Source organism: Nicotiana tabacum, chromosome 11, assembly GCF_000715075.1.
Source record: "Nicotiana tabacum cultivar K326 chromosome 11, ASM71507v2, whole genome shotgun sequence".
In the NCBI taxonomy this organism is placed as follows: Eukaryota; Viridiplantae; Streptophyta; class Magnoliopsida; order Solanales; family Solanaceae; genus Nicotiana; species Nicotiana tabacum.
In genome coordinates, this window is record NC_134090.1 from 104,643,856 (window position 1) to 104,715,944 (window position 72,089).

The 72,089-nt window shown below is 39.6% G+C and overlaps 1 protein-coding gene across 5 annotated transcripts; it reads right to left on the minus strand.

The window, feature by feature from the left end:
- Positions 1–10,570: 10,570 nt before the first annotated feature.
- On the minus strand, positions 10,571–29,671 carry LOC107802021 (putative LRR receptor-like serine/threonine-protein kinase At5g10290). 5 transcript variants are annotated; one of them, XM_016625456.2, is made up of 13 exons: positions 28,680–29,671; positions 27,982–28,148; positions 27,667–27,817; positions 27,332–27,464; positions 27,114–27,185; positions 25,168–25,311; positions 24,991–25,062; positions 24,791–24,856; positions 24,577–24,641; positions 13,404–13,547; positions 12,836–13,177; positions 11,579–11,973; positions 10,571–11,097 (listed from the first exon to the last, which is right to left on the minus strand). In XM_016625456.2, the coding sequence occupies exons 3-13, from the start codon at positions 27,731–27,733 to the stop codon at positions 10,783–10,785; spliced, it is 1,815 nt and encodes a 604-aa protein (XP_016480942.2). In that variant the 5' UTR covers positions 27,734–27,817; positions 27,982–28,148; positions 28,680–29,671; the 3' UTR covers positions 10,571–10,782. The 5 variants fall into 5 exon arrangements, with proteins under 5 accessions (XP_016480942.2, XP_016480943.2, XP_075081444.1 ...); XM_016625457.2 differs by having other exon boundaries at positions 27,982–28,094; positions 28,680–29,666; XM_075225343.1 differs by having other exon boundaries at positions 28,070–28,148; positions 28,680–28,817.
- Between the last annotated feature and the right edge of the window lie 42,418 nt (positions 29,672–72,089).

Below are 72,089 nucleotides of genomic sequence, written 5' to 3' on the forward strand. Positions count from 1 at the left end.
CGATGCTTATTTTGTAATTTTTAATTTTTTGTAAACAAATTTAATTAGTAACAATTATAGAATTAAATCATACATGCAAATGCGACATATTTTTGTATTTTTTTATTAATTTAACAAATAAACACGCACAGACAAATACAAATAATTATTCAAAATATCACAAAATTGCACACCAAAGAAAAATCATTTTATTTTTGAATTTTTGGGAGTAATTCTCATATAGGGCAAAAATCACGTGCTTACAGACCTAATATGTAAGATCCACTGTTGCCAGCCCATATAAAAGGTCATACCGACCTAACATGTAAGAGCTTAAGGGCCAGCTTTAAATGCAAAAACTTAAGGGTCAATGAGCTCGAGTCGAAACCCGACTCGGAGACTAAACCCGAAACAGTTAACTGAATATGCCTAAAAGCAAAAACATAAGATCTTAAACTCCGGCTTATACTAAAAGGTCGTACCGACCAAACTCGTAAGAGCCTACGGGCGAGCCCAACAAGCCCCAGGACCGTACTATAAACCTAAGGGTTCTTTTAACTCGAAGGCCAGTTCATATGGCTAATGACTGACAAACATCGAAGCAAAGGGAAGTTCATGAAAAATGAAAACGCAAGGCTTCCTTTTATACGTATATGTGAAAAAATACAAAGTTCCATTTACAATGTTCTTTAAAAGCACTATACACAAAGTCAGAAAAGAAAGGCCTAATCTACGTCCCCCTCGGGGACTATGGCCCGTCGGCCTCTTTCTCGCTATCTTCAGCATCGGACAGAAGGAACTTAGCGTCATATCCGTCCGCCTTTGCTTGATTTATCTCTTCCGAGAGATCAAACCCCTAGCGTAGATCTCCTCGAGGGTTTCCCTTCGAGATTTGCACCCAGCATACTCCTTGCTTCTGCTCTCACAGTCAAGAGCCCATTTTGGCTCAGCTCGAGCATCGGCAGCGCCCTTCAAATAGACATCCACATTCTTATCTGCCTTAGTTCGGATCGCTTCGGCTTCAGCCCGGGCATCCGCAACTTCGGCCTTCGTCTTTAGAAGCTCAGACTCGAGCCTTGTGTCCGTTCGGACTGAGCTGCTCCTACGAGCGTTGCGGAGTTGTAATTTGAGGGCGGAAGCCTTGGCCAAAACATCCTTCTTGGCCGCAACCTGGCATCCACCCGAGCCTTTAGCTCATCACACTCACACTTGGCTTGACCAACTTCGCAGTAAAGGCATTCCTGGTCCTCCGTTTTTCTCTACAACTGAAGTAAATGAAACATTAGCCTTAGAAGATAGAAGAAGAAACACGCACTCCCTTGGAACAAAAATTACCTACTCATCGAGGTAGCTTTCATAGTTCAGACTTCGACTCGTCTCATACCGCAAGTGTGCCAACTCTTCTTCCCTTTCATCGCAAAGAAGCCTGAGGGATTTCTCCCCATCCACGGCTTTTCGCAGCCTAGCCTCATGACGAAGCAGCTCAGACTTGAGCTTGTTAAAAGCCTATGAAGGAGAAACTCGATAAGAGAGTAAAAATTGCAAAAACTAAAAAAGCAATGCGATCGGCCAAAACTCACCACAGAGTAGAGCCGCTGAGCTTCCTCAAAAGTCGAGCATACATATACTAGTATGGCTCCATCAACACCAGTAAAACCGCTCCCGATTGGGATATGGTCGCTCGATATATGCGGCTCATGGCTTCGAACATCCCTCGAAGTACTTTCGACGGGAGAAGAGTCGGTGACAGAGAACCCTCGTTCCTCGAGGTACCTTCGACGAGAAAAGAAGATGGCAGCGGAGGAGGGACCGTTTTTCTAAAGCCAGAGATCTTGGGCGCTGCAGGCTCAGCTGATACATCCTCTCTGAGCCTCCGGGATGGACTCGTCTTGCTATAAGCACCGTCGCCCTGCAAGGGCCCTTTTCGCTTATTATTATTATTCATCGGCCCTGAAGCTGACGATCCTTCTCCCTCTCCGGGAGGGCACAATCTCACCTCAAAGAACTCCCCAATGCCTACGATGATGGAGTTAGGACGCATAAAAAGAAAGTGCCTTTAAAAAAAGGAGCAAATCACATACCACGTACCGTGGTGTTTTGCCTCCCATCTACCCTTAGACAAGTCTCGCCACTTACATTCATTATAATTCGAGTGGGTGGCCAACTTCTAAGCCCAATCCGTCAGGTCGGGGACCTCGTATGGCATCCATGGAATTTCTGTAGAAAGGGAAAGAGAGGCACATTTACGGAGCCCTACCTCCGCCAAGCAAAACAACAAAGGCACAAGTTTACCACTTACATGAAAAATTCTATTCCTCGAGAAATGGCAGAAACTCCGCGGGGATAATGTCAACAGTCTGTACTCGGACGAATCGGCTCATCTATCACCGGTCCCTATCTTCTTCATCATCGACAATGAAGGGCCTGGTGGATCGGCATCGTAGGGTTAGCAGGCCTCGGTGGTGAAAAGGCCGATACAGCCTGATGAGATGACTAAGGGTGAACTCAAGCCCTGCTTCCCGCGCAAAGAATCTCATCATCAATATTATCCTCTAAAACGATGGATGAACCTGTGCCAAGGTAGCCCGATACTTTCGACAGAAGTCGAGCACAACCCTATCAAGGGGGCCCAGTGTAAAGGGGTACGTGTTTACATTCAAAAACCTCGACATGATCCATGATGCTCTCTTCCGGGGAAGGTACCTGCAATACTACTTTTCCCCCCATCCACAATCTTTCCTCACTAACTCAAGGTGCCCCTCTCCTATTAAAGAAATAAACTTCGAGGCATACTCCCAATGACCCTGAACATTATGAGGTTTTTCTGACGAAAAGTCCCCCTCGAAACAAAATGTCCCGAGGTTGGCTTGCCTAACACCGACGGCGCACCACCAATTGGCGGGAACCAGAGGCAGAACTTCTTTCTCCTTGCCAAACGGATCCTGGCATAGCAGCCATAACTGTGGTAAAATTAGAGAATTGGAGCGGGAATTTGAGCGAGGGCTTCAAAGTTAAAATGGTGAAGGACCTAACGCAGGGAAGAAAAACTCTATGAAGAAGGATAGCTACTCAGAATAGCGGAATCCTCAGAGGAAGGAAGACAAACCTATATATAGAGCAAGTGGTGACTGTCCGCCTACCTTAAAAGCCAATTAAAAATACTGACTAAGCCATTATCACTTTGGGAAGATGTACCAACGGGATCGCCTTGGTCGTTTCGTAACCATGTCATACGATTAACGTCGTCGTGCGACGTTCTGGGGATCAAAGACCCCCGCGTCAACCTAGCCTCGAAATGGTACCCGATCTCGAGAATTTATGCTTCTATGGCTGAAGGCTCTAAAGAGCCATTAATATCACTATGAGCCTCGAGATGGTGCCCGATCTCGAGGATCTCTGTCAAAAAGAAGATAGGCTTTAAGGAGCCCTTGACATCATTACAAGTCTCGAGATGGTGCCCGATCTCGAGGATCTCTGTCAAAAAGAAAATAGGCTCTAAGGAGCCATTAATATCATTACAAGCCTCGAGATGGTGCCCAATCTCGAGGATCTCTGTCAAAACAAAAGATAAGCTCTAAAGAGCTACTCATATAAGCCTGACCTCAAGGTGGTACCCTACCTCGAGGATTTTTGCTATTGCGAATGCGGGTCATTCACCTGATTCTCTGCCCCTCGAGCTACCTAAACCCGAGCCAATTTTCACTCGAAAACTATTAATAAAGCCTTAGGGCTATTTTTCGCCTTCGGATCAAGTTAAACGTCCTCTCGGTTACTTTAATCCAGGGGCTATCCGAGTCCAGGTGTACCCTCATCTGGGGTCTATCTATAACGCCTTAAGGCTATCTTCACTCTAAGTAAACAAGTTTTCAGGTCGCCCAAGCTTGAGCGAACTCTCGCTCAGGGACTGTCTTCGAAAGCCTAAGGATATTTTTATTCTCATAGGCACAAGCAAATTATCCATCGAGGATTATCGACGGGGATAAAAGGCCTAAGTTTTGTTCTAAAAATCGAGGCCTCACTCTCACTCAATTTGAAGTCGCTGGTTCCGACGACCTAAGTTTGTATCAAGTCAACCCAGACTTGGTCCGAGGAATGGAAAAGGATCCCAGGGAAAATCATATTTACCAATCAAAAACCAAGGAAATTCCTACGCCCAGGTCCAATATTTGGACCGATCGGCAAAATCACATGCTTCGATTCTTATCAAACACAAATAAAAGGAAATCCGGCATAAATCATGGACAAATTGAAGAAACGCTTTTCATTAGTAAATGATGATTACAAAAGCCCACGAAGGGTCCTTACAAAGAAACAAAAAATAACGGCTAAAAGTCTAATCTACTCTCGAGGATGCATATTCGGGAGCCGTTTCTGCGAGAACCATTCCCTCGGGGACTCATCTCGACCTTCCAAACGATGTCTTTAAGAACCCCTTCCGAGTAAGAAAAGGACGGAGAAGCAGAAAACGATGAAGCGGAAAAAGATGAAGAAGTGGCTGGGTGAAAAATTTGGCGAGTATGGGTCTCGTCAGCACTACTATTGTGAAGCCACTTCTTGAGACATTGCACCGGTGCGGGATGCAACAGTTAGTAGATGGCACCACCTCACTCCACGGAAAGCAAAAGGAGTGAAGCGTCGCACCAGGTAGTTAAGAGAGATGAACAGAAGTTCATAGTCCGCATGTCCTTTAATGCGAAGATAATTTGAGATTTCTCTCTCATCATTTCGGACCACCACCAACAACAAACCAGTGCAATCCCACTCAGTAGGGGAAAGCTTTGGGAAAGGGCCATAGCGTAACTGATGAGAACACTGTCGTGTGATCTGTCATGGGCTGCTTTCCAGACACGCCCCATGACCCCTTGGTCGCGCCCCATGGTGGCCTAGCAAGCCTCACAATGCCTAGCGCCATGGTCGACCCCGTGGTCTTGGCTGCACCAAGTGACAAGCGCACATGTGCTCTGTCGCCCCACCGATGCCTCTTGCCAGCGCCCAACGGCTGGTCAATGACAACAGCACCGCACGCACTAACAATGTCGCGCGCGCAGATCCTGATGCCTCGCCAGCGCCCAGCTGCAGGCCCATTCCAGCAGCGCCTCGCACACAGACCCTGATGCCAAGCACCAGCACCCAGCCTCAGACAAACACAACAAGTGTCACGCGTGCCAACAGCACCGCGCGCGCAGACCCTAACCCGCAAGACAAAGTTGTTTCCATCAGACTTGTTTCTACATTGTAATAAACTAAGTCCTTTTCATTGTAATTATAGGCTAGTTTACATCATTTTCATTTAGTGTGCTTCTACAGCTTTATTAGGGCAAGTCATGTAACTTTGGTTTATTTTTTTAAGCATTATTAGGGGAGATCAAGTAATCAAACATTTTCAAGCAATCAATTTTCTGTACTGGTGTCTCTCCCCCTCGACACTGCATCTTTTGTAATCAACTTTCATTCATCAATAAAATCATCATCAGCATTCAAAACCCAATTCTCTCTCAGCTTCTGCAATTGCTCGTGACACTGGTTTTCCCGCACGGCACTGACAATCTATTCTAGCATGCGGAGGGGACCTTATTGGCGGACAACAACCACACTGACATCGGTTGCTTAGCCTTACGTTGACCTACCAAAGAACATCAAGAAGGCGTTGCATAACAGTTGGTATCAGAGCCTAGGCTCGACATCGGACGAAGGAACACATTTGCCATCATCACCATTTCTGACCATAGTGAACCATGGGGGGCGCCTAACATCCCTAGAAGAGACGGTTGACCGATTAAGACCCATCGTGGATATGGTGCCTGATCAAAACAACAACCTAGTGCAAAGGCTGGACGACCTGGACCGCAGAATGCGGTAGGCGGAAAATGATATTGCAAACATCAGTCGCGACTCTGAGGATGACCGGCAAACGACAGCCATTGAAACTGCCAATATTCATGGCAAATTTGAGGACCTCCAACAAGAGCGTGCCGACGATTTAGCCCATCGGGAATAAGAGGCAGACAGACTAACTGCCATGCAGCAAACCATAGACGACTTGACAGGCCAGCTCAACGTTGTCAATGCTGCCCTACAGAGCCTACTTCGAGGAGGCGACAACCACATCAGGGTGGTAGCAAACCTCACCCCCATTCCACAAAAACTTAAGATACCGGAGCCAAAGTCATACGACGGATCCCGGGATGCTAAAGAAGTGGAAAACTTCATCTTCGACATCGAACAATACTTCGATACTGTGGGCCATTTGGAAGAATCCAAAAAGGTAACAACTATTGCCATGTATCTTCAGGGTGATGCCAAACTTTGGTGGCGGGTCAAATACGAAGCCATCAAGGCCGGTGAAGATACTCTCTAGACATGGGATGAATTGAAGGTAGCCATACGCCTGTAGTTCTTCCCCGAAAATGTGGAATACAATGCAAGGAGAAAGCTATGGGAGCTCCGCCACACCAGGTCAGTGCGGGAGTACGTGCGCGAATTCTCCGCACTCATGCTAAACATACGCGACATGGGGGACAAAGACAAACTCTTCGCATTCATAGAAGGTTTGAAACCTCATGCCCGTATGGAACTACAGAGACAACGGGTAGACACCCTGCCCAAGGCCATTCAAGCTGCAGAATGCCTTGGCGATTATCATTTGGGAACTCAGAACGACAGGCCCCAGCCGTCTGTCCGAGGGGGATTCAACGGGAACCATCCCAGCAATGGTGGCCCAAGCAAAAGTGGGGGAGATCGGAGTGCATCCAAAACTAAGATTCCTCCCTCCAACAACAACAGTGTTGCATCCATCAACAACAATCATGGGAGAAATCCTCCCTTAGAATGACGTCATTGCGGTGGGGCACATTGGAACAATGAATGCCCAAACATAAAGATCAATGCTCATCAAACTGTCGAGGATGAGTCAGATGCATCAGACACATCAGAAGTAGACCAGGTAGGCGCCTTCAATGCAATTGTTGGCTCTATCCCACATGCATTAGCGGGGACCAGTGTATGTCCTCCTAAGAAAATCTCAGGCCCAATCACCAAGAAAGGGAAGGAAAAGATGGACGAGAGGCCTCCTAAACAAGCGAGGACCCTAATGTTCGTCGAATTGAAAGTGAACAGCAAGCCCATTCACGCATTGATAGACACAGGTGCTACCCACAACTACTTGGCTTCAACTCAGGTAAAACGCCTGGGTCTAGTTGTGCAAAAGAGTAAAGGCCGCGTCAAGGCTATCAACTCGCCACCCCAAACATTGGGTGGAACAGCTACAGATGTCCCAGTGAAACTTGGCCCATACAAAGGAAACATCGACATGCGCATCGCAATCATAGATGACTTCAACATAATAGTGGGTTTGGAGTTCATGAGGCAAACCAACACCATACCGGTACCATATGCCAACATGCTCCTGATGATGGGAGAAAACGGGGCCAAGCCCTGCACCATACCATGCTTTCCTATAAAGATGGCCGCGGGAAACATCTCGGCCATGCAGTTGGAGAAGGTAGTCAACAGACATGAACCCCTGGTTCTGGCTACCCTTCGCAGCAATAATCAACCATCATGTCATCGGCCTCAAAAGACTGGTGACGCTCCTCAGCGTGTGAAGACTTGTCAGCCATGCCACAAGGACAAGTCAGATCATTCATCACAGACGGGACCCTTGCAACCATTACATGTCCCACAAAGACCATGGGAAAGTGTTTCGCTCAGATTCATCACGGGATTGCACCAAGTCGGTAATTTTGCATCCATCTTGGTTGTCATAGATCAGTTTTCAAACTATGCAACCTTCATAGCAGCCCCGCAAAACATCTCAGCAGAAGATACAACTCGACTCTTCTTCTCGCACATTGTCAAACATTGGGACCTTCCCAAAGACATTGTTAGTGGGAGCGACTCACGCTTCACTAGCAACTTTTGGACCTATCTCTTCAGGTTCTTTGGGTCGACATTGAGTCACAACTCAGACATCCATCCACCATCGGATGGCCAGACAGACCGGTTCAATGACATGCTGGAGGAATATCTCCGCAACTTTGCAACCGGGTCATAGAAGCATTGGGTGAAGCTCTTGGATGCTGCTCAACTGTGTTTCAATTCTCAAAAGAGCCATCATACAAACAAAAGCCCTTTTGAAATTGTTACCGGACAACAAACGCTTCTCCTGCAAACGATGAATGCATCAACCATGCCAAAATCTCCTCGAGCTGCCAACTTCTCGAGCGAATGGGAGCGCAACATGGGGATAGTGCGGAGCTATCTCATCAAAGCCCAAAAGCGGGCAAAAAGGTTCACCGAACATAATCTTTGCTTTGCCTATCATCAAGCAGGGGACAAAGTAATGCTATGCATCCCAAAACGATACTTGTTTGAAGAGAGGACCCATGACCCTCGCCTGCAACAAAAATACATCGGTCCCCTGCCCATTGAAAAACACATTGGGAAGTCCACATACCAGGTGAAAACCCCATACTGGTGGAAGATCCATCCAGTCTTTCATGTCAGCCGCATGAAATCATTGCATCGCTACCAAAGCAAGCTCAAAGAACAGAGGGGCGCAGACCTCCCAACCATCAACCACCAGAACAATCATCATCATCATCATCATCATCATCCTGATATGGCTCCGAGGATGGTGCCAACTCAGGTGGGGGAGAATGTCATGGGCTGCTTTCCAGACACGCCCCATGACCCCTTAGCCGTGCCCCATGGCGGCCTAGCAAGCCTCACAATGCCTAGCGCCATGGTCGGCCCCGTGGTCTTGGTTGCGCCAAGTGACAAGCGAGCATGTGCCTCTGTCGCCCCACCGATGCCTCTCGCCAGCGCCCAACGGCTGGTCAGTGACAACACCGTCGCGTGCACTGACAATGTCGCGCGCACAGATCCTGATGCCTCGCCAGCGCCCAGCTGCAGGCCCATTCCAGCAGCGCCTCGCGCACAGACCCTGATGCCAAGCACCAGCGCCCAGCCTCAGGCAAACACAACAAGTGTCGCGCGCGCCAACAGCACCGCGCGCGTAGACCCTGACCCCCAAGACAAAGCTGCTGCCATCTGACTTGTTTCTACATTGTAATAAACTAAGTCCTTTTCATTGTAATTATAGGCTAGTTTACATCATTTTCATTCAGTGTATTTCTACAGCTTTATTAGGGCAAGTCATGTAACTTTGGTTTATTTTAAGCATTATTAGGGGGGATCAAGCAATCAAACATTTTCAAGCAATCAATTTTCTGTACTGATGTCTCTCCCCCTCGACACCGCATCTTTTGTAATCAGCTTTCATTCATCAATAAAATCAGCATCAACATTCAAAACCCAATTCTCTCTCAACTTCCACAATTGCTCGTGACATTCATTTTCCCGCACGGCACTGACAATCTAGTCTAGCGTGCGGAGGGGACCTCATTGGCGGACAACAACCGCACTGACATCGGTTGCTTAGCCTTACGTTGCCCTTCCAAAGAACATCAGGAAGGTGTTGCGTAACAGATCTTATGGCCACGAGCTTCAAACATGGGAAATAGCGTTGGATGAAGACGAAGAGAAGAAAGGAATAAAAGGCTGTTGAAGAACGATTGAATGAAGTTTTGGTTCAAGAAAGCTTCCATTTATAGAAAAGGTGGCAGCGTAACCGACGGCGCAATCAATGTCTTTGGAAAACGTATTGACAGGTGCAATCAATGCCTGTTGGGAGACGGATCGACATCGATATTATCGCCTTGAGAAAGTAAACCGGTGCTACATTAAATGTTCCTAGGAAAGACGTATCGATGAGGCATCTCGGTTATCGCAAAAGTTGACGCCATAAGCATGACATCATCACAAGAGGCTCGAGGAGATCGGTGTAAAAATCGTTTCTTATCATTTTAATCTAAGAAACGCGGGGACTATCTGTATACGACAAAAATCAGAGGGCTCGATTTTATGATCACTAGGGCGCCTCGTAGAGACCACTACCGGAAGGCTCGAAGTTTAGCTCGGAGTTCGACCCTAAGGGTTCATGATGATCGACCTCGAAGCGATTTAAAGCAACGGTTATGATGCACTAGCGGGAAGTTCCCAAGGCACATGATTAAAGCTGGCTTAGCCTGCTAGGCTACTTCAAACCCGTACAGTGGCATTGAATGGCTGTGCCAATCTCATGTCTTTTTAATAAATGCACTTTGTACTATGTTATGATTCCCCTCATCTATAAAGGAACCCTTGTCATTTTGTACAGGAGATATACTACACACTACATCCAATACAAGATCATTTTCTGCTCTCTAACTCAAACATACTCTCTATTTGGTCCTATTGCTTATATTTATTGTTTGACTTACATTTATTACATTTCATTAATTGTTCATCATTTATTGCTCATTATTGATCATAAAGAGCCGTTATTGCAGCTCTCATAACTGTTAATCCTCCATCAATTACCCTTAGCCGGATATCCGACTCGACCTCGAGGCCCCGTATACGCCAGCTCAAGGCCCCTATTTCTAGCCAGTCGATTTGATTATTACACTATCTACAAGCTCTTAACTTGTCTTCTAATCTCTCACTTAGCATCTTATGCCTAACAACTAGCATAAAAATAAATTACGTATTTTTAGAACCACAAAATCAAATCTAATTGTCATTACCATTTTCAAGGTAAACAAGAGACATATAAAGTATAAAAAAAGAATAAAAGATATGGCATCAACAACTCAAAAATTAAAAACATGGATTGCTGGCCATTGAGCAATCAGGCTTCTGCCTTTCTATGTATCACGAAACTTACAATGACGTGTGTACTAGTTCAAAATTACTCAATTGTCATCTTCCACCAGATAACTCAACAGCATCCTGATTAAAGATTGAATCTTCTCCCCAATCAAATCGTCTCTGAAGTCTTTCATATTCTTGCCTACGGTTGACTTCAACGTGCTGCCACTCTTCCCATCTCTCGGCAAGCCCTTCTCCTTCCAGCATCCTTACCACCTCCGACATTGCTGGACGTTCCTCTGGTGAGGGCTGAGTGCACAGCAATGCCACCTGCATCATCATCTCCACTTCATCCATGTCGTAGTTATTATTCAGGTTCCGGTCTACAATAGCATCCAGTCTTTTCTCCCTTTGCAGCTTTTTGACCTTCAAGACGGTATACAAGCTGTACTTTTAGCAACTAATACTACATAAGGTTCTATGAAGCCTAAAGTTAAAGAAAGACTATAATGTAAAGTTATAAAAGAGAGGCTCGAGGTCCACATCTGAGACATCCACACTTTAATTTTTTTCTTTCATCTAGTCATTTTTCCGTCTAGAGTCAAAAGGACTCAAGTATTAAGATCTAGTTGACATTCAAAGTATTTCTATTCTGCCGAAACATGAAAAATGAGAACTGCTTGTGACCCTTTGAAGTGAAAAATAAAATTATCACATCTACACCAATAGGCAGAAAAGAAAGTTGATCATCAGGAGGATCTCTTGCAAAGGACAAATGAGCCGTCCCAGCAGAATATAGAAACAAAGAACTGAAGTTTGGTCAGCAGGGATAATATATAAAAAGAAAAAGCACTAATTTGATATCCATTTGGAATGATACAAAGATCATCGAGTTCGGTACACTCACATGGTCAAGCAACAAAACATCATCTTCTTCTTCTAGGCGTGAGAAGTCTATTGCACGTTGGCCAGTAACAAGCTCCAAAAGCATGATCCCATAGCCAAAAACATCTGTTTTTTCTGATGATTTGCCAGTGGATAAGTATTCAGGAGCTATATGGCCCATTGTACCACGAACTTGAGTTGTCACATTGGTTTTGTTAATGTCAACTAACTTTGCCAAGCCAAAATCACCAACTACAGCTTCAAAATCCTCATCTAGTAATACATTAGCTGCTTTAACATCACGGTGAATAATCTTTGGATTACAGTGTTCATGTAGGTATTCAAGTCCACATGCAGTGCCCAGTGCCACACGCTTCCTAGTTGGCCAAACCAAAACAGACTCCCCAGGTTTAAGTTCTGCGAGTGATTAAAATCTGAAATAAGAAGCTGCTGAAAACTACTAAGAATCATCACTTCAGTAGAAAACTGCTGAAAGTTTAAGCTTGGTTGACAAATTCATGAAACTCCTCTCAGTTCACACAAGGATTTAAAAAACTAACTTCCATAGGGAAAATCAATTGACGCAGCAAATCTCTTTCTGGTGGAGAGAATGCACAAGAATCAATTTATAAACTCGGATATCAATTTATACTATTAAGTGCCCATTGATGAGGTCTATTCGACTATTGAGCTTGAAGACTAAAGAAAATCGAAATGTCCAAAATCTCAACTCCTTTAATGAATATCAGAAGTGCTTCTACAATGCCAATGCAGTAAACTCATCTGATCGGGACCTGTCTTTCCCTACCTTTCTCTGGGAAAAAGGAAGCATGCAAATTGTACTCATGGTAATGCAACCTAAGGGCACTAAACTTCCAACACTTTTTCCAGAGTCTAAAGAGAGAGATTCTTTTTTTCAAATATGAAAATGCAAACTATAAGAGCAGATGCTTCTGCCCATTAAGCATGCCACTTATACTTGATGCCTTGTCAAGTCATTCACTAGAATCAGCAATTCTAAATTACTTTAATAGTCAGTTTAAACCGTAACAAGGACAAAAGCACGCCTTCTTTTCACAGCTTGAGAGGAAGAAAATGGTGCACGACTGCTTACAACCCAGCTGACAAAAACAAAATTTGTGCAGCAGGACAAGTAAGACTACTGAAATAAAGAATGTAATAACTGAGATGAAATAGGCAAAGCTAGGGAAAATGTACTATTCAGGACATTACAAAAGTACGGTGACTAACAATTAAGCACTACTCAGAAGGGACATACCTCGTAGACGATAAGCAACACTTAGATTCTGCATATATGGATATACTAGCAGCCGTTCAGTCGGTGTGGTGCAAAACCCTATAAGCCGTAAGAGGTTCCTATGAACAGCCACGCTTATCATCTCAACTTCTCGCTGGAATGCAGCATCTCCCCCAGGGCTCTCATAATCAGTTAATCGTTTCACGGCAACTTTAGTGCCATCATTGAGCACTCCTTTATAGACCTTGCCAAAACCTCCTTGTCCAAGAACATTCTTTTCACTAAAGTTATCAGTAGCAAGCTGCAATTCCCTCCATGAAAATCTCCTCAATTGACCAAATGGAATTCGCCGATCAACCTCACCTGATTCCGCCAAATAAAACGCAAGATATAATCATAATATATTCAAAGGAGCCACACCATCTTAAAGGTAGATCAAAACTAAGTACTGGTGGATAAGAACTAAGCTCACTAACTTAAGATGGAATTACAAGATATAACAATGCATGGCCACAATACCCTTCTATTTTTAGCAGATAACAAGTATACTATACTGATGAAATTATTGTCAAAAGAAAGTGACACAAACCTACAACGTCAACATAGATTTCACGCCTATAGCCTTTGTGCCTTCTCCTCCAGAACAATAACACAGATCCTCCAAGAAGGAGAATTCCAAGAAATCCACCAGCAATACCAACTACGAGACCAGTCTTTGGTTTACTAGGAGAACCTGCAAGAAATTCAACTTCAGAATTTTGCTTGTCCAGTAAGGTTTAAGAAGGTGCATATGTTAAATGACCGTTTTCTTACTAAAGGAATATTATTACATTGGATAGGCAATCAACAGTTTTATCGACTTCAGAAACTTTCTGATGTAGTGCTAAAAGGAGAGAGAATTGAGTGTGATGAATAAGAGAAAAAGAAAGAATGGAAAGAGGAAAAGGGGATGAGAGATATATTTTTTTTATCAACAATATTTATTCATCAAGTGTTGTTCCAAGCAAAGTACATAAGGGCCCTATTTATAAATTAGGGAACCCTCACATGCTACAACTCTTAAAATTATAAAAATCCTTTTCTCAATCGTTACAACTCCTAAAATTATTAAAATTCTATGTCTAACTATAAGATAATATTATCTCTTAAATATTGATATAACCTTATCATTAACTAAATCAATAATAAGGTAGTAATAGTGCTGGATTTTTCAACTACTTCACTGTCCCTCAGTTGAGTGAGACTATTACAACTCTCGAAGCTTAGCAGTAATGGAAAGAAACTCATCCGTTTTAGTCCCGGCAGTACCATGAGGTGGTTAATTCTTCCATTCATTAAATATGGTACCAGTATAAACCACCAATTCAACACAACAAACATATCCCGCAACCAATGGCAAGTCTAACACTAAACATTTATTTCCTGTTCCACATTTGTATATAAAGAGGAAATGAATTGAGACTTTGGGAGATAGATATGGGATAACTTTTCGTTTGGTAGAAATTCTGAATAGTTTTTCTTTCGATAGGTTTTATGAGTGCGATACAGTGTAAGGAACTAAAGCTCGAGTTCCGATACCCGTATTGATGTACCACCAAGAAAGGGGAAGAGAGGAGGACAAGTGAAAGAAATGAGAAAGGGGAAAGAGAGATAAGAACGAGAGAAAATACAGATGATATGGTAAGGAAATTAACAGTATCTATTCATCATAGTGTTGTTACAAACAAAGTACATAATTGTCCTATAAATATATTATGAAACCCCAAACAAGCTAGAACTCTTGGAAGTTGTTAAGTAGTTAGTCATGTATAGTGTCCCACGTCGGAAATTATATACCTATTATTATGCAATCACTCTATATAAATAGGGCGTTGTACAACACTTTAGATAATTAATAATATTTTCTCCCGTGCTTTCTCACATGGTATCAGAGCATTAGTGAGAAATTTATCGTTGTGCATCGTTCCAACGACTTCCGAGAAGAAAGACTATTATGATCCCTGCATTTGAGCTGAATAATTAGGCTAAATAAGTAAGTGTGGTTGTCAAGGATCGATGGGGTGTTGAAGAAAGGAGCTGAGGATTTAGCATTGGAAATGAACGACTCAGATTGAATGTGGATTAATGAGCTTCAAGGGTGAAGATTGTGCCAGCTCAGCAGGGCCAACTCAGCAGCAATTCTGTTACATAAGCTAACAGAATGCAGAGAGGAGCATATACCCGATAATCCAAATTCCTTTCTTCTCTTTCTTCTCTTCTTCTTCTTCTTCCTCACTTCTCTTCTCTTCTAACAGTAAATTTCCTTTCCAATTCTGTAGATCTTAGCCATGCAATGATATTCCTTAGTTTATTTCATTCCAGTTAAGCAGTTCATTTTGTAACCGTATTTCAATTAATGAAAATTACAGAAAATTGTCCCAAAAAAGCTCATTCTATTTTATTGTTTGATTGAGAAATTCAATTTATAGTCAGTTCCTGACATTTGGTATCAGAACCTTCATAACTGCGACCTATGAATCGTTAATGGTTGAAGGCACGAGGATGCAGGCCATGGATGCAAAAATCACTCACCACGAGGAGGTATTAGCTGAACTCACTGCTGGGCAGCAAACCTTGGAACAAACACAGCTGGGTATTCAGGGCACTTTGGAGCAGATTTTGGATCGTTTGACTACGTTGGAAAGGCCACCAGCGAGAGCACCAAATATGGGCGATGGCTTACTTCCACTACCAGCCCATGAAGCGAGGCTCAACAGACAGGCTGGGTTTCCTATTCCCCCTCCAAAATGGGAATTACCCAGTTTTGAGGGCAAGGAACCAAAGGTATGGCTTCGAAAATGTGAGAGGTACTTCAAATTGTATAGAACTGCAGATAACTTGAAGGTTGAGGCTGCTGCACTTTATTTGAATGGTTTAGCTGAAGTATGGTATAACTCCTTGACATTGAGCAATGGAGTAATAACTTGGGAAGAAATTAAAGCAGAACTGTGTACTAGATTTGGAGAAAATCTGATGGAGGATGTGGTGGAGGAGTTTAACAAACTCCAATAGACGGGAACAGTAGAGGAGTTTTTGGGCAAGTTTGAGGACCTTAAGGCTCACATGCTTATTAGAAACCCTGTTTTGAATGAGTCTCATTTTCTGTCCAGTTTTGTGGGAGCTCTCAAGGGGGAAATTAGGTATGCTGTTAAGTTGTTCAAGCCTACGACCTTAAGCAGTGCTCTTGAACAAGCAAGGTTGCAGGAAAAAGCTCTAGAGACTGTGCAAATGAAGGATAAACAAGTGGCTAAATCTGGCCCTTCCCATGTTAACTCTGCTACTGCTAGGACCTCAGCAACTGCTAGTCATGCACCTGTTACATTCCCTAACACTAGGAGCAACAACCATCCAGTCAGCAGGAACAATACTTATAGGTTGAGCCCTGAAGTGTATGAGTACAGGAAGGCCAATCAGTTGTGTTTCAAATGTGGGGAAAAATACACTCCTGGGCACAGGTGCAACAACAGACAACTGAATTGTATAGTTGGAGAGCATGAAGGACCAGTTGAACCCATAAATGAAGCAAATGATTTGCAGGATGTGATGATAGAAGGGGAGATTCAGCAGGAGGTACTGGAAGCTGTGTGTCTAAGTGCCTTATCTAGTAATTCCTCAGGGGTGAATTCCATACTAGTTAGAGGAATCATTAGACACAGGAACCTCACTATTTTGGTAGACTCAGGAAGCACTCACAGCTTCATTGATGAGCAAGCTATTAAGGACATTGGCTATGCACCACAGTATAGCAACCCAATGAAGGTCACAGTAGCTGATGACAATTATGTCATGTCTCACACTATTTGCACTGCTTTCAGCTGGAAAATGCAGGGCAAACCCTTCAAAGAAGATCTGAGAATTGTCAAGCTAGGTGGGTGTGATATAGTGCTGGGCAATGACTGGATGAAGAAATACAATCCTACCAAGTTTGACCGTGAGAAAAGATGTGTCACTATTGGGAGGAAGGGCAATAAAACAGTGTTACATGCTATCCCGGAAGGAGGCAATCTAAGTATGATCAGTGGAGGCTCAATGGGAAGGTTAATCAAGAAGGGTCAAACTATTCTAGCTCACTTGGTCATGGTCAGGGTGAATCCTTCAGCCGATCAAGAGAAGGTGGTTGTGCCTATTCAAGAAGTGTTGAGCCAAGATGAGGAAGTTTTTACTGAACCAAGGACCCTCCCTCCTGTAAGAACTCTTGACCATGCCATTCCCTTGAAAGCTGGAGCCTCACTGGTGAGTCTAAGGCCTTACAGGTATAACTACTATCAAAAAGAAGAGCTTGAGAAGCAGGTCAAAGAGATGTTGCTTAATCAGATAATACAACAAAGTCAGTCACCCTTATGGTACCTGGAGGTTTTGTGTGGACTACAGGGGTTTGAATGAGATAACTATTAAAGACAAGTATCCATTTCCCATTGTGGATGATTTATTGGATAAGCTGCATGGGTCTAAAATATTCTCTAAAGCGAACCTAAGAGCTGGGTATCACCAAATAAGAATGGAGGCAGAAGATGTTCACAAAACTGCTTTCCGAACTCACATGGGCCACTATGAGTTCAGGGTAATGCCATTTGGGCTTACTAATGCCCCTGCAACTTTTAGGCATTAATGAATCAGGTGTTCCAACCCTTCCTCAGAAGGTTTGTGTTGGTTTTCTTTGATGACATCTTAATCTATAGCAAATTATTAGAAGACCATGTGCAACATTTGTCTACTGTGTTTAGAACATTGAAGGAACACTCCCTATATACCAAAAGGTCCAAATGTTCATTTGGTCAGTCCAAAGTAGAGTATCTTGGTCATGTGATAACAGCTGAAGGGGTGACCACTGACCCTGATAAGGTGCTGTCTATGGTCAATTGGTCTAGACCTACCACTGTCAAGGCACTTAGAGGATTCCTTGGGCTTACTGACTACTACAGGAAGTATGTAGCTAACTATGGAGCTATATGCAGACCCTTAACTGACTTGCTTAAGAAAGACAGCTTCAGATGAGGCCCTGAAGCTGAAGCAGCATTTGAAGCTCTCAAAAGGGCTATGTCAGCCACACCTGTGCTGGCTTTACCCGACTACTCTAAAGAATTTGTGATTGAAACTGATGCGTGTCACTCAGGAATAGGAGCTGTACTTATGCAACAAGGCAGACCTATAGCTTATTTTAGCAAGGTTCTAGCCTTAAAACATAGAGACAAGTCGATATATGAGAAGGAGTATATGGCACTACGTAATGCCATTGATAAGTGGAGGCATTACTTGCAATTCAAGCACTTTGTGGTAAGGACTGACCACCACAGCTTGAAGTACCTGCTAGAGCAGAAGGCCACATCTGCTATCCAACAAAAGGGTCTAACAAAACTATTAGGGGTTGATTATGAGGTTCAGTACAAAAGAGGAGCAGAGAACCGAGTGGCTGATGCCCTATCAAGACAATTTGAAGGAAGTGCCCAGATTCATGCTATCAGCTCTTCAGTTCCAGCTTGGGTGTTAGAAGTCAGCACCAGTTATGAAGGAGATCCTCAAGCCACTGATATGATCACACAACTAACAGTAGCTAGACAAGGGCCTCATCTCTGGCACTATAACTCAGGTATATTAAGGAGGAAGGGAAAAATTTATGTGGGGGGGTACTGGGAACTTGAGACAACTGATCGAAACCTTTCATGATTCATCTATTGGGGGTCACTCAGGGCAGTTGGGAACACTCGAAAGACTGGGCCAACTCTTTTATTGGCCTCTCATGAAACAAATGGTGATTCAGCATGTGAGTGAGTGTGAAGTTTGTCAGAGAAATAAAGATGAAAATGTGGCTTATCCTGGACTTCTCCAACCTCTTCCAATCCCAGATCAAGCATGGAGACAAATTAGTATGGATTTCATAGAAGGATTACCAAAGTCACAAGGAAAAGATGTCATTTTTGTAGTAGTAGACAAGTTAACTAAATCTGCCCACTTCATGGCTTTGGCTCTCCCTTTCACTGCCTTAGAAGTAGCTAACAAATTCTGGAAGAGGGTCCATACCTTGCATGGCAGTCCTGAAACCATTGTCTCTGATAGAGACAAAAAATTTCTCAGTAATTTTTGGCAAGCTTTGTTCAAACTAAAGGGTATTCAATTGTTGTATAGCTCGGCTTATCATCCTCAAACTGATGGCCAGACTGAAAGAGTGAATAAATGCATTGAGAACTATTTGAGATGCATGACTAGTAACAGGCCTCAGAATTGGAAGAAATGGTTATGCTTGGCTGAATGGTGGTACAATACAAACTTTCACACAAGTTTGCAAGGTACCCCATTTGAGGCTCTCTATGGATTCACACCTCCTCAAATATCCTTGGGTCCTCTGTTGGAAACGTACCTGTTGCTGCTGATGCTGTCTTACAAAGACAGCAAATGGTGCAATTACTCAAAGACAACTTAAGCAAGGCTCAGGAAAGGATGAAAATGTATGTTGATTCAAGGAGAACTGAAAGGGAATTCCAAATAGGCGACATGGTTTATCTGAAGCTCCAGCCTTACCGGCAAACATCTATAGCTTTGAGAAAGAACCTTAAGCTCAATTCCAAATATTATGGTCCTTATCTGATCATTGCTAAGGTTGGTCAAGTGGCTTATAAACTCCAACTGCCTCCAACTTCTAAAGTCCATCCTGTCTTCCATGTTTCACTGCTCAAGAAGAAGGTGGGGAGTAAAACAGTAGTACAGATAGTTCTACCCATCTCCAACGAGGTCAGTTCATGGTCAAACCAATGGCCATACTACAAAGGCAGCTTATAAAAAAGGGCAATGCAGCTTCTGTTAAAGTCTTAGTCCAATGGTCAAATTTACCCCTTGAAGATGCTACTTGGGAAGACTATGCCTTCCTCAAGTCCAAATTTCCTGGGTTTGATTCTAATCCTTGAGGACAAGGATCGTTTTAAGGGGTAGGGTATGTTATGATCCCTGCATTTGAGCTGAATAATTAGGCTAAATAAGTAAGTGTGGTTGTCAAGGATCGATGGGGTGTTGAAGAAAGGAGCTGAGGATTTAGCATTGGAAATGAACGACTCAGATTGAATGTGGATTAATGAGCTTCAAGGGTGAAGACTGTGCCAGCTCAGCAGGGCCAACTCAGCAGCAATTCTGTTACATAAGCTAACAGAATGCAGAGAGGAGCATATACCCGATAATCCAAATTCCTTTCTTCTCTTTCTTCTCTTCTTCTTCTTCTTCCTCACTTCTCTTCTCTTCTAACAGTAAATTTCCTTTCCAATTCTGTAGATCTTAGCCATGCAATGATATTCCTTAGTTTATTTCTTTCCAGTTAAGCAGTTCATTTTGTAATTGTATTTCAATTAATGAAAATTATAGAAAATTGTCCCAAAAAAGCTCATTCTATTTTATTGTTTGATTGAGAAATTCAATTTATAGTCAGTTCCTGACAAAGACCCGGTCGCCGTGCAATTTTCCGGCGACTTAGGATGTTGTCCGCAACAAAATCCTTTTTTCTTGGTGTTTTGCAAAATCCAACACTACCACAAGGTCCTTAAGACAGAGACGGACAAACCCCAGAAAAACCCTCCAGAAAAGGCCCCTCCACGCGCCCTCACGTGCTGGTCAGAGAAGGGTTTTCGGCAGTGCGTCTGTCCCATGCGCCGGCGCGTGTACTTGTTTCCGACCATTTTTTGGCGGACAATCTTCAACACAACCTGATCGCGAGGTTTTCCGAGCCTACCCATCAAGGTTACATCAGATTTCGACGACTTTATTTTCCGACGAGCTACAGTGTTTTCCGATGAATAGTAACAGAGAAACGTAGTTTCTCTTACACTCTGGGAGTTAGCTAGGCCTCATGGAGGTGGTTAGAATTTTGGTCGTAACAAAAATGGGAACCGATACTTTGAATGGTTGGATGGTTTCTTTAGCGGAATATATTGAGTTCCTTCAGTACAACGCATGTAAGCAAATATCTTCTGAGATAGCTTTTGTTGTTCAAACAGGTAATAGCGTGACTTGTGTCTCCCAATCTTCATCCTCTGAGTCTTGGGTCATTAATTCAGGTGCATCGGATCATATTTCTGGTAACAAATCTCTTTTCATTACTATTTCGTATTCTCGATCTCTTCCAACTGTCACAATGGCCAATGGGTCTCAAACCATGGCAACTACAATAGGTCAAGCAAGCCAACTTCCTTCCTTACCTCCAAATTCAGTTCTTTATATTCCAGTAGTGCTTTTAATCTCATAGATGTTAGTCGCTTAGCTAAATCACTTAAATCCGCTAATTTATTTGTTGATGACCTTGTTTTTATATAAGAACATAGTATGGGGCGGATCATTGGTACCGTGCGTGAATCAAATGGACTTTATTACCTTATCCTTGCTAAATCACATGGACTCACATCTTGTCTTCCTTCAACAACTTGTCAGATTCACCAGATTTATTACATAAATGGTTGGGACATCTCAGTTTGTCAAAACTTCAGAAAATAGTACCTGGTTTATCTCACTAGTCCACTTTAGAGTATGAAGTTATGTCAGCTCGGTAAGCATACCCGCTCCCATTTCCCTCGGCGTCTTGATAATCGAGCAGAGTCACCTTTTACTTTAGTCCATTCAGATGTTTGGGGTCCTAGAGTCAGTTCTATCTTGGTATTCCGCTACTTTGTCAGTTTCATTGATCATAATTCCAGGTGCACTTGGATATTTTTTATGAAAAATCGATCTAAGTTGTTTTCTATTTTCTAGACCTTCCACGCTGAAATTCAAAATCAATTTGGGGTTTCTATCCGCACATTTCATAGTGATAATGCCCTAGAATATTTGTCTTCCTCATTTCAGCAGTTTATGAACTCTCATGAAATTATTCATCAAACATCTTGTCCATACACATCTCAACAAAATAGGGTAGCTAAAAGAAAGAATAGACATCTTAGTGAAACTGCTTGTACCCTACTCATACAATCTCATGTTCCGTTGCATTTTTGGGGGGAGCTTACATCTTGCTATCTTATTAATCTTATGTCATCTTCAGCTATCCAGAATCAAGTTCCATTCTCTATCTTGTTTTCCCACGTACCTTTGTTCTCTCTTCCACCCGGTGTCTTTGGAAGCACGTGTTTTGTTCATAACCTTACTCCAACCAAAGATAAGTTAACTCCTCGTGCTCTTAAGTGCGTATTTCTGGGTTACTCGAGAACGCAAAAGGGGTATCGATGCTATTCTCCTAACCTCCAGCGGTACCTTATGTCCGCTGATGTTACCTTCTTTGAAACCCAATCATACTTCATAGGTCCGTGTAATCACTTAGATATTTTTGAGCTGCTACCACTTTCATCTTTTGGAGATTCAGTCACTATCTCCCATTCATCTTATTCTATAACTCTAGCTCCACCACCTACAGCTCCAGTTACAGCCCCACCACCTATAGCTCCAGTTCCACCACCTAGTCTAGTTCAACCTTCGGCAGCTCCACCAGTCTTGACTTATCATCGTCGTCCACGTCCAGCATCAGGCCCAGGTGATTCATGTCCTGCATCAGATTTTGCACCTACTGCGGACTTGTCTCCTCTTAGTCAACCAATTGCACTGCGCAAAGATGTATATGATCCATACTTAATCTTAATCCCCATTATGTCGGTTTAAGTTATCATCGTGTGTCATCACCTCATTATGTTTTTATATCAACTTTGTCCATTGTTTCTATCCCTAAGTCAACAGGTGAGGCACTATCTCATCCAGGATGGCGACATGCTATGATTGAGGAGATGTCTGTTTTACATGTGAGTGGCACTTGGGAGCTTGTTCCTCTTCCTTCAGGTAAGTCTAGTGTTGGTTGTCATTGGGTTTATGCAGTCAAAGTCGGCCCGAATGGCCAGGTTAATCGGCTTAAGGATTGTCTTGTTGCAAAAGGATACACTCAGATTTTTGGGCTTGACTAAAGTAACACTTTCCCTCCCGTGGATAAAGTAGCATCTATTCGTCTCTTTTTGTCCATCGATGTTCTACGTCATTGGCCTCTTTATCAGTTAGACATTAAGAATGTTTTTCTCCACGGTGATCTTGTAGAAGAAGTTTATATGGAGCACCCACCTGGTTTTGTTGCTCAGGGAGAGTCTAGTGGTCTTGCATGCCAATTACGCAGGTCACTACTATACGGTTTGAAGCAGTCCCCTTGAGCTTGGTTTGGTAAGTCCAGCACAGTTATTCAGGAGTTTGGCATAACCCCGAGTGAAGCTGATCACTCTATATTTTATCGGCATTATGCTCATAATCTGTGTATTTACTGGTGGTTTATGTTGATAATATTGTTATTACTAGCAATGATCAGGATTGTATTACTAATCTGAAGCAGCATCTCTTTCGGCACTTCCAAACTAAGGATCCGGGCAGATTGAAGTATTTTCTAGGTATTGAGGTCGCTCAGTCTAGCTCAGGTATTGTTATTTCATAGAGGAAGTATGCCTTAGACATTCTTGAGGAGACAGGAATGATGGGCTGCAGACCTGTTGACACTCCTATGGATTCAAATGCTAAGCTTCTGCCAAGACAGGGAGCCTCTTAGAGATCCTACGAAATATAGGAGGTTGGTTGGCAAATTGAATTACCTCACAGTGACTAGACCTGACATTTCTTTTCCGGTGAGTGTTGTAAGTCAGTTTATGGATTCTCTTGTGATAGTCACTGGGATGCAGTTGTTCGCATTCTTCGGTATATAAAGTCAGCTCCAGACAAAGGATTACTATTCGAGGATCAAGGCCACGAGCAGATTGTTGGGTACACAGATGTTGATTGAATAGGATCACCTTTTGATAGCTACGTCTGAATATTGTGTTCTAGCAGGACGTAATTTGGTCTCTTGGAAGAGCAAGAAACAGAATGTGGTTGCTCGATCTAGCGCCGAAGCCGAATATCGGGCCATGGCTATGGCAACGTGTGTGCTAGTTTGGGTCAAGCAGTTGCTCAAGGAGTTGAAGTTTGGAGAAATCAGCAAGATGGAACTGGTGTGTGATAATAAGTTGCTCTTCATATTGCGTCAAATCCAGTTCCATGAGAGGACTAAACACATTAAGATCGACTCTCACTTTGTCAGAGATACTCTCAGGAGATATTGTTACAAAGTTTGCGAAATCGAATGATCAGCTAGCAAGTAGATATTTTCACTAAGTCTCTTGCTGGTTCTCGTATTAGTTACATCTGTAACAAGCTCGGTACATATGACATATATGCACCGGCTTGATGGGGAGTGTTAAGTAGTTAGCCATGTATAGTGTCCCACATCGGGAAGTAGATACCTATTATTATGTAATCACTATATATAAATAGGGCGTTGTACAACACTTTAGATAATTAATAATATTTTTTCTCGTGCTTTTTCACAGAAGTACTAAAGGTTCTTCCCTAACAAAGATGAGACAAATTCTAAACTACTCTTGGAAGTACTAAAGTTTCTTCTCTAACAAAGATGAGACAAATTCTAAACTAGTAGATAAAGCCTTTTTTTTTTTTTGAAAAAGGTACGAAACTAGTAGGTAAAGCCTTATGACTAGATAAAAGATAAATGAAAGTAAAACCACAGATAATGGGAGTAAAATGCTACAATTTTCAGCCACATCTTTCGTTCTCCAGAATGCAAAGAAGCATAAAGCATATATATCTGACTAACAAACATCTCCGGCAGAGATAATTTCTATATGTAAGACTAGTAAGTCAAATGAAACAGTTACATATTTGATCATAGAATTTACCTCCACTATCAGATTCACAATGATGACTGAAATTTAAGCCACAATTCAAACGATTCCCTGTAAAACTAGAATAACCAAACTATGTTAAACATAAATTAAAGATAATGAATTAGTAGACAAGGCAGTAACTAAGCAGCCTTGATCAACTGTTCAAAGTAAAAACTGCAATCATATAGTATTAGGTGCCATTGTTATTACTACAAGGTATGCATACTTGTATTTTGGAACTTGAAACAACTGTTCAGGAACTTGACCAGTAAGACCATTGGAAGCAAGCTGACTGCAAAGCAAATCAGTGAAGCAAGTGAAGCTTTGAATGATACAGGCTAAGGATCACTGAAGTTGTTAATTGACATCCCAAAATAAAAGCATCACTCTATACATGGAGTGAAGAAGTAAAGATAAATCATTTACAGGTTCATCAAGTTTGGGAGGCTTGAAACTGACTGAGGGATTGTCCCTGTGAGATTGTTTTGAGTCAAAAACCTGCTCAATAAAAAATAAAAATAAAAAGAGAGTTCATTCCTATTCCAAGACACCAATTAAACTATGTTCTATCCAACAACAACCAAATGAAATAATATGACTTACAAAGACTGAAGCTTTTTGAGATTTCCCAGGGAAGCTGGTATTTCTCCAGACAGACGGTTATTCTCTAAATTTAACATTGTCAAGCTTGTTAAATTTCCTATCGCTTCTGGAATCTTACCAGTTATACCATTTCCTTGCAAAGACCTGCAGGGGTGTACACGACACAGCCAGCTAGGTTATAGCAGAGGAATTGTCCCAAATATTCTAGTCGTGGATCTAACAATATTGAGCTCAACAACATATTCACCAATGAAAATTAAACAAGAGCTACATCTTTTTTTTTATAATCGTGGTGTTCGGGCCAGCTTGCGTGCACCTCGACCAATTCCACGGGATACCTGCCACCTCACACCAGCAACAGGTACTAGGTAACTCTATCCACTATGGCTTGGATAGATGGGAAGAAATCACCTAGTGTGTTTTTGCCTCCACTTGGATTTGAACCTGAGACCTCATGGTTCTTACCCACTTCATTGACCACTAGGCCACACCCTTGGGTGCAAAAGCCACATCTTATACAAACGTGTCCTTCCATATAGTTACACATTTAACTTATTGAGTTGAAAAATATACGAGTCAAATACTAAAATGGGGCTCTTGGAAGCAGCCAAAGTGCAAAGACAATTTGAAAGAACGACCGCTCAGAGAAAAAGGCAAAGCCATCCATACTGAGGATCAGCTTTGTATAGTTCACATTCCTTATCTTTGTGAAATGGCTGAGGTTGCTCCTTGTCCAAAGGAACCAGCAGTCGAAGTATAGAGACCTTGTTAAAGTAAAGACACCAACTAGTTACCACAAGAAGAAAGACAGCCATCCGAACAGAGAGTCCCATTTGCTAGACCAGTTCAAATAACTTCCACCTCTCTATAAAGCTGTTTCCCTCTGTGAAATGGCCAAATATTTCTCCTTCTCCATTGATTAACTCCACAATATGTAGGTAACCTTTTGTCTTTCTTTTTTTCCCTTCAGATAAGTAAAGCTATCTTGAAATTATTGTTCATCTATGTCCTCAACTTTTAGTTAAAATTTGATTATGATGCAAGATCAAGAAGGACAAGAATCCAAGAAATTCAAGAAGCCAAGCTTAGGATTTCTTTTCCTTAAAGATTAGGATTTTTTATTTCTAATTTCCTAGTAATTTAATTCTTGTTTTACTAGGATTATATTTGTAAAAGGGCAGCCCGGTGCACTAAAGCTCCCACTATGTGCGGGGTCTGGGGAAGGGTCGGACCACAAAGGTCTATTGTACGCAGCCTTGCCCTGCATTTCTGCAAGATGTTGTTTCCATGGCTTGAACCTGTGACCTCCCGATCACATGGCAACAACTTTATCAGTTACGCCAAGGCTACCCTTCTAGGATTATATTTGTAGTTCTAGAAAAACTAGAATTGTTAGTTGGTAAGCCTTATTCTTATTCTAGTTTAATTAGGATTAATTTTCCTTAACCGTATCAATTTTACTCATTGTAAGGCCTATTTGAAGGGCTCAATATGCTGAAAATAAAGAGGGGGTTGAACAGTTTCCTTGAGCATTAGCTTCAAACACGTGATTGACTCTTTCGTTTCTTCTTCTTTGCTTATTCAACGTTTCTTGCAATCTTGCTGGATTGAGGAACGTATGGGTGAGTTTTTTTTCATCTTACATTCTTCTAACGTGAGTTTGAAGAACGCATTCGCTAGTTTTGTGAAAAACTCTAGCCGGGTGCTTTTGTTTTTCTATCTTCTTTGTGCTTGAGAGGTGCAAAACCTCAAAAGTACATCAGATTATCATAAGGGAATTTTGTTCTTGTGCAATGCCGATGACATCGAACAAATACATTTAGAAACAATATTGAGTATAAAATATTTTCAAAATAGCAACAAATAGCATCTACAAAATTATATGTGCTTAGAATTCAAGCCAACATTCTGTCAACAATAAATCAACTGCAGTTCTTTATACATACAATGTATTCACATTCTTTAGAACACCTAATCTGGGAGTTAAAGTGCCCGAGAATCCCATATTTGACAAGGACCTGCAAACGAAAATCAGACATTATAAAAAATCACATCCAGAAAAGGAAGTTGGACAACCAAAGATCAACCTTTCTAAAACATAAAAACTATAAAATGATACTACTATTAACAAGGCGATTCTAATGGCTCTAACAACAGAACTTACACCATGATGACATTGCCTTTTTCATCACAAGTAATTTTGGACCAAATGCAAGGACTAACTTGATTCTGATTCCAATCAGCAAGCTGATCATTTGAAGCATTAAGTGAATTCTTCAGTGCAAACAGGGCATCTCCTAAAATGGGGCAGAGATCACAAAGAACTGAATGTCACACTACTTTATTAGGAAAACAAAGAAAACATTCCATCGTTAGAAGCAAAATGTAAACAGAACATAAGCAAGAAAATGAAATAAGATATATTAGTTCCATTTGAATTTCTCTTGATCCCTTTGAGCATATAAAAGATGATGAAGTAAAAATGGAAGAATCATGTACCTTGTCCATCAGGTAAGGCGAATGAGTGGAGACATGCTAATATCACAATTGCAAGGAACAGTTCCATCTTTCAAATATTGCACTTCATGTCAAGTACCGTTGTTGCAATTTACCACTGCGACATAAGACACCATCTTCCATGAACAGGTGCCTATAAAACATCAAAGGTTAATAAGGGAAAATCGGTAAAAGCTGAAAGGCAACATTTAAGCTTAATTAGATACAAAAAGAAAACAATCTGATCCTCAGATTCGTAATAGCAGTATATGGTGTTACAGCAGGCAATGACGCAGGAGGCTAAATCAGTATACTAACCAAAACATTAGTCCTTTCTACTAAACATGCCAATGATTCCAAAAAACTTAGTGGTTGTGATTTATCACTGTGAGAAGCACTTCCTTACTTGCACGTCGGACATGTACAGATCGCTAGGAGGGCAAAAAATTCATCAGATGAAGCTAAGGAAGCGCTGCTCCATAAGTCTTCTTTCCTCAAAGCATAGCAATTGAGATATGAATCATTTTAAAAGCTTAGGCAATTGGTAAATGTTTGAGATTAAAAAAAAAAGACTTTTTTCTTTAAGAAATCTAATGAAGCAAGAAAGATTACGAATTAATTTAAAATCAGCTTTCTTCAACTCAGCTACACCAAATGCATTGAAAACAGTAAATAAATAAGTAGTACTAATTCACACACACGCACAAACACGTTTACCCAAATTTTCAAGAAGAACCCAACTCCCTTTTCAGTCCAATACACCACACACAAAAACAAAAAATTAGACTATATGAAGAAACCAAGAACAAATTCACAATTCCATTACTCACTTTTCCTTACAACAAATTGAATTTTCATTGTTAATTCAGAGTTACATAAGGAAACCACCATACAACACCATTTCTTAGTATTCCTAGACAAGTAAAAGGATAAAAAGCTAATCTTTTGAATTAAAAAAGAAAAAAGAAAAAAGAATTACAACAACAAGAATAAGGAGGAGGAAATGGTGAAAGTACCTTTAAAGAAGAACCAAACTATAGGGCTTTGAAAATGTGAAGAAGCAGAATATATGTACTTTTGAATCAAAGCAAATCTTAAAAAGAAGCTTCTTCCTACTTTATTGACTCTTCCACTGTAATAGGTACAACTATTATTATGAAGAGAACTTTAGGTGAAAAAAAGGGCAAAATACATACTTTATCAATTGATCTTAAACTCAAATTCCTCTTACACACTTGTCAAAATACGAAAATAGTATTACGCATCAAAACTTTTAAAAGTATATCAATTACACACCTTTTTTGCCATATGTTACACGTATGTATTACACATAAAAGAGGCGTGTGAAAACCAAAAAATTCATCTGAAATTAAGTTCCCCTTTTTTAACTATTTCCTTTAAATTAAAGAAAAAAAAATATAACTCATGTCTTCTTTCCTAACCCCAAAACCCAGCGTTTTCTCTTCCCCAACCCCAAAACCCAGCGTTTTCTCTTCCCCCAAGTTCGTCTTCGTCCCCAATCCCCATCCTAATTTTATCTACCACCTCATATTTCGTCTCTCCAACCCCATGACTAAGAAGAAAAGAAAAAACAAAGAACATAGGAGCTATTGGGTATTGTAAAAATCATCATTATTGACTTTTTTAAAAAGCTTGAAAATTTAATCGGGTCTTGTTGATTTTGGTGTTCCAAGACCTAAAAAATTAGTTTGAATTCGTGATTATTATTGAGTAAAACTTTACTTAGGTAACTAATTTTGATAAAATTCAAAAAACACCATTAACAAGTTTGAAGCTTTGGGCTTTGAGCTTGAATTTGAAATTTGTATAAGAATTTGTGATAAATATTATTAAAAATCGGCAAAGAATTGAATCTATAATTATGAAAGAAGGTTATTGTGGTGGAAGGGTTGGTGGTAGTATGGTGTTGATGGAGAAGATAATGGGGTTAGGAAGATGAAGAGGGGGAGGGGGGTTCTTTTCTGTATTTTTTTTTCTATGACAAGATGAGAAGAGGGGGTTTGGGGGGTGTTGCAGAGGTTTTTTTTTTAGTTTTTCTTTTCTTTTTTTTTGATTTGACACTCAGATGTTGATTGGCGCGTGTAAGAGTAATCTTTGAGCAGATATAGTCAAATATCAAAGTGGTGTGGAACTTTAAAAATTTTGATATGTAATATTATTCTCGTATTTAAAAGGTATGTAAAATGGATTTGAGAATAAGGTCTATATATTTTGTAGGTGAAAAAACAAAGCTCTATCTCTGTTCCTTTTTACAATTATTACATTGTCTTTCTCTTTTTTCTGTCTTAACAAAGTCTAACTGGAAGTGGACCCCACTGAGTTGCGTTTCTCCTTTTGCGTCCTGGAGCTATGGTTGGGCTGGGAAGGTATTTAGGGGAGTATTAGTTATCTCTCTATCCTTAATTAGATGTTTCGAGTTCGAGCCATGAGTATCTTTGTTAGGGGGTATTTTTTGGCATAAATTTGAATTTAGTCGGGCTACAATATAAGTACCGCACACCGGATCGGAAATCCAAAAAAAAAAAGAGAATAATTATGTTGAAATTATTTATAATAATATTATTTTTATTGCATGTTTGGTACGTTACATTATTTTGGAACTATCAATTTTACTGTTTTATCATGCGATACTTTTTTTTGAATTACTATTTCATCCTTTAGCATGTATAAGTTATCCTCGACTATTTTTAATTATGGGATAATTTATTTGAGGATTAGTAATCAAATAAGGGATACGGTGGTACTACAATTTTTATCACAAAATTATTTTTGCTTATCCACTTTACCAAACGACCCCTTAATGTTTTTACCCCGCTTGCCTCATAGGCGAACTTTTAGGGGTTGTTTGTAGATTTATCAAATGATTATTATTATTATTATTATTATTATTATTATTATTATTATTATTATTATTATGGTGTTGAGCAAGTTTAAGTGCACTAACTTTATCTGTTAAGACTTGTATAATATTTTTAACTCTTGTGAATGTTTGAACCTAAGATCTCGACTCACTATGGATGGTGTGAATTCGTTTTGGTGTTTTACCGAGAGAAAATGAGTGGTTTAAGTGCAAATATTTTCTAATAGAGGGTCCAAGTATGATAAAAAAGGTATGCAATGTTTGTTCCAAGAAAAAAAAATTATGATCCCTTCATTCACTTTACTTATCCACATAAAAATATATTTTTATTTTTACTTATTCATTTATAAGAAATCGAGAGAAAAAAATATATTTTTTTCTCATTTATTATTATCAATAACTACTCATTCACCAAATTATTTTTTAAGACTTTTTGAAATACTATCATTATGATGAGTATCATGATGAAAAATATGCTTCATTTATTATCTTTTAAGAGGAGTGCAAAGTTTATTTTAGACAAGTAAAAATGAAAAGATGGAGTACTTGCTAGGACTATTAGTTATGAAATTTAAGTTAGAATATACAGTTACAAATTGCTAGTAAAAGTATAACCGAGAAAACATAATGCTATTTCTCCCAATTCACATTTTTACCCTTATCCGTAAAGCTTTTGTAAAAAAAAAAAAGGGATTAAGAAGTGGGAAAAAGATTGTTTTTTAAAGTTAAGAGAAACTTATTGCTAAAAAAAAAAGCTAGTTGTTTTATGAGTTATGACTATTAGACAATTGACAAAGAGAGCAGCTTTGACTTTGACTAATAAAATCTCAAAATTTTATTAAATTAAATATTAAGATATATCATTGAAGTATCAACAAATAATTTTACTCCATAGCCCAATTCAATTCCAAAGTTAACTTAGTAAGCACTTAACTGGACCTCAATGGTTAGGTTCGCAAATAAGTTATATCAAGATTATTATATGGCATTATAATACGTAATTTAATTATAATAAAATTATTTAATAAATATACTTTTTCATAGATATTTGATTTATTAGATTAAAATGAGATATACCAAGTATAATATAAAACATGTGTTTATTTTTACAATAGATAAATTTGAACACGCCTTTATTTTTAATTTTCTTAAAGGACTTTTAATGAAGAGCTATGAAAAAATATATTTATGTATCTGATTGCTTTATCCTGAAATAGCTTTTTTGGTATTGTTATCTCACGTAGGATATGATGATAAAAATAATTTAATTCTAATATAATTAATTATGAAATTGTTATACTAAATAAAACTTCAATCAAAATACGAAATTAAATAATCTCGTATTATATACCGAAACTATTTTGCTTTATCCCATGGTCCCAACGACCCATAAGAGAGTAAAATGGAGGTCCCCATTAACCCCTATTGGAACAAGCAAGAAGCGTGTTTAGCATGGCTGCTTAAGAGAAAGATACTTCATTACAAAAGTTCTTGCCTAACAAAACAAGGATCCAAATAGTTGTCATAATAAAAATGCACTATTTTTATTTACGTCGTGATGAAGAAGATAACCGTATAGTGCATAGTACCTAACATTTTCACCAACCAATCAGATTGTCGAGAGCATGTGGAATTGTGCGATAGCCAAAATAGTCAGCTCATTATTATATTTCTCAATAATATTGCTTTTTTGTCTCTTTTATGCTATTGGTAAGCGGAACCAAAGAAAGAAGATAGTTTAATTTTGTTGTTTGCACATGTATATTGTCTAATCTACGAGAATCAAGCTTTTTCCCTTCCGTAAGCGCATGTAAGGAAGCATTTTTTGGCGTAACTGATTATTCCTTATCTTGGGACCAAGTTGGTTATTGGCAGTGAAAATAGTAACAGATGTCCCTGACGCTATTCCTGTAATAGGATCACCCTTGGTCGAATTATTGCGCGGAAGCGCAAGTATAGGACAATCTACTTTGACCCGTGTTTATAGCACATATGTGCTATACAAGTCTGGGCTAACGGTCCATCCTAAATGTCGTTAGCCAGGCCAAACATGTATAGCACATGCTAGGCGTTATATGTCACCTTTTATTTATTTTTCGATTTCAAGTTAAATGTATGTGTAGTAACAATTAAATTTGTACGCGGTTTAAAGGATACGTGATTTAATCTAACATGAATGATTTAAGAACAACAAATAATTGAATTAAAGGAAAACAAGGTGATCAAACCAAATGTGACGAAACAATTAAGCCTGACGTTATGTTTGAGTGCTGGAAGCCGGCTCCGATCGAGCCCTCAATATGAGCTCGATTGCAGCTAAAGAAAATGAACAGCTGAAGAACATTTTGAAAATAGCTAGAAAACAAAAATAAACTTTATGGATGCAACCTCTTCATTTAAACTAGAAGCATCTCCACCACAAACACCATAAGGTAAGTTAGACATGTTTGCGAGACTTATAAAGTTTAGGAAGGAAGAGAGTTGAGAAAACGGAAGAAAATTTCAGAGAGTAATGGGCAAGGAAAGAAACTTCAGAGAAGATAAAGAAATCTCTAGCAGCGAAAATGAAGAAAGGATTCCAATAGCGTGTGATCAATCCCCACCCCCCCTTTTAAAGGATGAGCTTTGGGATTCGAAGCGATTCGTCATGATTGCAGCCTCAGTCGAAAGGGCAAAACCAATCCGCGAGCTACGCGTGTTCCGACGTGACGCATCGAGAATAGACGTTATCATAATGTCTAACGTCACGTCTCGGCTACGTCAGGTTCTCTCGAAAGGTCACACGGGAAAATCAAAACATCATGAATTTGAAATATGCAGCTCTCACAACGCCACATCATCCGCCTGTGACAACGATCATAACCACCACTATCCACTTATGTAGACCATCCTTGAGGGAGACCTCGACAAGCGGAGGGACTAACTATATGGGCAAAAAATCATTTTATATGTTTGACCCGGTCAATGGTAATAAAACCCTTTAAAAGTTGTGACGTATCGATATGATTCCAAAAGGTCAAAGTCAAAGGTGAAAGATAAAGTGAAGCCGAGGCCTAACCAGATCAACAGAAGGAGAGGACGGGGACAAAGCGTCAATTCTCAGCACGAAGTAATGACTAGTCTTAGGATTTAGATTTCCTAAAGAACATTCGATGGATATTCTCTTCGGTTGTACTATCTAGGGTTTTGTGGCCCATATGCCCTTATAAATAGGAAGAGATGTAGATCAAGAAAAGGGATTGGACATTTTCTAAAGAAATTCATCAACATTCTCTGTACAAGATTCTCACTTTATTGAATAAAAACAAAGCTTGACTTTACACTTTCCTAGTGTTATTCTTCTCTCCCGATCTAAGAAAGATTGGAATACACGATGGTTATCATCACCCATAATTGTCAGAAAACACTTCCAAGAATGTCATCCTTGTCGGGTGATCTTTGTCTCATTTACTACTTAGAAGTCATTTATTATCATTTATTGCTCTCGTATTACTTGCCCCGTGTGATGGATTACGACTTATGTAAATCATTGATTTTGGTTTTCAGGGTAATCGGAATGAATTTGGAAGAATAGTTCTCAGTTTGAAGCTTGAAATTTGAAAAGTTTGACCAAGATTTGACTTGTTGGTATACCATCTCGGATCAGAATTTTTATGATTTGATTAGCTCCGTTAGGTGATTTGGGACTTAGGAGCATGATCGGAATGCATTTTGGAAGTCCGTAAAAGGTTTAGGCTTGAATTGGCGAAATTGAGATTTTGGCGTTTTCCGGTTGTTAGGTGAGATTTTGATATAGGAGTCGAAATGGAATTCTGGAAGTTGCAGTAGCTCTGTTGTGTCATTTGTGACGTATGTGCAAAATTTCAGGTCATTCGGACGTGGTTTGGTTGGGTTTTTTATCAAAAGCGTAATTTGGAAGTTCTTGGAATTCTTAGGCTTGAATCCGATGTGATTTTGGTGTTTTGATGTTGCTTTGAGCATTCCGAAGGTTAGGACAAGTTTGAATGAGGTTATGGGATATGTTGTCATATTTTGTTGAGGTCCCGAGGGCCTCGGGTGAGTTTCGGGTGGTCAATCGAACCATTGCATGCTGTTGGGAATTGCAGAAAAATTGCTGATCAGTGTTGCAGAGAAATGGCCTTCACATTCGCGAGTAGGCCCTCACGTTCGTGAAGGGTTAGTTGGTAAAAACTGGGAGTTAAGCCTTAGCGTTCGCGAGGAAGGCTACGCGTTCGTGAAGGTCTGGATGTTTGGTCATCGCGTTCGCGTAGAGTGGACCGCGTTCGCGTAGAGTAATTTGGTCAACTGGATCGGAGGCATTTTTATTCATCGCATTCGCGAGTGGTGTAACACGATCGCGAAGGTTTAGTCTGAGGAAGCATCGCGTTCGCGATGGGCAGGTTGCGATCGCGAAGAGGAAATTCTGGTCAAAGTTATTTTGTGCTTCGCGAATGCGAGGCTTTGACCGCGTTCGCGAAGAAGGATTTCAGGCGTGGGCAGAATGTTTAAATAGTCGTCTTGTCCGCTATTTTGGAGTTTATTTCTACCATTTTTGGTCGTTTTTGGAGCTTTTTGAAGAGGGATTCAAGGGGAATAACTTGGAGGTAAGATTTATGACTTTATACTCGTTTCTTATGTGAATTCTACCTAATTAATCATGGAATTTAAGCCTAGTATTAAAGAACTAGGTCTTGCAATTGGAGACCTAGAATTTGGGATTTGAGGGGCCATTTGAGGTCCGATTTTGATGTTCTTGGTATGTATAGACTCGTGAGAGGATGAGAATTCTATTGATATGACTTTTATCGGATTTCGAGATGTGGGCCCGGGGGCCGAGTTTGAGCAATTTCGGGATTTTTGATGTAAATTAGATATTTTTGAGTGAGCTTTGTTTCCTTAGCATATTTTAATAGTTATGTACTGATTGTGGCTAGATTTGGAGCATCCGGAGGTCGATTCGTGAGGGCAAAGGCATCGCGGGCTAGAGTTTGGTCCGGATCGAGGTAAGTAATGATTGTAAATGTTGTCCTGGGGGTTTGAAATCTCGTATTTCACATCGTTGTGCTACTTTGAGGTGACACACATGCTAGATGACAAGCGTAGAGTCGCACATCGTTAGGGATTGAGACTTGGTCCGTCCCGTACGACTGTTAAGTCGCATATTTGATTTGAAATCTTATGATATTCCATACTTTAAAGATTGGTATTATATCTTGGGTTGTATGCCATGTTTGGGGCCTTGTGCCGACCTGTTGAGACCCTTCGGGGCATTTTCACTATTTTTTCTCACTCTATTTGTTTTGAAAGCATATCATCAGTCATGTTTTACCTGTTTATTGTTTAAATCTGGTTTTATCACTTTACTTCTTTAAAAAAATGTGAAAACTGTTTGGGCCGAGTTTCCTGTTTTACTGATGGTCCGAGTGATCATGAGGTTGATGACTAAGAATGACCAAGGGTCTGATTGTAAGGTTGATGACTGAGATAGACCGAGAGTCTGATTGTGAAGTTAATGAATGAGAGAGGCCGAGGGCCCGGTTGTGAGGATTATATATTTATGGATCGGGCTGCACGCCGCAGCGACATAGTGCTTGGGTTGTAGGAGTCCCTCCGGAGTCTGCACATCCCCAGTGAGTGTCGTCGACGAGATATATAGATCGGGTTGCATGCCACAGCGATTACTATATGGTACTTATTGAGTGTGAGTGCTGAGTGTGAGCGCTGATTGATGAGAGTTGAGTCTCGAGTGATTGAGAGGCTTGCCCGAGGGGTTGTATACATATATGAGTGATGCTTTGCCCGAGGGGCTTGTTTTTATGTAATTGCTGTTTCCACTCCTCTTTATACTGAGCCTCTATTGAAAATGTTAAACAAATGCTTTCAAATAACTTTCATTTAAGCTGGAGTTTTTATGAGATGTTCGGAATTCAATCACTGATTTAGCTTTGTTATTTCCACTGAGATTTTTATGTTATGAGGTGTTTATGATTCCTGTTTTGCCCGAGGGGCTATATACGAATTATGTTTTGCCCGAGGGGCCGATTATGATTTTCATCTCTTTTTTTATAAATGGTATTGAACCCCTACTAAAACTATTGGAAAGAATTTTCAAATGATTTTTACCAAAAGCTGGATTTTAAATGAGACGATTGACTAATATTCTGATTTGAAAGTTTGTTGTGCTTATTGAGTTTATCATAAATGTGGATTCATCGTTTCCTACTGGTCAATCTTTATTTACTCTTATTACTTACTGGGTTGGAGTACTCACATTACTCCCTGCACCTTGTGTGCAGATTCAGGTATTTCTGAGCTTGGTGGCAGTTTCATAGGAGTTAGAAAGGTAGCTGTCTGGCAATCGCGCTCTGTTTTCTCCCTCTTTATTCTTCCTTATGTATAGATTGTGACTTTTTCCCGACCATATTGGTCTTGATGTGGTTAGACAGTTGTAATAGATGCTCATGACTAGTGACACCCCGATGTCGGGCTTGTATATTATTTTCGCACTGTTCATTCATACTTATATTATGAAATATTTGTGTAATTAAAGGCTTAAAAATGACTCTTAATGATTAAAGGGTTAAAAAGGGTGTTGTGTCGACTGGCCTTGTCTTCATGAAAGGCGCTATCACGACCAGGTCTGAGTTTTGGGTCGTGACATTATTGCTTCATTATTATCTAAAGTTGTTTTCTCTAGTGTTGCACTTTAACATACCTACCATAAAATGATAGATTGGTCCTTGAATATGGATATTGACTATGATTAACCCTAATTTTCTATTAATTTAATTGTATAGAACCAAAATCTATTTTTTAGGTCATACAGTTACTCTCAACTTTAAGTGTGCGAGAGAGAGGTGTTCCGCATCCTACAACAATTATTGTAAGGAAAAGGGTCTGATATGTCCCTCTACTATCATCAATAGTTTAAATAAGCCATCCATTATACTATTAGATCATTAAAGCCCCTGCCGTTATACTATTAAATATAAATACCCTTATTTTAATAGATGGGCCACGTGGCAACACACTCATCCGGTTAGTTTTAATATATATCCGACCCAAACCCATTACCCGACCCTAAAATACTAGGCCTTTCACCCTTATTAATATGTGAACCATAATTTGTTCACTCATTTTTGGTTCCAGCAATAACAGCCCTCTATCCCTCCCTCTCTTCCACAACTGAAATGCTATAACTTCTCATTCAATTTCATTGTTCTTCTTCGTTTATCTGATAGTCTTGGTTCAATGTCGAGTTCTAGTGTTACATTGAGAAGGAGGTGCTATTGTAGGGAGATTGCGAACAACTTCACTTCGACGACTACAATCAACCCCGAAAAGAGATTCTACAAGTGTGCTAAACCTGAAGTAAGTGTGAATTTTGTTTATGATTCATTACTTGTCGATGCATTTAAAGTTTTATTTTTTCTGCTCTTTAACATAGTTATTGATTGTATTTGTAAGAACGAGTCATGTGGATATTGAGAATAGAAAGACGAATCCATCCCGGACAAAGCTTTGATAGTAATCAATGATTTCAAGTCTAAATTAGATGCTGCCAATGTCAAAATCAGGATGTTGAATATGTTGTTGGATGCGTGCAAGATTGAAAGGGATAAATTGATGGAAAAAGTTGATATTTTTGAGGCTATAAATGATGTTGAAGTGAATAAAGCAAGGGAGATGGAAGTGAAGGTGATGCAGATGAAGAAGTCATTATGGTTGCATTTGCACTGTTAGTCGGATTTGTTGTGGCATTGTTGATAAAATGAATTTTGCATTTTGTGTAGTGCAGTAGGGTTTTGATGAAGTTAATTGTTGTAAAATCCAGATTTTCCTGAATGTTTTGTGTTGGTCAGCTTGGTTGTAATACCTTATATCACATGTTAATGTCGATTTTAACGGAATATGGCATAAATATGGTCAGCTTGGTTTTAATACCTTTCATTTTCAGATTTATTGTGTTGGTCGGCTTGGTTGTAATCACTAAATATAGTTCTTCATATGGCATGTTAATGCCTAGTTTAACCGAATAATGTGGATTTTAACAGAAAAATTGGGCAGTTATGGCTCTAATACTGTAAAAAACTGGGTAGTTCACTAACAGTAAAAATATGGGCATCCACTCTAATGCAGTAAATTTATTCTATGATGTAGTAATTACAAAACATGAAGTTCTGCATATAGAACAACTTTAGAACAGAATACTAGCCCTAGTGCAGTAAAAAACTAGGCAATTCACTAATAAAAATCTGGGCATCCACTCTAATACAGTAAATTCATTCTACATATCACCAATGCAGTAAAATCTAGGCAATAACAATCAATGCAATAATTACATATCAGAAGTACTGTCAATGCAGTAATTACATATCACCAAAAATAGTAAAGTTAGTAGGTCAAACTAATAATTGGATGTCATACTATAATCCCAAAAACTAACACAACCTAAACCATACTATAACATCCAATTCAGTTACCAATACCAATATTAACAGAACATTAAATAGGAGACTGTCATTAAGTTTGCAGTAATTACATCCCAATATAAACACAATACTACATAGAACAACTTGATCATTTTCCTTTTCTTATCTTCACCTTTCCAATCTTCTGTTGCCTTTGTTTTTCTAACTGAGTTGAAGTTGTAGCTGCTTTACCCTTCCACATTAGGCCTGCTGGTGAATATGGAAGATTTGTGGGTTCACTAACACCAGTGTGATCACCAGTAAAGTTGATTGATCTTATCCCAGTAGGTAAGTTTAACTATTGACTCAGTTGAAGTCTTGTCTTTACTTCTGATATCACTATTGGCCTAATAACAACATCTTCATCATGTTCCATCTCTGGGGAATTTGGAACCATACTTGATTGATCAACTCTAGGTGTAGGCATGAAGGTATATCCACTTTCCTTAGTTGATTGAGTCATTTGTGGTGCTGAACAGTATATTTCATCTTTTGTTTTAGAATCTAACAAAGTTCTTGTCCTTTTCAAAAGTTGTTTTCCCTTGCTTAGCTACTTTCCTTTTGGTTGGTATTAAAAAACAAAGTTAGAAAACATAAATAGGTACAAGTTCAACATATGTGCAAATTGTAGATTACATGAGCACAAGTTCTTGCATTATGGTTTGGTTGTCCACATTTGCCACAAGTCATGACTCTACCTTTTCTGGACTGTGACCAGACTCCTTGCCTTAACTGCCTCATCCTTCTACCTATCCCTCTTAACTTTTGGCCTGCCAGCCAACTTCACCAACTCTGGAGGCTCCATTGCTTGTGAAAGGTCAATTTTCCAAAATATTTCTCCTCTAATAGGTTGGAGCTTGTGTCTATAAGTAAGTAGCAATACCTCCTTACTGTACCACTAGTGCATCTCTGTCAAATAGTCAACCCTGTTGTGAAGTATAGCTCTAATAGCATGATGACATAGGATTCCTGTGAGGTCCCATGCCCTGTAGGTGCACTTCTTCATGCTTAAGTTAACACAATGCTTGTAAGACCCTTCACTAACTTCATATCCTCCTTCTCCATTGGAATTAACTTTACACACTTGAGCAATCTCAATGGATTCATTGTATTGTTTTAGGCTCTTTGGACTGCACTCATTGCTCCATGTACTAGTTTTAACTTCATGTTTTGTCATCATGTTCAAAACTTTGAGTCTAATGTCTTCCAAAATCTTAATGATTGGCTTTTTCCTTGCTTCCAAAATCCATACTCGAAGGATTCAGTCAAATTGTTATCAATTGACTGATTCTTGCAAACTGTATCTAGATAAGCTCTGCACCAAGACTGTGGTGGGTACTTCAATAAACTCTCCGACAGATCCTTTTTAACTCTCCTAGCTTGCTTAATTGGTCTTTGAAGTCTTCTTCATAAGTGCACCATGAACACCACCAAAGCAGTTTTTTGCTTTCCCAGTATTTTATGTCTTGCACCAGTTAGCCTTGATATGTCTAACATAAAACCTATGATGTGCTTGTAGTAGAACAATTTTAATTGCTTCAATTAATTCCTTTAACAAATTCAGAAAACATGCCGTTAGAAATTGGCATAAACAAAAACTGGACAACATACAATAAAGACAAAACAAAAAATTGTACAACAATAAATGATAGAAAATTGGACAGCAATAGAAATAAAAAAAAAGAGATGGACAGAAGTAGATGACACAAAAACATTACTTAAGACTAGACATCAATAGAAATAGAAAAAAGGAAAGAGATGAAGACTTGACAGAAGTAGATGACAATAGAAAAAAAATCAGAAACACCTTTTGCATGTCTGACATAAAGGTGATTCCTTCTCCTTCCTTAAGGTTTAGAGATTCCTGAAGCAACTGTAGGAACCAGTTCTAAGAATGCTTTGACTCCTTATCAATAATTACCCATGCCAAAGGATAAAATAGTTTTGTTCATCCTGTCTAACAACAACTAGCAATTGAACCTTGGATTTCACTTTTAAAAATGTGCCATCTACACTAATAAATGGTCTTAACCCTAACTTGAAACCCATATTCGCTTCTTTGAAGCAAACATACATCCTCAAGAATCTTTTTTTCCCATTTCAGTTCCTTTTTTTGAAATGTTAATCACTACATCACTTCCCGGATTACTCTCCCTCAATTCAATGGCATAAGCATCAAGTTTGTTGTACTTATCTGCGAAACTCCCATCTGAGGTCCCCAATATCATTCTTTTTGCCCTTTTGCACTTTCCATGACTCACATTTAACTCAAAAATTCTTTTCAAATCACGTACTATCTTTCTTACCTTATACTTAGGATTATTTTGTAGCTTTCCCTTAAAGTAGTATGCAATTGTATTGAAATCAACAGTACTATTATCATATGTAGTGCCACAATTATGTTCTATCTCTAATGTCTTTACTATAACCCTTGCATTACCATTTTTTGATATTAAACAAACAAAGGGACAACCCACAATGCATCTATACCTGACCCTCCTTGTGTCACTCTTCCTCAATTTTAAGACTTTCTTGTTGGCTAGAGCATACAACTTCATAAACTTCCTAGCTTCTAGTATGTCCTTAAAGGCCATGCCTTTATATATCTCCTTGTAATCATTCAGATTTTCAGTTATGTCTTTTTTTAAAGATTTGAGTAAATGTAATTCATCATAATCATATCCTTCAAAATTATATCCCTCAAAATCAGAACTAGAGTCAGATCCTAATTCACTTAAGCTACAGTTAGTACCAGCCCCATCTAAACAAGGATATGATTCACTATAATGTATAATACTGGGAATACAATCAATATGGGGATCACATTCATCCACAACATATAGGTTCACTATATGATATTCATTAGAAAGCAAAGATATCAACTGTATAATCCCCACATCCCCTTCAACCTCATACAATTTATCACAAAGTCCAGCAACTATAAGTTGTTGAACCCCTACAAACCCTAGCTCAATTGTGAATTCATTGACTATATCTATATAAGAAAGCAAGTCTAAATCATACCCTAACCAAGTGTGCAGTTAATTCTTTGTGTACACAACTTCAGGAAGTGTAACCCATTCACCTTCATAATTGAATATTAAATCAACTAAGACCATCTCCAATAATCTAGATACAGAAAATAAGAATGGTTAGCAAACAGTAAAAGAACCAATATAAGCTGAAAGTAACAAAAAATGAATATATATATAGGCAGAAAATGACATGTGAGACAGAGGGTTCCATGAATAAAGAAATACAACATGAACAAAAGAATTCACAAAAGGTTCAGTTTGGGAGCCACCCCTTCATAAAGAATTCACAAAGTGAGCAAACATGCACTTAATGAAGCAGTTGCATTCAGGGGTCCTACATTTAGGACCACCTTAGCTAATAAACAAAGAAAAAGCATTGAATCTTAGTCAACATCACAGAAAACTAAGGTATTTTTCCCATTAAGACAAAAAACAAATCATAATCTACTTAAGAAACCACCTTTGAGAAAAAACCCTAAATAAGAAGACAATAAATCCACCTTGATATATACCCATACGAATTTATTAGCATAACTGAAGCATGCAACCACTACAAATCAGGACCACCTCAAAACTGAAACATGCAACAACTACAAGAAGAAAGACTATAACGTACATACATAAAAATAAAGGGTAAAGCTTAGATGTAGTCTAAACTGAAACCCTAGACCACAAAAATAAGAATAATATAACAAACAATCAGCAAAATCGATCAACGAAATACAAAAATCAAGCAATTTAATGAAGAAAAGACTAACATTTACAGCAAGATTATATGAAATCGGCTATTTGGAGTCACCACTACCGTCGGTCTCTTAGAGCTTCGAGAGAGTGAAAAGAAAAGGGGAAATTGAGGTTAGGTCTGTGACAGTCGATATTTTAGAGAAGGGTCTAGTATTTTAGGGTTGGGTAATGGGTTGGGTCGGATCTATATTAAGTCTAACCGGATGAGTTTGGTGTTGCCATGTGGCCCATCTTTAAAATAATAGTATTTGTGTTTAATAGTACAACGTTAGGGGATTTAATGCTCTAGTAGTATAACAGAGGGTTTATTTAAACTATTGATGATAGTAGAAGGGCATATCAGACCTTTTTCCATTATTGCAATGTCCCCATATGTTATAAGACAATTTTCATCGGTTAAACTTTTTGAATTGAGTTAAGCTCAAGGTTCAATTTCTCAAACACTTCTGATAGAAAGGCTAAAGGAAAGAAAGAGCTGGGAAGAACTAAATCTTCTACCAATAAAATATGTAAGGTAGCATCTCGAGGATAAACTGTTAGTTCCCTTCCTTGTTCTCGTTAGAATAAGCTGACTGAAATTCCGAATCAAGCTAATTTATTTTGATGGAAATATAAATCGATTTTAAATTGAAAAAGATGAATTGAACAAAATGACATGAAAGGATGACGACATAGAAAAGTGCACTTCCTAGAAAGGGGAAAACAATAAGAACATTAACCCTTCTCTAGTGTTAGAAAATTTGCACTATCATCACAAAACTTCATTTAGTCAATAATTAAGTTGTCACAGTTAGAAAATTCAATAACCAGCTCTCCTAAAATAAAACTATCGGTACTGTGGGCCTTCTCTAGAATCAACTCACGTAACCCATCCACATTAGGCACACAAACACGACTGCATCCTCAAAACTCTATCATCTCCAACTGTAACCTACTTAGCATCTCCATGCCGCACTGTGTCCCCAAGGACAAGCAAATAAGGATCATCATACTGCCGCTCCGGGATACGCTCAAACAAAGAAGACAAAGAAGACCTAGCGACTGTACAAGCTAGAACACCGCTGGGCTCAGAAACATCCAACCTCACGAACTGATTGGCCAAAGCCTGAACATCTAAAGCAAGCGGTCTCTCACCGACTGGAATATACGCAAGGCTGCCTATACTAGCTGACTTTCTACTCAAAGCACTGGCCACCACATTGGCCTTCCTGGGATGATACAAGGTGGTGATATCATAGTATTTCAATAGCTCCAACTACCTCCCCCGCCTCAAGTTTAACTCCTTCTGCTTTAACAAATACTACAAACTCTTGTGATCTGTGAACACCTCACACGACATGCCATATAGATAGTGCCTCCAAATTTTCAACGTGTGAATAATGGCTGCTGGCTCCAAATTATGAACTGGATAATTCTTCTCGTTAATCTTCAACTATCACGAAGCATATGCATTGACCTTGCCTCCCTACATCAATACCACACCAAGTCCAATATGAGATGCGTCAAAATATACTGTATAGGGCCCTGAACCCGTGGGCAATACCAATACCAGTGCCGTAGTCAAATCTATCTTGAGCTTCTGAAAGCTCGCCTCACACTCGTCCGACCACCTAAACTGGGCACCTTTCTGGGTCAACCTGGTGATCGGTGCTGCTATGGATGAAAACCCCTCCAAAAAAATAACGGTAATAACCCGTCAAACCCAAGAAACTCCGAATCTCTATAGCTGTTCTAGGCCTAGGCCAGTCCTTGACTACCTCAATCTTCTTAGGATCCACTCGAATACCCTCTGCTGATACAACGTAACCCAAGAATACAACTGAACTCAACCAAAACTCACATTTCGAAAACTTAGCATATAACTGGCTGTCTCTCAGAGTCTGAAGAACGATCCAAAGATGCTGCTCATGCTCCTCTCGGCTACGGGAGTAGATCAAGATATCATCAATGAAAACAATCACAAAGGAATTCATATAGGACTTTTAACACTCGGTTCATCAAATCCATAAACGCGGATGGGGCATTTGTCAATCCAAATGACATTACTAGAAACTCATAATGCTCATACCGAGTGCAAAAAGCTGTCTTAGGGATATCGGATGCCCTAATCCTTAACAAATGGTAGCTAGACCTCAAATCAATCTTCGAAAACACCTTGACACCCTGAAATTGATTAAATAAGTCATCAATCCTCGGCAATGGATACTTGTTCTTGATGGTGACTTTGTTCAACTGTTGATAATCTATGCACATCCTCATCAATCCATCCTTTTTCTTTATAAACAATACTGGCGCACCCCAAGGCGAGTCACTAGGCCTAATGAAGCCCTTATCAAGCAAGTCTTGCAACTGCTCCTTCAATTCTTTCAATTCTGGCGGGGCCATATGGTATGGCAGAATAGAAATGGGTTGGGTGCCCGGAGCCAAATCAATGCAAAAGTCAATATCCCTATCGGGCGGTATCCCCGACTGGTCTGCAGGAAATACCTCTGGAAACTCATGAGCCACTGGTACGGAATCCATGGAAGGAACCTCCACACTGGAATCACGAACATAATCCAAATAAGCCAAACACCCCTTTTCGACCATACATCGAGCCTTCATATAAGAAATAACCCTGCCGGTAGAATGACCAGGAGTCCCTCTCCACTCCAATAAAGGCAACCCCGGCAAGGATAAGATCAGGGTCTTGGTGTGATAGTCCAGTATAGCATGATAAGGTGACAACCAATCCATCCCCAAAATAATATCAAAGTCAACCATATCGAGAAGTAGGAGATCTACACTAGTATCAAGACTCCCAATAATAACCACAGACTAGCAATAAACACAATCTACAATAATAGAATTACCTGCTAGTGTAGTCACAAATACAGAAGCATTCAAAGAATCACGGGGCACAACCAAATACGAAGCAAAGTAAGATGACACATAGGGGTATGTAGACCCTGGATCAAATAGAACTGAAGCATCTCTACTGGAAACTGAAAACGTACCTGTGATAACGACATCGAATGCCTCAGCCTCAAGCCTGGCTGGGAAAGCATAACATCTGGGCTGGGCCCCACCACTCCGAACTACATATATGGGATGACCTCTAATAGCCTGACCTCCACCTCTAGCTGCTTGACCCTTACCTCTAGCTGGATGAGCGTGCGGTGGAACACCCGGTGCCAAAACCATGGCACAGGAACCCTGATGCTATGAACTGCTCGATGATCGAGGGAAAAATCTAGCAATATGCCTCGAATCGCCACAAGTATAATAAGATCTTGGCTGATGAGACTGCTGACCCTGAAACTGACCCTAACGGCCGGAGTAACCACCCTGAAAACTCTAGAGTGGAGGTGCACTGATAGGAGCTAGTGATGCACTATAGGGTAGCTGATCAGAATACTGCATATGAGGGCCACGACCACCTGAAGCACCGTGAAAAGCCTGAAGTGCTAAATGAAATGGCCTAGGAGGATGGCCTCTACCAAAAGAATCCCTGCCTCCAGATGAGGCACCACTGAACCTACCAGAATGATGAGGCCTCTTGTCTGACCCCTGACCACTCCCCAGAGCTAAAACCATCTCAACTCGCATGGCCACATTGGCCGCATCCTGAAAAGAAATCTCGCTCCCTGTCTCCTTAGCCATCTACAATCTGATAGGCTGAGCGAGTCCCTTAATAAACCTCCTCACCCTCTCTCTCTCGGTGTGGAGTACAAAAAGAGCATGATGAGCCAAATCAACAAACCTAGTCTCGTACTGAGTGACAGTCATTGAACCCTGCTGAAGATGCTCAAACCGCCTGCGATAGTCCTCTCTCTGAGTGACAAGAAGGAACTTCTTGAAAAATAGCTAAGAGAACTAGTACCAAGTCAAAGTAGGCGACCCAGCTGGTCTGTCCAAACAAAAATCCATCTACCATTTCTTGGCGAAACCTGACAGACGAAAAGCAGCAAAGTTGACCCCATTGGTCTCTACTACCCCATGTTCCGTAAAACATCATGACAATTATCCAAATAGTCCTGGGGATCCTCTGAAGATGTACCGTCATAGGTAGTGGTGAAAAGCTTGGTAAACCTATCCAACCTCCACAAAGCATCAGAGGACATAACTGATCCATCACCGGTCTGTGCTGCAACACCCGGCGGAACTACCCCAACTGCATAAGCTACTCCTACTGGTTGGGCTGCTAGAGTCTGAAACTGAGGAGCCATCTGCTCCAGAGTGCGGGTAGCGGGAGTCTGGGCTCCTCCCCCAGTCTACGAGATGGCTGGTGCTACAGGAAATATGCCGGCCTGAGTAACACTCTCCAGAAGGCCCACTAGACGGACCAAAGCATCCTGAAGTACCGGGGTAGGATGAACCCCTCTGGAACCTGAGCTGGCCCTGCTGAAACGGTCTGGGCCGGCGCCTCCTTACCAAACTCTACCTGAGACTCCATCGTTGGTGCTATTGCTCAAGCTCTAGGCTGAGCCCTGCCCCTGCCTCTAGCACGTCCTCAACCTCGTCCTCTGCCCCTCGTAGGAGCTACTACTAGGGGCTCGAGCTGCTGATCAGCTGATGAAGCGGTACATGTTCTCGCCATCTACAAAAGAACGGAATAGAAGTTTAATTAGTATTGAAAAATCAAATCGCACAACAGGAAAGAATAGATATAAAGTTTTTCCTAAACTTTGTAGCCTCTAGGGGATAAGCACAAACGTCTCTGTACCGACCCCTCAGACTCTACCTAGCTTGTTCATGAATTGTGAGACCTAGGCAACCTAGTGCTCTGATACCAACTTGGTACGATCCTAATTTTCCACCATCGGGATCGTGATGTCGCCTAACTCTTAGAATGCTAGGCAGGCCAACTGATACAATTCTATCACGCTAATCACTAACCGAAACAGTAATTAACAATAATTTAAATTAAAGAATTAAGAAGTGTGGAAAATTTTATAACAGTTTAAAACATTAACACACGACTACCCAAAAGATCTGATGTCACAATTCACGAACGTCTAAGAATTTCTACAAATATTGGTTCAAAGGAATTACATCTGTTCTCGAAATGAAAGAAAACAAGAAAGCTAAGATAAAGGGAAGGGGACTCCAGGGTCTGCGAACGCCGGCAGATCTACCCTAGGTCTCCTGATGGACTGAAGGCAACAACCCAACTCTAATCATGAGGTCCGGTACCGAAATCTGCACAGAAAGTGCAGAGTGCAGTATCAGTATAACTGACCCCATGTACTGGTAAGTGCCGAGCCTAACCTCGGCAAAGTAGTGACGAGGCTAGGACACTCCAAATAGTATGAACCTATGCAGTTAAATCATATACGAGAAAATAACAATAACTAAAATTTAATAGATAATAACAGGAAGGGGGAACATGCTGAGGGGAATATCAAATTCTGAAAAATAATACAGTACCGAAATTCAGTAAATGTCATGCTTGAACCAAGGGAAATAATAACATAACAAACATGTGCACGACATCACCCTTCGTGCTTTTACTCTCATCCTTACCATAAGAAACAATAGAAATGGCACGACATCACCCTTCGTGCATTAACTCTCTCATAACAGGCACGATATCACCCTTCATGCATTATCAATATCAGAATACGGCACGGCATCACCTTTCGTGCATTAACACTCATAAAATATGACACGGCATGACCCTTCGTGCTTTATCACTCTCTCACAAAATATTGCACGATATCATCCTTCGTGCTTTACACTTTTCCTCACCCAAACAACAAAAACAATAACAACCCGGCAAGGGAATCATAAATAAACAATCTCGTTTCATCATTTAACTTCACAATATAAATCTCAACTTCAGTCAATACTCAACCAACATCTAAAACAGGGAAAAACATAATAAACTTGTTTAACATGAAGATTTAACCAGTTAAAGCATGAATAGTACGTAATAAAGAATACAACAGTCACAAGTATAAGACTCACTCGCATGCTATGACCCGACAACAATGCATAGATACTCGTCACCTCACCTATATGTCGTACTCGACAGCTAAACACGTATCAAATAAGGCAACAATACCTAATCCCTCAAGCTAAGGTTAGCCATAACACTTACCTTGATTCCACGGCCAAACTAAAGCCTCAAATACCGTTTTTCCTCTAGATTCCACCTCCAATTCACTCGTACCTAGCCACAATTAACTCAATATCATCAATTATTGCTAAAGGAATCAACTACAATGCATAAATTTAGTTTTCCCAAACTTCCCCCCCAAAAGTCAAAAATCGACCCCAAGTCCGCTTGGTCAAAACTCGAGGTTCGAACCAAAACCCATTCACCCATTCACCCACGAGCCCAAATATGTAATTAGTTTCGGAATCCGACCCCAAATTGAGGTTTAAATCCCAAATATACAAAAATCTCTAATTCTACCCAAAACCCCAATTTCTACAATGAAAACCCTAGATTTTTGGATTAAAATTGATGAAATGCGATGGGTAATTGAAACAAAGTGGTTTAGAATCATATACCAACACTTTGGGGGAGAGCCTGTCTCTTGAAAATCGCCTCTAAGCTTCCTTGGTTTTGAAAATACGAAAGAATGGCCAATTCCTTCTTCTTAGAATCGAACCCCTGGTGTTTGTGTAATTGGTGTAAGTCTCTAAATTGATCATACTCGAATTACTGCTCTAATGTATTGTGTTGAAATATTCATGTTCAATATTTGCTCTGAATGTTTATCATGTCATTATGCCATTTGAGGATGTGTTTAAAATGTGGAATATGTGTTGAGAAAGCTTAAGAATTCATGTCAAGAATCGAATAAAGATTGCTATGCCAATTTTTTTTCAAAATCCTCTCTGTGCTTAGGATTTTCCAAGCTTTTCCCTTATGTGTGAAAATGCCTTACATGATAGGCCTTATTGATGTTGATGATAATGTTATTTGAATGTATAAAAAGGGAAACTTGGATTGTAAAATACGGCCAAGTGCCAAGAACGACTTAATAAATGAGGTCACTCGTGCCAATGTACTAAAAGATAGGAAAGAGAAGTGAAGTGAAATGAACGATTGAAAGGATGATGTCTTAAGTGAGATGGCCTAGCTGATCGGGCCGTGATCGGATGCCATGTCGCGTACATAATGGTAACTGAGCTGGAAATGATGATTGAAATTGTGGATATGGTTGATATCTCAAATGAGATGACCTAGCCAAACGGGTCGAGATCGGACTTCGTGTAAGAACACAGTGGTATTGTGGATTGTGGCACATGGCACTAAGATTACCAACCTAATAAAATGGAAATTGAACCGAGAACTTATGTGATCCTTACATGATGTTTTAGTATTTGCTTGAAGATCTTATTGTACATCATGACTGCTTCCTCTTTGTTTCATTGTTCATTCTATTAATATTGGTGTTTAGCTTTACATACTAGTACTATTCGATAGTACTAATGTCCCTTTTGCCGGAGACACTACATCTTTAAATGGACGTAGGTGGTTCCATAGCAGATAGCGTTGATCGCATTTTGTGGTACATCATCATCTTCCCAGCAGACTTGGTGAACCTCATTTCATCCCGGGGTCATGTAGTACATCTTTTGTTTATATATTTGCCACGTTTTGAGGTATAGCCAGGGACTTGTTGCTGGCATTATCATAGTTGTTGTTTGTATCTTTAGAGGCTCCGTACACATTTATGTGGCTTGTTTATGGGTGCTAGAAAGGTCAGGTGGATTATGACATGATTTGGACTCTTGTTCCACTAGATTGTAAAGTGTATGTATTTTGGAAACTTAACAATGATGTAGTAAAATAAAATGAATTAGTAATGTTGTAAATATTTGATCCTTCTACTATTTGAACTACTGGAAACACACCTTCTCTTGGGCATAAGCGGGTTGGGTATATTACATCTCGCGTTTTTCGTACGTTAAAGTTTCGTCTTCAGTAAATTGATGTAAACTCGGGGATTTTATTATCTGGATGTTAGCATATTTATGATATTTATAACAAGCATTAAGTAAGTACCATGAAGGAAAGGGTACACAAATTAAAGAAAATAAGTTTCGTTGAAGGCTGCCGAATTGTGATAAACTACGGGTCGAGCGTTAATACCTGATACTTATGGACTAGTACCGTGCAAGATACTATATGATCACGATAGTATAATGTATAAAGTATATTAAAAATAAGTATAATTTTAAGTAATTTGGGGCAATTTTTAAATTATGCGGGTAATTGATTAATTACCGGGTAATAGAACATTACTCAGTTAACTAATAAGGGATAAATATTAATTATCCCACCCCCAACCCCACGTGGCAGCTTGCCATGTTATAAGGAATGACTAAGTCATTCCTTGCTAGGTGTCATGAAGATACCATGTATTTCATTTCCAAGACTTTGACTAATCAAAGTCTTTCACTTAAAGACTAAACAAACTATACTAATTTCATTTGAAATCTTTCAAAACCAAGAACGTGAGTTATGCTCCAAAAATCATTAAAGTCATTCTTCAAGTCTTTCAAACAAAACTTTGAAAAGTCATTTTCACTCTTTCAAAACCAAGAACGTGAGCTTCTAGAATTGAAGAAGGCAATGTGATACAACATAGTTCTATAATTTCAACATAGAACGTTAATTTCCCAATAGAATTTTTAGAATTTTAGCAACGGAGGAATTTTGTGGTTCTAACGAAGTACGATGTAACTTTTTTCAAGGATATCATATGGATTTTTCCTACTCCGGGTATGCTAAGGCTAAACCCTTATTTCATTTTGCATGATCTTTTCATTACATGATTTTGTTAATGAGCCAAAGGAAAAGTTCATATCCCAAAATTTACGTATATTTTGCTAGTCTCGCAAGTTACGTATATTTACCTAGTTTTATAAATTATGATATTCTCCTTATCGGGACTTCCTATTCAATTGAGTATTTCCTTCTTCCAGTCAAGAGAGCAGAGAGTTATATATGCAGTATTATAGTATTTTCATTACCATCGAGTTATAATCGATGGGCAGGCCCCTATTGGGCAACCTCTGATCAGATGGTAAGTTGTATACCGATCCTACTGTGGCCAAACGCCTATGAGCGAGCCTAGTTGGCCGAGATACAGAGCCTAGTATGGCCGAGTGCCTATGAGCAAGCCTACTATGGCAGAGCATTTATATATATCTACCGAGCCTTATAGGACCGGACAACTACTTTACTCATTATATTGAGAGGGATGAGTCAGTAATAGCAGATGAGCATATCTTCAGATTTTCTTTGGCTTCCAGTTATTTTCAGTTATTATATTATCCCTTCAATTTCAACTTCAGTATATTACCTTACATACTCAGTACAATATTTCGTACTAACATTACATTCTAGGGGTGCTGCATTTCATGCGTGCAGGTTCAGATAGACAGACGGGTAGACCTCCTCAGTAGGTATTTCCCGAGTTCAGCTTTATCAGTAAGCTTCCTTTCTTTCGGAGTTGCCGGGTCTAGCAGTGTGGTGTATATCTTGTGCATATATGTAGATAAGTTATGGGTAGGTTGGGGCCTTGTTCCGATCGTAGTACATCTATAAGTAGAGGCTTGTAGACATATCCTGTCGGTTAGTGCAGTGTGTTGGGTTTGTAGGCCCTGTACGTATATTTTGTTGGCCTACCAGTTGTAGTAATTATGACGGCCTTGCCGACCCAGCTTTATGTTGACATTAGTTAGTGTTAGTCTCCATTTAGTTTTATATTTTGCGTCACACATTATCTTGTAATGTGGCCCATAGCCAAAGTATGACATTACATGTTCAGAGTTTCTTAGTTGCAAGTGGTACACAAGGATAGATGAGATACTAGGTGCTGGTTTTGCCCCCAGTCTCGCGGCTTGACAGGGTAGAAAGTGTCTAACAGGCTTACTCGACCAGGTCCACTTGATTGAGCAAAGGTTAGGGCGTGACACAAGGCATGTTGGGCAATAAAGAAGTTGAACTTTGATGCAGAATTAGTAGGTGAAAAATAGTTGTTGCAATTGAACGAGCTTGATCAGCTTTGCTTGCACAAATACTAGAATGCCAAGTTGTATAAGGAAAAGACCAAGTGTAGGCATGATAAACATATTCACAATCATGAGTTCGAGTCGGGCCAATTGGTTCTCTTGTTTAATTTAAGGTTGTGACTCTTTCTGGGGAAGCTCAAGTTGATAAGGTCGGGCCCATTTCAGGTAGTGAGAGTTACTCCACATGGTGCAATTGAGCTACACATTGTAGATGGAGAGAAAACATTCTTAGTCAATGGAAAAAGAGTAAAGCACTGTTATGGAGGTAACATTGATCACTAGTGTCACGTCCCAAACCTGAAGAGGCGTGGCCAGCACCCGGTACCATTCTCAGCCCGAGCGTACTACTCTGTAACTGTGAACTCTGGAAGGGTAACCCTCAACTTTGGCCGATGAGGCCATATTCTGAATCATCCAAAATAACATCTACAACCAGCGATACCAAACTAAACATCTACATAAGGCTGGTAAAGCACTGATATAAAAATGTACATGACCGTCTACAAGCCTCTAGGGATAACTGAACTGTATCATGGTTGGGACAGGGCCTCGACCTATCCATCAAACATGTATATATAAAATAGACTTCAAGGTATAGACCTGGTAACTCTGGGGAAGTGGATCTTACCAACCAAGCTGATATTTGACTTTGTTTGCCAGGAAGGTATATCTAGTTGTCTATCAGGACCTGCACACATGAAATGCAGCGTACCCAACAAAATGGACATCAGTACGAAATAATGTACCAATTATGTAAGACAGCAGAATAACTGAAAGCTGAAACTGAACTGATAATATAATAACTGAAAGTACTTGGGACTCCAATATAATTGAAGATATGCTTACCTGCTGATACTGACTCATCTCTCTCAATATAATAAGTAAAATAGCTGTCCACCCCAATAAGGCTCGGTATGTGTAACTGCTCTACCATAGTAGGCTCTCCCATATGCGCTCGGACATACTAGGCTTTGTATCTCGGCCATTCTGGATTCGCTCATATGCACTCGGCTATAGTAGGCTCAGTATATAACTTACCATCTCATCAAAGGTTGCCCAATAGGGGCTTGTCCATCGATTATAGCTCGATGGTGGTGAAAATACTATAATATTGTATATATATATATAGACTCTTTGCTCTCTTCCGCTACAAGTGAATATCTTAAACTCATGGCTTCTGCTTAACTTTCCATGAGTTCTTACAATTATATAATGACTTTGCATACATATCCAGTAGAAAAAATAGATGAAAGAGAGCAGTAAACTTACCTTATTTGTTGAATAACTCAGCTCCTATCTTTGTTCTTCAAACTCAAGGTTTTTCCTCCAACCAGAACTTGAAAAGGAGAGAAATTCAATTAGGGTTTGTGTTTAATTTTTTGGAGGATGTTTGTAGGTGTTTAGGTATGTTAAGGCTAAACCTTTCCTTCATTTTAAAATGATCCAGTAACTACATGTGTATGATAACGAGACATAAAGAGAAGTTCATATTTCCCTTATCGGGACTTCATAAGTTACAACATTCTCCCTTATCGGGACTTCATATTCAATTTAGTTTTGTCTTCGTTTAGCCAAGAGAGCAGAGAGTCTCTATATATACAATATTATAATATTTTCACCACCATCGAGCTATAATCGATGGGCATGCCCCTATTGGGCAACCTCTGATTAGATGGTAAGTTATATACCAAGCCTACTATGGCCGAACGCATATGAGCGAGTCAAAATGGCCAAGATACATAGCCTAGTATGGCTGAGCTCCTATGAGCGAGCGTACTACAGTAGAGCAATTACACATACCGAGCCTTATAGGGTCGAACAACTATTTTACTTACTATATTGAGAGAGATGAGTCAGTATCAGCAAGTAAGCATATCTTCAATTATATTTGAGTCCCATGTACTTTCATTTATTAAATTATCAGTTCAGTTTCAGCTTTTAGTTATTCCATTTCCTTACAGTTAGAAGTTTAAGGTGTTACTTGTTGATGATTAGGCGAGATTTTGCGTCGTGCTGCGATATTAAATCAGGCGCTTCATGAGAGGAAACCCATGGTGATGTTCTATTCATCATGCCATGACGTTAACTAAGGTGCTTGTAGGGAGGCAATCCTATTCTTAGAGTAGTCTAGCTTATTTTTCCTTTTTGTTTTTAATTTTGGGGACTAATGAGTTGATTTTGAGTGATTATAGGTTGATTGAATAGGTACGGGCGTGTGAAAATTTAAAGTAAGTGATCGAGAGTCAAAAATGTAGTGAAAAAGTAAAAACTCGTGCCCCGGAGAGTGCCAAGAGAAGTGCCTAGCTCGCTACAGTCTTGACTATACGAGCCTAAGCCTGATGCATCTCGTGCCTAGGCGGGTGACGCGACCTCCAATGCCTCTTTCTCTTTGCGTTCAACCAGGAGGCACCCAGTCCCTAGTGCACGTCAACCGTCATGTCGCTTGGCTTATCGCGAGCCCTACCTTGCTTCTAGCCTCGCAGCGCCAGGTAAGTATTTCTTTTCCTTTTCTCTTCATTTCCTTTTAAAACAACAACACACACACAAAACTTAAAACGCCCATCCCCCAAAACCCCTCCACCCAAGATACCCTTTCTCTCTCAAAGCTAGAACTCTCTCCCCGTTCACAATCCCCACTTCCTAGCCCTACCCTCTTTCTCTCACTCACACAAAACTCCATCAAATTGTCTCTCACACCCTCATACACCCATGCACAACACTAAGTGTGTTCCCCATATTTACGTGCGTGAAAGTATGCCATAAATAAATTGATGACAGCTCGGAAATGAGATGCTGCATCCTGCATTTTTGTACGTTAAAGTTTCGTCGTAAGTTAATCGACATAAGCTCGGGAATGAGATTATTTTGAGATTATAAGTATTATGCTATATCAAACAAGGGATAAGTAAATCATTGAAGGTGAAAGGGTAAGCAAATCGAAGAAAATGAGTTTCGTCGAAAGTTGTCATTTTGGAGAAAAAATACGATCCGAGCTATAATACCCGGTATTTATGGACTAGTATCATGCAAGGTACCACATGACCATGATAGTAAGGTGTATAAAGTATGTTAAAAGTGAGTAGTATTTTAAGTAATTTGAGATAATTCTTAATTATGTGGATAATTGGTTAATTATTAAATTAGTGGGAAATTACCAAGTTAATTAAGAAATTATTAATTAATAATTTTTATAAGTCTTGAGCATTAAGTGGCAGCCATGCAAATCCCATATGATGACAATTCATTTTATATTCTAGGTGGCATGTTTAGTGGATGGGTGACTTACAAGGATTACTATAAACTAAGAGAAAATTGCATAAATTTGCAAAAACAAAGCTTACGGGTAAAGCTTAATATTTCAAGACTCTCTAAGACTCCTATTTGTTCACAAAGAAACATGAACTATAAGCAAAGTAACGGATTTTGGGGCAAAATTTTCATACAAAGTTACACTGCGTAATAGCAACGGGATTTTACGATTTTAAGGGAGTACGGTGCAACCTTTTCTAAGAATATCATACGGATTTCCCCCTACTCCAGGTATGTTAAGGCTAAGATCTTCTTTCATTTTGTATGATCTAGTAATTGCACAAATTTGATAACAAGGCATAAAAAAAAATCATATCCCGAAATTTACGTATATTTTGCCAGTCTAGCAAATTACGTATATTTTTATAGTTTTGTAAGTTACCATATTCTCCTTATCGGGACTTCATATTCAATTGAGTATTTCCTTCTTCCAGTCAAGAGAGCAAAGAGATCATATATACAGTATTAAAGTATTTTCATTACCATCGAGCTATAATCGATGGGTAGGCCCCTATTGGGCAACCTCTGATCAGATGGTAAGATATATACCGAGCCTACTGTGGCCGAGCGCCTATGAGCGAGCCCAGTTGGTCGAGATACAGAGCCTAGTATGGCTGAGCGCCTATGAGCGAGCCTACTACGACAGAGCAGATATATATATATATACCGAACCTTATAAGGCCGGACATATATTTTACTTACTATATTGAGAGAGTTGAGTCAGTATCAATAGTTGAGCATATCTTCATATTTTCTTTGACTCCCAATTACTTTCAGTTATTATATTATCAATTCAGTTTAAGCTTTTAGTATATTGCCTTACATACTCGGTACATTATTTCGTATTGACGTCCCTTTTCTGGGGGCGCTGCATTTCATGCGTACAGGTTCAGACAGACAGACAGGTAGACCTCATCATTAAGTGTTGCCTGAGTTCAGCTTGATCGGTAAGCTCCATGCCTTTCGGAGTTACCGGGTCTAGAGCTTTATGTACATTTTGTATATATACGTATATATGATATAAGTAGGTCGAGGAGCTGTTTTGGTCATAGTATATCCATCAGTAGAGGCTTGTAGACATATCTTGTCAGTTAGTGCAGTATGTTGGGCTTGTAGGCCTTGTATGTATATTTGATTGGTTTGTCAGGTGCAATAATTATGACGGCCTTGTTGGCTAAACTTTATATTGATATTTAGTATGCATTCGCAGTTGTCTTGGAATATGGCCCATGGCCAAAGTGTGACATCATATGGTCAGAGTTATTTAGTCGCAAGTTGATACACAAGGATAGGTGAGGCACCGGGTACCGGTCTTGCCCCCAGGTTCGGGGCGTAACAAAAGTGGTATCAGAGCAGTTCTGTCCTAGGGAGTCTACAAACCATGTCTACTAGAGTCTTGTTTATGGGTGTGTCGTGCACCACACTTATAAGAAGGAGGCTACAGGACATTTAGGACTATCACTCTTTCATCTTACTCTAGATCATGTGGTAGAGCTCAGTTGTAAGAACTCAATTTCCTAAACTCGACCTTATTCATAATACGACAATGCCTACATTTAGAAAGATGGGTGATAAGGAATTGAATGCGGTTGTGAAAGAGTATATTCAAAAGAACTCGGTGAGCTTCAGGAAAAGGATCCTTAAGGCAAGAATATCTATCCACCTTTATGGTGAAAGACAATGAGAGATTCAGAAGATAAATACAAGTTTCAACAAGTAAAGGAAGCAAGGTGAAAAAGGGTACGGGGTACCCAGCTAATGAATATTATCCTTATTTACCATTCAGGAAGAGAGATATAAGCATTTCGAGTTACCTTTAATAGTAACAGAGGTATATACAATTGGCCACACCTATCTCAGCCATGCCCTATAGTAGCTAACAGATATGGTTTAAGAGAAGGACAGGATAACAGGATCTGGCTAGGGTTAGAGTAACCCAAAATGATGAATGGATGGTTTGCGTTAGTTGATATTTTCGAAGGATATTACAAAGGTACTAATAGATCTCCTTGTGAGATACCTATACGGTGCACTCTAAAATAGTATAACAAGATATGATTGCTATAAAGACATGCACTGGAATCCTAGAAGGGGTAAATATTACCTTAGTGTGGCTCCCGTCCCTAGTAGACAAAGAATGTTTGGAAATTCAAAGAGCCAATGGATGGAGCAAGGGGAGCTAAAAGCAAAAGAATGTTTTGTTCGAATTTTCAGAATAAAGTGATAAATAGAAATATTAGCAAGGAAGTACGAAGAGGGATAATGAAGCATTATGAGTGAGATGTAATACATGGATGACAATGATAGAGTGTTACAGAATCTATAGTAAAATAATGAAAAAGACAAGAGGTGATGGGCCTTAAGACAACAAAAGAGTATAGGCCATACTGTCACATCCTCATTTCGAGAAATAAGTTTGTGACTCTAACGGGATTGACAAAAGGAAAAGTTAGACCCTGGAGTAATAGAAATCAGTATGGACTGGGGAACAAGATAACTAAACATGAATTAGGAATTGAGTGCTTTGATAATAGTCAGCATCATGAGAATTTCTGATTGCATTCCGACAGTAATAGAATGGACAACAGAAGAAGATCTATGATGAATTTAGAGAATGGTCATTCAGGGAGACGCTTCCCTAACTCAAGCAATATGAGCAAAGTTAAGCTTAAGGGACTGTATGTGCCAGTTATACTAAGTGTCACCATCACGAGTGAGGAATGTTTTTATACTTGGTACAGAAGGATTACCACAAGGCGAGTAAGGGTCATTGATGATGTGGAAGGACGCCAAAGATGAAGATGAAAAACATCTATAGGCAGACCATCATAGCTCCAAGTCTTAGTACTCCTCTAAAGGGGGGGATATGGAATAATAAAGGAAGAATACGATAAAAATGAGAAAATGATGAGATTGCATTATCCAAATGTTACGGATATGCTATGATTCTAGAACATTATATAAGCACAATGTCAAGAAAAGAAAGTATGGGTTCCTACCCGATATATTATTGATAGATAAGGAGCCAGTACATGAGGTAAGCTAAGACAAAGGAAATAACCCAAGAAAGATTACGCAGAATATGGATATAAGAATGGGCTAACGAGTAGTTAGTAGTTGGTTCAGGAAGAGCCTAGTCATGACTAGACAAGAGTTACAGACAAATCAGTAAATCATGCAAGATAAATGTTGTAAACCCCAACATGACGAATTCAACATTGCAGTAATGTCATTATAATACTTAAGATATATTCAAATAGGAGCCGGGGTAGTTAAAGGTACCGTATGAGTGTTACAGAGATAAAAGAAAGTTCCAATGGGAAGACCGTCAAAATATCAGTTCAGAAGCAACCCTACAAGCACACGAGCATAGAGGTAGCAACTACGGATGATTATAGGCAAGGAAGGACATCAAAAGGGTCCGTAATAAGCTCACATCTTTACAAGAGTCAAGGGTTCTCCCTAAGTACTACAACAAAAGACTGGCTGAGGAAATAAGGAAGAAGGCTTCAACCTAAGAAAAATAACCTAAAGAGGAAATGGTCGTGTAATAACAGTCTCATAATAACATTATAAGCACTCCAAAGGAAAGTGGCATCTACCGTGGCTAATGAACGGGGAGTAAAAATCAAAGTAATATTCGAGATCATATGAGTTGCACTAAAACCCCGGCATGCGCGGGAACTGATATAAGCTAAGTATGCACGCAAAAAGGGGCAGAAAGACTAGGAAAAGTGATAGCTTACGTTAAAGAAAGCTAAGAAGGAATGAAAGGAATTATTCGATCAATTATCCCGAGTTAGTTACGCTATGAACGCACTTAAGAGTTCGCAGTGTAAGCCATGCAACATATATGTTGATAATCATACAGTCATAGAAGACTCCAGTATAAGTTAAAAGAAAGATTGAGTCTATGTCACGACCCCGATTCGCCCTCCGTGAACCATCATGACGGCACCTAATGTTACACCCCAAATTTTCATACGTGAGAGTACGTCGTAAGTCATTGATGTAAGCTCGGAAATGAGATTATATTTGGAAGAAAATAAAGTAAGTTAATGATGTTACCTTGGAGGTTACAAATATTTAATATCATAAATAACGAGTATCAAGAGGGTTGGAAATCTTAGAAGGTAAACCAATTGAAGAAAATAAGTTTCGTCAAAAGTCGACAAGTTTGGAATATTATAACATGTACTTTGGGGTGAGACTAGGGTTCTTACATGATAAGGAGGTTATTCTATGAGTTATTTTAGTCGTATGATATTCATTTTCTACATTTTGAAGGCAAGCAAGTTGTGGAACAAGAGTTGGCAAAGGTTATCACAAGTTACATTCATAAATTTGCTGAAATTTAGGTCAAATGTATCTGAGAATTTCTCCAAATATACTTGGAATAATGGGGTGTTCTACCTACCAAATTTAAGATCTATGAGTCTAGTTTCTAACTCATTAAACCGTTCGTCAATACAACATCGGAGTAGAGAGATATTCGTGTTTTCGCGAGACCGCGCAAGCAGCTCCCAGTGGGACCCACTTAGGCGGTGGTTGACCTACTTCAATTTATAAACGATTTGGACGCCTATTTTTGCTCATTTTTCAACTACAATTCGTCTCCAAACTTCTCCTAACCCTCCTAAACATATACCACAAGGGTTTGAAGTGATTCCAAAGTGATTACACCATATTTCAACATCAAATCTTAGTTCTAGTGAAGAACAACACCTCTTTGAGGTTGTGTTGTCATTGAGGATTGTTGTGGGCTGTATTTGGATGAAATTCCAAGTTTTTGCTACTGTCTAAGGTGAGTATAACAACCTACTAATTGTTCTTAAGCATGCTTGTATGTTGGTTAAGTTGTTAGGATGATAAACTACAAGATAATACTTGGATTAGCTTAAGTCACTTCTATGGTGTTGTATTGCTATTGAGGGTTGTTGTAAACTGAATATAACTTGGATTTTGACTTGAAGTTACTGTATAAGGTATGTATATTGTTATCTTGCTTGTGCCTAAAGTTATCTTGCTGTTGATTAAGTTAAATGGATGGGCTAGACATGAACTAGTGAATAAAGTTGCTAATTGAGGATAGTTGAAGTTGTGGATTATTTTTGTTGTTATAAAAATATGGTTTAAGGATGGAATCATTGATTAATGACTTCATTATCATGTTAATGATACTTTTATGTTGAAGTAAGAAGTCTCTAAGGATTGATAAGGGGTATACGGATTCCAATCGGAGCTTGCCGCTCGTCGTAATGTAGTTGTGACTTGTTGTTGTTATATGGTGTCTTGATATTGATAATTATGTATTGATGGATTGCTCTGGTAATTGTTGTCGGTATATGGTATTGGAGGAGGCTCTTGTTACAAGGGAGATGCTGCCCAAATTTACGTAAACGAGCTACTAGCTTAAGTTATAGACTTAACCTTTGCTCAACACTGATTTTGAATCTCTTTATACTATGATAGATTGAGTTGACTCGTTTGAAGAGTTGCTTGGAAGGGATTAGGGACTCAACGGGTTTAAGGTATGTTAAGGCACTTTCTTCTTTCTTTTGGCATGATCTAAAATGGAATGAACATAAACGGTACGCTAATTCATAACGAATCTACTCCTAGAAACTAAGGTTGTCCATGTTGTTCTTTCCTTATAAAGTTATTCTAAACAAGTGTGTATGATCCTTAAATCCCACTAAGGTTCATATTGATGGTAGGGATGTCCTTAATGTTAATCGAAGGTACAATGACCTTACATCACTCTGAAAGGGTTAGAAGGTGATTCCATGAGTCGAGCATGCATTATATATTTGTATCTATTTTACTCTACCGAGCTGCTCTATAGTCGGCCGGGTATGGCACCTATTGTGCAACCACTGATCAGTTGGGTTTACCGAGCTCCACATGGCCGGGTACTATTCTACCGAACCTTATGATGGTCGGGTACGCTTTTACCGAGTCCTCTTTGAGGCCGGGTATGATATGATGATGATGATGCCCACAGAGGCAAATGTTTTAAAAAGTTTATGTATATATATGTATTATGCATTTCATATCAGTAACCCCCAGAGGCACTCTGATGTTACAGGTTGTATCTCCTCTATCTCTCTCTTTACATTACTGTTCTTGTTTATACTTTCCTGCCTAACATACTCGGTACTTTATTCGTACTGACGTCCCTTTTGCCTGGGGATGCTGCGTTTCATTCCCGCAGGTCCCGATTGATAGGTTGACAGTCCTCCTAGTAGGCTATCAGCTCAGCGAAGGTGTTGGTGCACTCCACTTGCTCCGGAGTTTCCTATTTGGTCAGTATGCTTTGGATATGTATTGATTGGTATGGCGGGGCCCTGTCCCGACCTTTATGATTTTATGTACTCTTAGAGGCTTGTAGACAGATGTTACGAGTTTACTAATGGTCATGTCGGCCTTATAGGCCCGTATGTCACATATATTAGTTTGTATATCATGTTGGGTCTTCATATGTTGAGTATTCCCTTATGTTTTATTCTTGTTATCTTATGACGGGTTTTCTGGCTCATTTACTCATGATAACATGATAAGAAAGATATGTTATATTGGTACTCGGTTGAGTAAAGCACCGGGTGCCCGTCGCGGCCCTTCGGTTTAGGTCGTGACAGAAGTGGTATCAGAGCAATTCTGTCCTAGGGAGTCTACAAGCCGTGTCTAGTAGAGTCTTATTTATGGGTGTGTTGTGCACCACACTTATAAGCAGGAGGCTACGGGGCATTTAGGTCTGTCACTCTTTCTTTTTACTCTAGATCGTGTAGTAGAGCTCAGTTGTAAGAATTCAAACTCCTAAATTCGACTTTAGTCGTAATACAACGATACCTACATCCACAAAGACTATTGGTAAGAGATTGCATGTGGATGTGGAAGAGTTGAGTCAGAGGAACTCGATTTCACAACATGCTTATGATTAGTAAATGTGAGGTCTTCAACAGATCATATGTGTACTAAGATGTGTATGCTTCTTAATAAGGAGCCTTAAGGCATGGATATCTATTCATGAATATGATGAAAATCTATGAGGAATTCAGAAGCTAGATACAAGTTTTAACAAGTAAAAGAAGTAAGGTAAAGAGGGGTACGAGGTACCCAGATAATGAAGATTATCAATATTTTCAAATCAGGTAGAGAAGTATAAGCATTTAGGTACCTTCATCAATGATAGAGGTAAGTACAATTGGTCACACCCATCTCAGTTATGTTCTATGGGAGTTAACAGATATTATTTAAGAGAAAGATGGGATATCAGGATCCAATTGGAGTTAGAGTAACCCAAAAATTGTAGATAGGTTGTTATCATTAACTAACGTTTCCGAAAGATGGTGCAAATGTGGTAATAGATCTCCTTATAAGACACCCAGATGGTGAACTCTAGAGTAGTACAATCAGATACGAAAACTGAAATATTCAGAAATTTCAGAAGATAGGCAGTGAGATCCTAGAAGGGACAAATATTTACCTTAGTATGACTCTAGCCCCGAGTAAAAAAAAAGAATGTTAGGCATTCCTAAGAGCCAGTGAGATGAAGCTAGGGGAGCTTATAGGGAAAGAACTTTTTGTTGAAGTTTTTAGAATAAAGTGATAGACAAAAAGAATATTATCCGTAGAATAAGAAGAAAATAAATAAAGCATCATGAGTAAGATGTGATATAGGGGTGATAACAGTAAATCAAAATATGACACGATGACAGAGTCTATAGTCAAGTGAAGGAAAATACAAGAGGTGACAAGCCTTAAGGCAATAAAAGAGTATAAGCCATAAAGTCATATCCTTATTTCGAGAAATGAGTTGGTGACTTCAACGTGATTACCAGGAGGAAAGGTTAGACCCCAGAGTAATAAAAATCAGTATGGGCTGGTGAACAAGATAAAACCGAACATGAATTAGGGACCGGAGGATTTGATAATGGTCGACATTGTGAGAATTTCAAAGATCGTGCTCCAACAATAATAGAATAGACAACAGACGAATAACCTTTAAAGGCCATTTAGGAAGTCACTTACATAAAGCAATCACTCTTAGCAGAGTTAATCTTAAGAGACTAAGTGTGCCAGTTACAGTAGGTGTCACCTTCGTGCGTAAGAAATTTAGTTATCCCTGGTACAGAAGGTTACCATAAGGTGATTAGGGTTGATTGATAATGTGAAAAGACACCAAATATGAAAAGGTAAAACAACTATAGGTAGATCGTCGTAGTACTAAATCTTAGTACTCCCCTAAAGGGGAGAATATAGTGTGATATGATATTAAGTCGGAGTTAAGCGGTTCAGTTAACTATGGAATGGTAAAGAAAGAATGTGGTAAAAAGGAGAAAGGGATGATGTTGCATTTATTCAGATCCTGTAGATATGTTGCAACTCCAGAACATTATACAAGCACGACACCGGAGAGAGGCAGTAAAAGTTTCCGGCCAGGATGTTATTGATAAATAAGTGTGAATGGACACTTGATACATCAGGAGCTAGTGGCGAGAGATAAGTTAAGACAAAGGATATATCCCAAGAGGGATTATGCAGAATATATATATATATATATATATATGAGAATGGACCAATATATTATGCAGAATATATATATATATATATATATATGAGAATGGACCAACGAGTAATTAGTAGTTGATTCAGGAAGAGCCCAGTTATGGCTAGACAAGAGGTCACAGATAAATCAATAGATCATGCAAGATAAATGTAGTGAATCGCAGCATAGTGAATTCAGTCTCGCAGATACCGGATCACAATCATTTGAAAAAAAAATCAGATAGGAGTTGAGGCAGTTAAAGGTACCATTTTTAAGGTTTATGAAAATAAGAGAGAGTGCCACTAAGGAGACAATAAAAATTTGAGCTTAGAAGTAACCCTACGAGCACAAAGGCATAAATTTATGTAACTAAGGATTATTATAGGCGAGTAAGAATAACAAAAATTACCTTCGGGTGTACGATATATCAAGCTCGCAACTTTACAAGAGCCAGAAGGTCTCCCTAAGTACTACAATGAAAGACTAGTTGAGGAAATAAGGAAGAAGGTTTCCACCTAAGCATAGTGAGCTAGAGAGTAAATGATCCTGTAACAACAGTCTCACTACAATATTGTATACACTCCATAAGAAAGTGGCACCTATCATGGCTAATGAATGGTAAAAAAAGAAGCTATCAAAGGTGATGTTTGAGATCATATGAGGTACAGGAAATTATAGTATTCGTGGGCAAAATGACAAGTCAAGTATTCATGCAACAAGTGATAGAACGACCAGCAAAAGTAATTGCTTACATTTAAGGACAACTGAGAAGGCACGAAAGGAAATTTATGGTGCTAGCAAGTTGAAGGAAGGTTGCGAGTAGTATAAATAGATCGGTGTAGGTCCTAAGGTAAAGTATTGTAGAGCAACAAGGTTTTAGGTAGATAGGAGTAAGGATATGAAAAGGTGAGTGAGAAGGTGACGAGAATATTTATGTCCTCGGGATTAAACCCATCAAAACAAGGGAGCTGATGATTTCCATATGTAATAAAAAGCTCGGTACAGCCTGAATGAACACAGAGGAGTCTGAGACTAGGTGCATTTGGAAGAGATGGAATGCTGCCCTGGCAGTAGAATAAGGGTCTAATTGTGATAGATAAGAGCATGGTGCTTAGGCCTTTGATTGAGTAACGATTTAACGAGAAAGGAATTTCATTAATTGCACGGGATTAGAATACCCCCCATAAGATGAATCGCGTTGGGATGCAATGAAATACAGTTATTGAAGTATAGTATTATCCCTAGGTGGAGTAGGAAAATCACTTCATATGTTCCCTGATAAGATGTGAGCCCTAGTGACAGTGTATTACGTGAGAGGTTTCAAGTTATCAGTGATAGATTATAGATCAACATTAAGGTGAATAAACAATAGATGAGTACAAGTTCCAAAGTTTGAGATGAGATTTGTTTGTTATTCTTAGATGAATAATAATGAGGAAGCACTAAAAGACTTAGATTTATACATATAGGATAAGCAGTGAGAGAGTAACCTGGAGTTGGGTAGCAAACCTCGGTAATAATAAATCGAAGTAAGTTTTATGGTATAGTATAACCTACTTAGATATAGTAAATCCATAAGGATAGATATACAAGGCTATGAAACAAGAGATAGAAATAGTCTTAAGTTTGATAAAGTACCAAGCGAAAGACATCAGTACACCTATAGATGCCTAGAGGGACAGCTTGTCATAATTCTGTATATGTTCATAAAGTGAGGCTTAGAGATTGGCTAAAAGATGGAGGAAAAAGAGAAGACGAGTCGCTAGGCGCTCATACAAGGGCACAGTCGTACATACTACATGACATAAGGTATCAAATGTTAAGATGTTGGTTGAATTCCAACCATATGTCATGGTGTGACAAAGAGGCCTAAAAGGGGGGAATGCCCAAGCATTTGGATTTATTCACAAAACAGTTGCTTAGATGGACAGATGAGCATTAAAGTATTCGTAAGAGCCATAGTTTATGAAACTGATAAGCGCATCAGTCAACATTCGAGGACGAATGTTCCAAAGGGGGGAATGATGTTACACCCCAAGTTTTCTTACGTGAGAGTACGTCGTAAGTCATTGATGTAAGCTCAGAAATGAGATTATATTTGGAAGAAAATAAAGTAAGTTAATCATGTTACCTTGGAGGTTAAAAATATTTAAGATCATGAATAACGAGTACCAATAGGGTTGGAAATCTTAGAAGCTAAACCAATTGAAGAAAATAAGTTTCGTCAAAAGTCGACAAGTTTGGAATGTTATAACATGTACTTTGGGGTGAGACTAGGGTTCTTACATGATAAGGAGGTTATTCTATGAGTTATTTTAGTCGTATGATATTCATTTTCTACATTTTTAAGGCAAGCAAGTTGTGGAACAAGAGTTGGCAAAGGTTATCACAAGTTACATTCATAAATTTGCTGAAATTTAGGTCAAATATATCTGAGAATTTCTCCAAATATACTTGGAATCATGGGGTGTTCTACCTACCAAATTTAAGATCTACGAGTTTAGTTTCTAACTCATTATACCGTTCATCAATACGACATCGTAGTAGAGAGATATTCGTGTTTTTGCGAGACCGCGCAAGCAACTCCCAATGGGACCCACTTAGGCGGTGGTTGACCTACTTCAATTTATAAACGATTTGGACGCCTATTTTTGCTCATTTTTCAACTACAATTCGTCTCCAAACTTCTCCTAACCCTCCTAAACATATACCACAAGGGTTTGAAGTGATTCCAAAGTGATTACACCATATTTCAACATCAAATCTTAGTTCTAGTGAAGAACAACACCTCTTTGAGGTTGTGTTGTCATTGAGGATTGTTGTGGGCTGTATTTGGATGAAATTACAAGTTTTTGCTACTGTCTAAGGTGAGTATAACAGCCTACTAATTGTTCTTAAGCTTGCTTGTATGTTGGTTAGCTTAAGTCACTTCTATGGTGTTGTATTGCTATTGAGGGTTGTTGTAAACTGAATATAACTTGGATTTTGACTTGAAGTTACTGTATAAGGTATGTATATTGTTATCTTGCTTGTGCCTAAAGTTATCTTGCTGTTGATTAAGTTAAATGGATGGGCTAGACATGAACTAGTGAATAAAGTTGCTAATTGAGGATAGTTGAAGTTGTGGATTATTTTCGTTGTTATAAATATATGGTTTAAGGCTGGAATCATTGATTAATGACTTCATTATCATGTTAATGATACTTTTATGTTGAAGTAAGAAGTCTATAAGGATTGATAAGGGGTATACGGATTCCAATCGGAGCTTGCCGCTCGTCGTAATGTAGTTGTGACTTGTTGTTGTTATATGGTGTCTTGATATTGATAATTATGTATTGATGGATTGCTCTGGTAATTGTTGTTGGTATATGGTATTGGAGGAGGCCCTTGTTACAAGGGAGATGCTGCCTAAATTTACGTAAACGAGCTACTAGCTTAAGTTATAGACTTAGCCTTTGCTCAACACTGATTTTGAATCTCTTTATACTATGATAGATTGAGTTGAGTCGTTTGAAGAGTTGCTTGGAAGGGATTATGGACTCAACATGTTTAAGGTATGTTAAGTCACTTTCTTCTTTCTTTTGGCATGATCTAAAATGGAATGAACATAAACGGTACGCTAATTCATAATGGATCTACTCCTAGAAACTAAGGTTGTCCATGTTGTTCTTTCCTTATAAAATTATTCTAAACAAGTGTGTATGATCCTTAAATCCCACTAAGGTTCATATTGATGGTAGGGATGTCCATAATGTTAATCGAAGGTGCAATGACCTTACATCACTCCGAAAGGGTTAGAAGGTGATTCCATGAGTCGAGCATGCATTATATATATGTATCTATTTTACTCTACCGAGCTGCGCTATAGTCGGCCAGGTATGGCACCTATTGTGCAACCACTGATCAGTTGGGTTTACCGAGCTCCACGTGGCCGGGTACGATTCTACCGAACCTTATGATGGTCGGGTACGCTTTTACCGAGTCCTCTTTGAGGTCGGGTACGATATGATGATGATGATGCCCACAAAGGCGAATGTTTTAAGAAGTTTATGTATATATATGTATTATGCATTTCATATTAGTAACCCCAGAGGCACTCTGATGTTACAGGTTGTATCTCTCTCTCTCTTTACATTACTGTTCTTGTTTATGCTTTCCTGCCTAACATACTCGGTACTTTATTCGTACTAACGTCCTTTTTGCCTGGGGACGCTGCGTTTCATTACCGCAGGTCCCGATTGATAGGTTGACAGTCCTCCTAGTAGGCTATCAGCTCAGCGAAGGTGTTGGTGCACTCCACTTACTCCGGAGTTGCCTATTTGGTCAGTATGCTTTGGATATGTATTGATTGGTATGGCGGGGCCCTGTCCCAACCTTTATGATTTTATGTACTCTTAGAGGCTTGTAGACAGATGTCAGGTGTATGGATAATCATATGGTCATGTCGGCCTTATAGGCCCGTATGTCACATATATTAGTTTGTATATCATGTTGGGTTTTCATATGTTGAGTATTCTCTTATGTTTTATTCTTGTTATCTCATGACGGGTTTTCTGGCTCATTTACTCATGATAACATGATAAGAAAGATATGTTACGTTGGTACTCGGTTGAGTAAAGCACCGGGTGCCCGTCGCGGCCCTTCGGTTTGGGTCGTGACATAGTCTCTACGACTAGGTAAGCCTAAATTGCGGAAAAAAACCCAAAATTTTGCGAAAGTAAAACAATTTAAAACAGGAATAAAGTAATAATAGTGTTTAAATGTGCCACTCGGCATACACCATGTTTAACTCTCAATACCAATACGTAAATCCAAGATCTGGAAACCCATGAATCACAAGCTAAGATCAATACTACATAGCTCTAACTCCGGAATGTCTAATAAGAACAGAAAAAAATACATAAGGGCTAAATACTAAAAGCAGAATAGAAAGGGACTTCTCGGTCTACGGACGAGGCAGATGTACCTCAAAGTCTCTAGAATAGTCGCCTCCTCAAGGATGATAGGCCTGAGTAGCGATACCAGGATCTGCACATGAAAAACATGCGCAGAAGAGGCATGAGTACACCACAACGGTACTCAGTAAGTGCCAAGCCTAACCTCGGTTGGGTAGTGATGAGGAAGGTCAGGGCCCTACTGAGATTAAATAAATATAAAGATGACAGGATAAGATAAGCAGTACAACTGAAAATCTACAGTAAGAATCAACACAGGATAATAAGAGTACAATAACGGAAACAGAGATGAAGGCAAACCACACGGAAGTACCACTCATAAGAAGAATGATAACCGGGGATCTCTTGGTATCCCAAGGATCTCTTGGTATCCTCAATATATGCTAGGGATATCTTGGTATCCCGAGGATCTCTTGGTATCCTCAATATATGCTAGGGATCTCTTGGTATCCCGAGGATCGCTTGGTATCCTCAATATATGCTAGGGATCTCTCGGTATCCTGAGGATATCTAGGTATCCTCAATATACGTGCCAGGGATCTCTTTGTATCCCGCACATTAGTTCAGATCATAAATCGTACAGGGGATCTCCCGGGATGCCGTCCCGTAGTCCCAAAGTAAAAACACACAGCAGTAATACAAGAATACCTAATTAAGCTAAGTTTCGTACCAAGTAAACATTTAATTCTTGTCTAACATGCTACACGTAATGCAATTAAGGTAGTTTAAGCAAATAGTCCATTAATCAACTAAACATGTTTTTCTAAACTAGCAACAGGCTAAATTGACAAGTAGAATAAAACAGGAAAAAGAACTCAATTGAAATACTTAAGGAAAAACCGGATTTTCAACAATTAGCTCAAGTACACGCTCGTCACCTCACGTACAAGGCATTTCAATTATCAAATATATCATATCCTAAGGGGAAGGTCCCCCACACAAGGTTAGACAAGCTACTTACCTCGAACCTGCTCAAAATCAACCCGAAACCACGCTCTTGCCACGAGTACTCGACTCCAAATGGCCCAAATCTATTCAATTCAATTGTATAATGTAAATAACACTTCAAGTAACTGATTCTACAATTACATTCTAAGCTAATACGTGAAATTATGTAAAATGACCAAAATGCCCCTCGGGCCCATGTCTCAGAATCGGGTAAAATTCATATTTCTAGAATCCTCACACCCTCACAAGTCTAACCACATCAAAATTATCTCAATCCAATGTCAAGTCCCCAATCGAAACTCAAATTCTTTACCTAAGAACTTTTCCCCAATTTTCAAACAAATTCCCGAAATTAAAGGATGAATTCATGTTTAGATTAATGGGTTACAAGCAAGTTAGGAATCATTACCCAATCGATAGCTCTCAAAATCCCTCAAAATCTCGCTCAAATCCGAGCTCCCAAGCTTAAGTTTTCTCAAAAATGGCTAAACCCTCATTTTGAAATTTTTATATTCTACCCAGCTGTTTCCGCATTTGCAGTCCACTGACCGCATCTGCGGTCCCGCTTTTGTGGACAAAAGGTCGTACCTGCGACTTTCACTTAGAGGCCTGACTCCGCACCTGCAATTCCCTTTTCGCAGATGCGGCACCGCTTCTGCAGTATTACCTCCGCATCTGCGGAACCTGTAGCTCCTTCCCAACTCCGCTTCTGCGATGGCTCCACCACATCTGCGGCTCCTGTTGTACTTCCCCAATTCCTCTTCTGCAGTTGAAATGCCTCTTCTTTGGCTCCGTACCTGCGAGACCCAAACCACAAGTGCGGTTATGACAGATACCAGAAATGCAAAAATCTTCCTAAGTCCAAATTCAACTTCCGTTAAGCACCCGAAACTCACCCGAGGCCCTCAAGACCTCAACCAAACTTGACAACCAATCCCAAAACATCAATCAAACTTGTTCCAACCTTTGGAATGCTCAAAACAATACCAAAACACCAATTTAACCTCGGATTCAAGCCTATGAACTCCAAAACTCTAGAAATACGCTTTCGATCAAAAGGTCTATCAAACCTCGTCCGAATGACCTGAAATTTTGTACACACGTCACATTCAACATGATGGAGCTACTCCAACTTCAGGAATTCCATTCCGACCCTCTGATCAAAATCTCACTATCAGATCGGAAACTCCAAAAATTGAACTTTTGACATTTCAAGCCTAAATTAGCTACGGACCTCCGAAACACAATCTGAACACGCCCCTAAGCCTAAATCACCCAATGGAGCTAACAGAACCATAAAATTTCCACGCCGAGTCCGTTTTCACATGGTTCCGACTACGGTCAATTTTCCAATACTTAAGCTCTCATTTAGGGACTAAGTGTCCCAAAACTCTCCGAAACTCTAAACAGAACATCTCGATAAATCAAAATAGCAGAATTAAACTTGGGGAAAGCAGTTAATAGGGGATCGGGGCGTAAATTCTTAAGACGACCGGCCGGGTCGTCACAGTCCAGGTC

Excerpts from the sequence above, each read along its gene's own strand:
- LOC107802021 (XM_016625456.2), bottom strand. The coding sequence starts at position 27,733 with ATGGAACTGTTCCTTGCAATTGTGATATTAGCATGTCTCCACTCATTC. Across the intron at positions 27,186-27,331 it reads AAAGGCAATGTCATCATGGT|GTCCTTGTCAAATATGGGAT; the intron begins GTAAGTTCTGTT and ends TTTCGTTTGCAG. Across the intron at positions 25,063-25,167 it reads CTCAAAAAGCTTCAGTCTTT|GTTTTTGACTCAAAACAATC; the intron begins GTAAGTCATATT and ends TTTATTGAGCAG.